Source organism: Callorhinus ursinus, unplaced genomic scaffold, assembly GCF_003265705.2.
Source record: "Callorhinus ursinus isolate GAN/ISIS: 27379988/994484 unplaced genomic scaffold, GSC_fseal_2.0 scaffold51, whole genome shotgun sequence".
Lineage (NCBI taxonomy): Eukaryota > Metazoa > Chordata > Mammalia > Carnivora > Otariidae > Callorhinus > Callorhinus ursinus.
Genome location: NW_027397113.1, coordinates 4736872 through 4792527, shown reverse-complemented (window position 1 = coordinate 4792527; position 55656 = coordinate 4736872). Strand labels below are relative to the sequence as shown.

At 52.8% G+C, this 55656-nt stretch overlaps 5 protein-coding genes across 10 annotated transcripts in view; 3 read left to right on the top strand and 2 right to left on the bottom strand.

The window, feature by feature from the left end:
* Nucleotides 1-4063, top strand: part of DPP3 (dipeptidyl peptidase 3) — a 37834-nt gene extending 33771 nt beyond the window's left edge. For all 5 annotated transcript variants that reach the window (XM_025878719.2, XM_025878718.2, XM_025878722.2 and 2 more), the window contains 2 exons: nucleotides 496-658; nucleotides 3516-4063. In XM_025878719.2, the coding sequence (XP_025734504.2) occupies nucleotides 496-658; nucleotides 3516-3688 (336 nt within the window). In that variant the 3' untranslated portion in view covers nucleotides 3689-4063. The remainder of the gene's footprint in view (nucleotides 1-495; nucleotides 659-3515) is intronic.
* A 670-nt stretch (nucleotides 4064-4733) lies between these two features.
* BBS1 (Bardet-Biedl syndrome 1) lies at nucleotides 4734-22051 on the top strand. 2 transcript variants are annotated; one of them, XM_025879396.2, is made up of 18 exons: nucleotides 4734-4816; nucleotides 5156-5232; nucleotides 5332-5366; nucleotides 7773-8045; nucleotides 8160-8206; nucleotides 8349-8387; nucleotides 8507-8579; nucleotides 10595-10726; nucleotides 11233-11339; nucleotides 12860-12980; nucleotides 13145-13303; nucleotides 14634-14703; nucleotides 15139-15297; nucleotides 17781-17914; nucleotides 18055-18204; nucleotides 18876-19010; nucleotides 19655-19741; nucleotides 19964-22051. In XM_025879396.2, the coding sequence occupies exons 1-18, from the start codon at nucleotides 4770-4772 to the stop codon at nucleotides 20048-20050; spliced, it is 1932 nt and encodes a 643-aa protein (XP_025735181.1). In that variant the 5' UTR covers nucleotides 4734-4769; the 3' UTR covers nucleotides 20051-22051. The 2 variants fall into 2 exon arrangements, with proteins under 2 accessions (XP_025735181.1, XP_025735182.1); XM_025879397.2 differs by lacking the exon at nucleotides 18055-18204.
* A 4763-nt stretch (nucleotides 22052-26814) lies between these two features.
* ZDHHC24 (zDHHC palmitoyltransferase 24) lies at nucleotides 26815-34420 on the bottom strand. Its single transcript, XM_025878933.2, has 3 exons — nucleotides 33982-34420; nucleotides 32429-32706; nucleotides 26815-29270 (listed from the first exon to the last, which is right to left on the bottom strand). Exons 1-3 carry the CDS (start codon nucleotides 34260-34262, stop codon nucleotides 28975-28977), a joined length of 855 nt encoding a protein of 284 aa, XP_025734718.1. The 5' UTR covers nucleotides 34263-34420; the 3' UTR covers nucleotides 26815-28974.
* Nucleotides 34421-35048: 628 nt separating this feature from the next.
* Nucleotides 35049-48140, top strand: ACTN3 (actinin alpha 3). The gene is made up of 21 exons (XM_025878932.2): nucleotides 35049-35322; nucleotides 38947-39061; nucleotides 39232-39351; nucleotides 39668-39754; nucleotides 39836-39923; nucleotides 40408-40486; nucleotides 40571-40652; nucleotides 41391-41476; nucleotides 41802-41894; nucleotides 42344-42574; nucleotides 42733-42880; nucleotides 44003-44153; nucleotides 44735-44843; nucleotides 44940-45080; nucleotides 45328-45510; nucleotides 45986-46120; nucleotides 46217-46396; nucleotides 46797-46943; nucleotides 47032-47097; nucleotides 47626-47784; nucleotides 47868-48140. Exons 1-21 carry the CDS (start codon nucleotides 35176-35178, stop codon nucleotides 48024-48026), a joined length of 2706 nt encoding a protein of 901 aa, XP_025734717.1. The 5' UTR covers nucleotides 35049-35175; the 3' UTR covers nucleotides 48027-48140.
* A 156-nt stretch (nucleotides 48141-48296) lies between these two features.
* CTSF (cathepsin F) lies at nucleotides 48297-53313 on the bottom strand. The gene is made up of 14 exons (XM_025879007.2): nucleotides 52986-53313; nucleotides 52671-52769; nucleotides 52296-52380; nucleotides 52142-52203; nucleotides 51937-52012; nucleotides 51236-51349; nucleotides 50968-51113; nucleotides 50784-50880; nucleotides 50623-50703; nucleotides 49784-49903; nucleotides 49629-49693; nucleotides 49439-49529; nucleotides 48947-49005; nucleotides 48297-48865 (listed from the first exon to the last, which is right to left on the bottom strand). Exons 1-14 carry the CDS (start codon nucleotides 53193-53195, stop codon nucleotides 48791-48793), a joined length of 1380 nt encoding a protein of 459 aa, XP_025734792.1. The 5' UTR covers nucleotides 53196-53313; the 3' UTR covers nucleotides 48297-48790.
* Nucleotides 53314-55656: the final 2343 nt, after the last annotated feature.

The following is a 55656-nucleotide window of genomic DNA, read 5'->3' as shown; positions in this document are numbered from 1 at the left end:
CCTCTCATGCTCTCTATCTCTCATTCTTTCTCTCTCAAATAAATAAATAAAATCTTTAAAAAAAATTTTTTTTAATGTTTTTAATTTAAAAAAGGAAGGAACTAACTCTTAAGCTGGGTGCTAGTTATATGGGTGTCTTATTGTTTTTTATAACCTATGTATTATATTCTTTATAACCTATGTATTATAACCTAATATATATATATTATATATTTTGTATGTGTGAAATTTTTTTTTTTAAAGAGGATGATGGTAATGCTTGCTCTGTCTCCAGTTCAAATGAGACAACCAAATGAGAAACATTAGCTTCACTTTACTAGGCACTTATTATGAGCTAAGCCCTTGATCTATATTTCTCCCATATTCAGCACAGTAACACAGTGAGAGAGCAGATACCGTCCAGGGTGAGCACAACCGGCTGGGGCCCCTGGCAAAGCCCCATGGAGGCATGAGGGGTGCCCATCATAGGCACTAATTCCTTCTGCCTTCCCACAGGTGTTGAAGTCCACAGGAGATGTGGCCGGAGGCCGGGCCCTGTATGAGGGGTACGCAGCGGTCACTGATGCGTCCCCTGAGTGCTTCCTCACCCTCAGGGACACAGTGCTGCTCCGCAAGGAATCTCGGAAGCTCATCGTTCAGCCCAATACTCGCCTTGAAGGTAATGGACACCCGAGCCCTCTTTGATGGACAAAAGACGCCTGGAACCCATCCCTGGGCTCAGGAAAGGCTACCTGGCGTGACTCCTGCCTCTCTCCCTCCCTGCCCCAGGCCTCCCCATGCCAAACCCTAGGCCCCAAACCTTGGCATCTGTTACCACCACCCCACACATGCAGGGCTGTGCTGCTTATAAGACAGCAACCAGGGGCGCCTGGGTGGCTCAGTCATTGAGCATCTGCCTTCGGCTCAGGTCATGATCCCAGGGTCCTGGGATCGAGTCCCACATTGGGCTCCGCGGGAAGCCTGCTTCTCCCTCTCCCACTCCCCCTGCTTGTGTTCCCTCTCTTGCTGTGTCACTCTGTCAAATAAATAGATAAAATCTTAAAAAAAAAAAAAAAAAAAGACAGCAACCAGAGGTTTGCAGAAGACCCGCAGAGCAGGGGCTAGTGGAACAGACAGACCCCAGGCTTATGGGGCGGCCAGGCATGTTCCTGGAGGATCAGGCCTTTCGGTGCCTGGAGACAAGGTGAGGGGCAGGCATGAGGTGGAACCCAGCAGGCTGGTGGAACCCAAGGGACGATGTGACTGCAGAGCCCAGGAGAGAGATGAGCAGCCCCGTGGGCCCCCTCCCGTCTCAAGTGATGACTCTCTTTCCCAAAGCCTTGGCCCTGCCTGCCCTACACTTGCACCCATTGTATTAGAGGCCTGTGCTGCATTCACTTTCCTCTCACCTCCTGACCCATCTTTCCTGACGCTTGTCACGTGAGGCACCTGAGCAGAGGCGGTGCCAGGCAGCTGCTCCGTGACCTTGTCTTCATCCGTAAAGCCAGTGTGGATTGTGTGCTGACAATTAGCTACTTCCTTCAAGCTCTTACTGCTCTCCATGGCTTCACTCTTTAAATCCTCCCCACAGGGGTGCCTGGCTGGCTCAGGCAGCAGAGCATGTGACCCTTGATCTTGGGGTCGTGAGTTCAAGCCCCCCCCCCCATTGGGCATAGGGCTCACTTACAAAAATAAAATAGAATAAAATAAATCCTCACCATAACCCAATGAGGTAGTTACAGTTTACATTTTACAATTAAGAAAACTGAGGCACAGAGACAGAATCATTCGAGGCTTACAGCTCTTTACCGGAGGAGCCTAGAGTCAGATTAAGGGCGCTCCTCACTCCCACAGTCACGGGCAGTTGTGAAGGTTAAATGAAATAATTACCTCCTACAGGCAAGGAAAACACATCTGAAAGGCTTATTTCCAACTCTTTATGTTGCACTCCAGAGGCCCAGGGGATTTGGCCCTGACCCCTGCCAGGCCTCAGGGACCCCTGGCTCACTGGCCTCCAGGCTCATGGCCTCTCCATTTCTCCAACACCCTGAGCTCGCCCCACTCCCCTAGCCTTTGCACTCACTGTCTCCTCTGCTGGGCACAGCCCTCCCCCAATCTTCGGTTGGTCTTTCCTGTCATTTTGGTCTCTGTTAAATGACACCTCCTGGGAGAGGCTGTCCCTGACCCCTCAACCTCAAGCAATCCCTTCATGCACTGTCACTCTGCTATTTTCCTGTCTGCCTTGCTTCCACATTAGCAGAAACTAGCTAGCATATCCCCAGCAAGTAGCTAGCATAAGGCCTGGCACACAGGAGCTGCTCAATGCATGTCAAATGAGTAAATGGACAAATCATGCCAGACACATAGTAAGTGCTCATTACAAGATCATGGCTTTGATTGTCCAGCCCTGTGTGGGCCCTTGGGGATGGAGAGGTGAATCAGACCCAGGCCCTTGCTTCAAGTAGTCCGCAGTCCATTAGGAATAAGACCTAGGGAGAAATGATCACACCCAGGGAGCGTTAATAAGCACCCAAGAGGCCCAAATGGTGGTCAGAACACTTAGAGAAGGGAAGATCACATTCACCTTTGAGGGAATCAGGGAAGGTTCTGAGGAGGAAGTGGTTAAACTAAGCCTGAAGAGCGGGTGGGGTTTTCAAAGGTGTGGTGATGGTGATGATGGTGATGATGGTAAAGATGATGAGTAACTTTTGAGGACTTCTCTATGTGCCAGTCACTGGGTAAAACTTTGCATGGATTAACTCCCAACAACCCCAGGGGGAAGTTATTGCCCCCATTTTTCAGTGGGAAACTGAGACACTGAGGGGCCATGTATTTGCCTGAGGTCAACAGTTAGTGGGCGGCAGAACCAGGATTTGAACGTGTACTTTCTGAACCCAAAGCCTGTGCTCTTAGCTAAATACACCCCACAGTGCCACAGAGCACAACAAGGCTCTGTGAGTGGGCAGAGCAGTGGAAGTATGTTGGAGGGAAATGCTTCCCGGGAGTATTCAAGGGACCCTTGGAACAGCCCATGAGTTAAATTGGTACCCTTTTGGCTCTGCTGGGTGCTCGAGATAATGATACTAGTGATAGCTAGCACTTGAGCATTCACTCAAGGCATTACTGTATCTAATCACTGTAGATACTGTGCTCACCCCCACTTTATAGGTGAGGAAAATGAGGCTTAGGTTGTGAAACTTGCCCAAGGTCCCACAGTAGATAGATATAAAGCAATTGTTGGACTGTAAGCTCCTGGAGGCCAAGGACTGTGTGTTTAACCTAACATGGCACCAGAGTATGTACTTATTAAGTGAATGAATGAATGAATGAATGAATGAATGCAACAGTTCATTGAATCCTCCCTTTAATGCTTCCTTCTTCATAGAGTTATTGTAAGGATTAAATTAGATGATAAAACACTGAATACAATTTTTTGCACAAGAGCTCAGGAAGAGCTACCTGCACCTATGATTATGATTGTGATTCTCTGCTTCCTATTAAAACCTTTTCCTGCTGCTTTTTCTCTGTCTCCCCAGGCTCAGAAGTTCAGCTTCTCGAGTATGAGGCCTCGGCTGCTGGCCTCATCCGATCCTTCTCCGAGCGCTTTCCAGAGGACGGGCCCGAGTTGGAGGAGGTCCTCACCCAGCTGGCCACAGCTGATGCCCGGTTCTGGAAGTCCCCCAGTGAGGCCCCATCTGGCCAGGCTTGAGACAGATTTATGCAGCTCCTCCCCCAACTTCATCAAACCAGGGCTGCAAGGGGCCCCCCCTTTCCTGTGTGTGCTAGGGGAGGAGCAGGAGCTCGGACCTTGGTGCTACCTCAGCCGAGGGTGGTGACACTAACCCCTTCCATTTGTCGGCACTTTCCAGTTTACCGAGTGCTTCTCCTGTGTTATCTCATTTGGTCTGCACTGCCCTTGGTAGAGTGGGCAAGGCCCGGCTCCTTATCCTGCTTCCCAGGTAAGGGAATGGAAGTTCTGAGAAGTGACCTGTCTAGATGCTACAGGACTCAAAGCCTCTCCCAGTCCAGTGCTCTTCATGTATTACTTTTATAACCAGAAAATAAACGTAAGAAATCACCACCATCTTTGCGATTTGTGTGAATCCTTGCCTTTGCCTCACTTCTCAGCAGGGGGTAATGGGATTAAGGCCTGGGAAAGGGAAGGAAGGTCAGTTTTAGGTTCCCCTCTACAACAGGATTTTGGTATCACCTCTAAACGAGGGGGCACAGCCACAAGGAGGAACGTGGCACAATTTTTACAGTCCTCCTTTGTGGCATTTCCTGTATTTTAAAATATTCCAGGAACCTAAACACTGGAAACTCTCAATTTCAGTCAATCCTAGGATTTAATCTCTTAACCCTGTGCTTTGTTTCTCTGAACCCAGACCTCTAGAATAAGGTGGGAAGAAAGGACATGGCCCCTTTTCAACCGGGTTAACCATGAGGAGGGAGAGGGTGTAGTATTAGTTTTGCTCCTCAGAAACACTAGAAAGGCTGCTCTCCAGGCCAGAGGGTCCTGCCAATAATCCAGAGGTGCAGGGCCCAGAAGTTCCGGCTGGGAAGGAGCAAAGATAACTCCTACGAGCTGGGATGAGGGACTGCGCCCCCGCAGGCAGAAAACCAACTAAGGCCAGCATATCCCGCATCGTGGCCTATTGGCCCTGGGCCGGAAGGCCGAGCGCCCGGAACCTTTGTACGCGCTCTTCCCAGCCCGCTTCCCAGAGCCCGGGCTCTTTTCGGCGTTGCGCAGCAGCTGGCCGGAGCCGGTTGCCAAGGCGACGCCTGCAAAGATGGCTGCTGCGTCTTCGTCGGATTCCGACAGCGGCAGAGCTGAGAGGTGAAGGCCGGGGTTCTCGAGGCCTCCTTTCCTACAAATGTAAAGAGGGAGGCTTGGGCCCCGGGATCTGGGCTCCTGCGCTTCTCAGAAAGCGCTGGCAGTCCTTGAAGGGATCTGAGCGTTCAAACAGGGAAACTGAGGCCCAAGGAGTGAATGAATGTGCGTGTGTGAGTGACTCTAGGACACTCAGTGAGCTTATGGTGGAGCCTGGACTTGGCCCCAGACGTCTGTACCCCCATTTCAGAGCCCCCTACACACCTCACTCTCAGAGACTAGCTCCCGCAAAGTTTTCTTCCCCTCCCTTGGGACTCAGCCGCCAACTCTTCCCTTCTCTGCCAGCAATGAGGCCAGTTCGAAATGGCTGGACGCACACTACGACCCCATGGCCAACATCCACACCTTTTCGTCCTGCCTGGGTAAGTCTCTGGGACCAGGAGATGGAGTCAAATGACGGTTCTGTAGCGAAGTCTCAAGGATTGGGAAACCCTGGCTTATGGCCCTCTTGTGTTTTCCAGCGCTGGCAGATTTGCATGGGGATGGGGAGTACAAGGTAAGCCTATCACTCCGGCAGAAAGAGAATTGGGGCGCGAGGAAGCATCAGAAGTGAGCTTTCCTGATGGCTCCAAAGGAGTTCAGCATCATCTGGAACCCATGTGTACCCTGAAAAAGTACATTTAGTGTTAAATTTTATTTTTATGTGGATGGTGAAGAGAACCTGTCGATTCCGTAATACAGACTGCGGAAAGGAAAGCAGAACAAATGCTGCTGGGAATTCTACTGAGACAAAGCCTCTTAATTTTGTTAACTTGTAATTCTTTGCTGGAAGGACACATCCCTTGGTGCGGGGGGGGGCGGGGGGGACTGGAATCTGGAGAGAAAGTAGAAGAAAGGGAAGTGAAAGTTTTATGTTTATTAAAAGAGCATAGATTTTAAGATTTAAGATTAGCCATGAAGCTAATTTTCGTTGTTGGATGGCAGGTATTTGGAGGTTCATTATATGAATCTCTGCTTTTGTATATGACTGAAACTTTCCATATTTAATAAAAAGGTTGAATTTTAAGTTTAAAACATAAAGATAAATAAAATGTAAATTAATTAATTTAAAAATTAAAGGTACAGGTTTTTAAAAGATCAAGAAATATTTTGGGCTTACAGAAAGGGAATTAAACCTATATTTAGTATCCATTTCTGGGCTAGACTCTCTTTGAGCATTTTCACATACATAGATATTATTTATTCCCAATTTGTTAATGGGAAAATAGATTCAGAGAAGATGAGTAAGCTTAGTGAATTTGTAAAAAGGGGCAGACCTGGGCCCGTCACATTCCCAGTCATGTGTCTGTTCCACTGTTGCTCAGCCGTGGGCAGTGAACCCACAGTGGGCATGCTATTTGGGCCATTAGAAGATAGCTCTGGAATCGTACCCTTCGTGGTGAGTACAATGAAATTCAGTGGACTTTTGCCTCCAAATTCCTGTCCATAAAGCATTCTGCAATTTGGCAAGCGTACAGCGAACCCTACTGTGTGTCAGGCACTGTACAGACACAAAACTAAGAAATGAATCAGTACACAGTCGGGAGGAGATACAGACACTGGCCTTAGTTTATCCATGATATTGACTGAATACCTAGTGTGTGCTTGGCAGTGAAAGGTATAGAGATCACAGCCTCAATAACTAGCACGAAATATAAGATGCTTTTGTGTAATAACTTTTTTAATGACTAGTTTGTTGATTCCCAGCATCTAGCCCAGTGCCTGGCACAAATTAGGTACTCAGTAAATATTTGTGGAGTAAAAGAGTGGATGCTAAAATCGAGTATATGAAAAGTATGGGAGCCCCAGGGAGAGAACGGTGAGATCTGTCTGGACATACCGGGAGGCAGTAATACGTGCACTGGGTATTGAAGGATGAATGAAATGTATCAAGAAGGTACGGAGGGAAGGAGGGAGAAGGCATTCCAGTCAGAGGGAACAGCACAGGTGGAGGCACAGAGGCTTAGAAGTTTGTAGCATATTTGGAAAGAGTAATATGGAGTCAGAAAGTGAAAACCAATATAAAATAGTAGTAAAGACTACTGGCTTGGATTCAGACAAACCTAGATTCCAGTCCCAGCTCCCCAACTTACTTGAATGACTTTTACCTAACATCTCTGAGCCACAGCTTAAACCGTCTGTGAAATGGGGCTAATAATAGTACCTATCTCATAAATTGTTGAAAGGATGCCTGTAGTTCCTGGTGTGGCTCCTGGTACACCGTGCATTCTCAGAATCCAGACATTCTGTGGCAGCCCCCATTCTGGCTGGAGCATATCATGGATGGGAAGGTGATGGAAAAAAAGCTGGAGACCAGATCAGAGAGGCCTTGAAAGCCTCACTCGAGAGAATGGGCTTGCATGGCAGCCACAGTGGCTTGGAGGATGGATTAGAGGGCGGAAAAGAGAGACCGAGGAGCTTGGTTCTCCTCTCTGTCCACAGATCACATCCCAATCTGCATGCGTGTGTGTGCTTCTTTGGCTCTGTTCCCGTTTGGAAGCCAGGCCTCAGAGGCCCAGATAGGAGTTTCCGGCACCCCACTGACTTCAGCCACTCTCCACTGTACAGAATAGTGCCTGGCATGGAGCAGACTCTGAAGAAGTGTTTACTGAATGAATACTGAAAACATCATCTGCCACATACTCCTCACTAGCACTCACCAGATTCCGTAATTCATTACCTCATTTGATTTTCACTACAAGTGTCATGAGGTAGATACTCCCATTTTGTGGGTGGAAGACTGAGGGTCAGCAAGTTTAATCAACTTTCCCAAGGTCACACATCTTGCAAGCCTTATTACAAAGTCTCCTTGCCCCCCGCTTGGTGCACCAGTGTGGCAGTGAATGAATGTGCACTAGTGAAAAGGAGTCAGTGGAGGGGTCTTTAGACCTTGAGCCTGGAATAAGCCAGCCTCTTTCCACAGCTGGTTGTGGGGGACCTTGGCCCCGGTGGGCAGCATCCCCGCCTGAAGGTGCTCAAAGGACCCACAGTGCTGACTGAAAGTCCCTTACCTGCACTGCCAGCTGCCGCCGCCACCTTCCTCATGGAGCAGCACGAGCCCCGGACACCAGCTCTCGCACTCGCTTCAGGCCCTTGTGTGTACGTGTATAAGAATCTTAGGCCCTACTTCAAGTTCAGCCTGCCCCAGTTGCCTCCAAACCCCCTGGAACAAGATCTTTGGAACCAGGCCAAGGAGGTAAGTGATGTCGGGGATGGGAATAAGAAGGCAAAAATGGCGGCCACTGAGTCATCCTCATTCCCTGCCTGACTGTGGAGCTCACAGGCTTACCTTTTTTCCTCGCTGTCATAGGACCGGATTGACCCCTTGACCCTGAAGGAGATGCTGGAAGGCATCCGGTGAGAACCCACTTATCCCTTCATATGCTTCCCACCCCTCCTTCAGTCCCCCAGCCCCTCTCCTTCATCCCAGTGCTCTCCGTCTGACCCCCAGGGTCCTGTTCCTCAACTAAATCTGCCGTGATTGCCCCTCTCCTTTCAGGGAGAAGGCAGAGGTGCCTTTGTCTGTGCAGTCACTCAGGTAAGGGCCCTGTGGAGGGCCAGGGCTCCCGAAGCTCCAGGGGGAAGGGAGTGGCTAAGGAGCGGCCTGTGGAGGGAAGTAGCCCAGGCCATGCAGATGCCAGTTGTCTGTGTGTGCAGGTTTTTACAGCTGGAGCTGAGTGAAATGGAGGCATTTGTGAGCCAGCACAAGTCCAGGTCCATCAAGCGGCAGGTAACGTCCCTTCTCTCTTTATCTCCCTGTTAAAAATATGGACAATTTTTGAAATAGACAATGTAACATCGGTGGTAGATTCTACAACCAAACGTGACTAGTTTCACTTTGCAGTTTCCTTTCCAGCCCGTGCCACACATATATGGTCACAAAGCTGCAGAGCCTTCTACATTTCCAGTTGACAGTGCAGCTTTGAATTGATATATATACAGTTTTATATAACTTTCATTGTCTTAAGAGTAAAGGTAACATATTTTCATTAGAGAATAAAGGGAAGTATAAAGGAGAAGTATAAATGACTATAATCTTACCACCCAGAGGTACTCGTTCATACCATTTTGGTACATTTTCTTGATAAATATGCTTTATAATTTGCTTCCCTTGAGTACAAAACGTTATATCTTGAGCATTTAAATAGTCTTTAAGAACTCCATTCTTTCCCTCAGGTTTCTTCCCTGTCATTAATCTGAATGTTCTTTTTCGCTGGCCTCCCCACCACGTGACCATAAGGCATTAAAATGTGGAGGTACTTCCATCAGGAATTCATAATGATTCTCAGTTTATTGTTAGAGTTGTTGTGGAATGAGGAGGGAAAGACTGGGCTTGGGAATAAAAGTGCCTGTAAAGTGGAAAAAAAAAAAAGAGCTCCAGTCTTAATGGCCCCCTAATTATTTCACTGATTATTAATTATTTCATTCATAGTTTATGTAACTATTCTTGTGTACTGGATAAGAAATGTATCCCTTTTATATTCACTTCATATTTTTCTTAGTTATAATTTTAATGGTTTTATTGATGAACCTATTCATTAAACTCTGGTGGTTACTGACCTGGGGGCTGACCCTCAGTCTAGTCCCAGGGCTGCTCTTTGCATTTTAGGAAGCCTCATGGGAACCCTCCACTTCCTGTAGAAGCCACTTGAACCAAATGCATGGGCCAATGCACGCCTCAGTTTTTGGCTGCCTTCGACCAGTGCTATTCTCTTCTGCTGATCAGCAGCTCAGATCCACAGTTATCAACATCTTTGAGTACTTACAAAATCATGAAGTGAATTAATTATTGCTTAAAAGATGCAGTTTGGGGGAGGGAGGAAATCTTTCCAAGATACATATGTCATGATTATATAATTGGACACCATTACTATCCGTGTTTCTGTAACCTCTTTCCTCTAAGCGTTGAGAATGATTCCTCTTTTTTAATCTTAAAGATAATCACACAATGAGCAGTTTTATCCAAAGAAATATTTTGGTCCTGCTAAATTATTTTCGTAGGAGAAATTCCTAAAAAAGGGATCATCCTCTTCTCTTCTGTTTTTTTCTCCAGTCACAGTCACAAAAGGAACATGTGCCCACTGTAGAAATTCTAGAAAAGCACAATGAAGAAATTAAACATCACCTGTGATTTCATTGTCCAGAGATAACCAGTTTTTGTATTTATGAGTATTTATTTATGCCTTCCAGCATGTTTTTTTATTCAGATATATTTTTGAACTAGGATTATTCTAACATTTTACCTTTTTTTTCTTAATACATTAGAAGTGTTCTGCAAAACGTTAGAAGCTGAAACTTCTTTATTTTTTAAGATTATTTATTTATTTGACAGAGAGAGACACAGCGAGAGAGGGAACACAAGCAGGGGAGTGAGAGGGGGAGAAGCAGGCTTCCTGCTGAGCAGGGAGCCCGACGCGGGGCTCGATCCCAGGACCCCGGGATCATGACCTGAGCTGAAGGCGGCCACCCAACTGACTGAGCCACCCAGGCGCCCCAGTTAAAGCTTCTTTTAAAATGTGATTTTTACATGGCTTTTGATCAAATGGAAATTTGTAATTGACTTAAGCCTCTTTTTTAGAAAGTTAGGTTTGTTGCAATGAACACTTTTGTACATAAAAGTTCTGTCACATCTCTGGTACTCTTCCTCCTCCTTTGCCCTCTTTCTTCCCTCCTTTGGTCACCTGGGGATGCCTGTGGGGACGGTGTGCGGGGATCTCCTGGGTGACTCTTGAAGTCCTTCTGCAGACAGTCATCACAACCATGACCACGTTAAAGAAGAACCTGGCTGACGAGGATGCTGTGTCCTGCCTGGTGCTGGGCACTGAGAACAAGGAGCTCCTGGTGCTGGACCCGGAGGCCTTCACCATTTTGGCCAAGGTCAGTGTGGGGCCTGGCCCTCGGCACAGCTGAGGCCCAGGCTGCATTCCCTCCATCTGTTCCCCCACATCTCCTGCCCGTGGTTCTTGGTAATACATGTTGTAGAAAACTTATAAAATGTAGATAAGCATAAAGAAAAAAATATATGTCCAAGAAAATACCACCACCCACAATATCTACTATTAAAGTTCTGGTGTGTCTTTCCAGAATTTTCATATTGAGACACAGATATATAACTTATAAATACACTTTTTTTCTACAAAAATGACTTAGTGGTAGAGGATCATGTAACCTGCTCTTTTTACATACTAGTAGCCCATCACTGTGGGCTTTTGCTACATGTTGCTGAGTTTCCCTCCAGAAAACCTGAACAAATTTAAACTACGACCCACAGTGAGGGAGGAGATTGGGAATTTGGACAAGGAACCAACTCAGAGGAGTTACTTGAAGGTAAGGAAGGACAAGGGTGCCAGAAAACCTGGGATATTTGAGCCTCTCCTTTGCAGATGAGCCTACCCAGTGTGCCCGTCTTCCTGGAGGTTTCTGGCCAGTTCGATGTAGAGTTCCGGCTTGCCGCTGCCTGCCGCAACGGGAACGTCTATATCCTGAGAAGGTAGCCGCATCGTGGCCTCTGGGGCCAGGAGGAACATCTCAGAACCCGGGTGATGTTAGGGGCTTTGGAGCTGGTATTTCGGAGTGGAAAGAGCTGGGAACTTCATAGAGAAGGCTGAGCTCACGTGCCTAGGGGGCCATCTGGAGGCTTACGTGATGGGACTGGCAAAGTGAGAGACTGGGCAGAGTGGCTATTACACGTGAGCAGTGCAGTCAGAGATGGGAAGAAGTAAAAATAGCCTCTTGTTGCTGTATGGCTTTATAGGTATGTAACACTTCTTTACGCATTAGGTTGATACTCCTTACAACATTCATCTTCTAATTCAAGAAATATCTTTGAGCACCCACTATGTATTAAGCATTATGTAAGGTATCAGGAGTGTATTGATGTATTGTTAAATGACATAAACATAGTCCCTGTGTGCTTTGGAAAAAATACAAGCTCCATGGGTAGAAATAACGGGGCCAGGGTGATCAGTGAACACCTGTCTGTGGAGATGATGTGGAAGGTTAAGAAGGAGCCAGTTGTTCTAAAAGTGGGGAAGAAGGGGCACCTGGGTGGCTCAGTTGTTAAGCGTCTGCCTTCGGCTCAGGTCATGACCCCAGGGTCCTGGGATTGAGCCCTGCACTGGGCTCCTTGCTCTGCAGGGGGCCTGCTTCTCCCTCTCCCACTCCCCCTGCTTGTGTTCCTTCTCTCGCTGTGTCTCTCTCTGTCAAATAAATAAATAATAAAAAATAAAAGTGGGGAAGAAGTGTTGTAGGCAGAGAAAACTTGAGCAAACTCAAGATGGGAAAGATAATGATGTGTGCTCCTCAAGCTTGATGGGCAAGGAGGAGGGCGGAAAGAGGTGTGTGGAGACGAGATCTGGCTCATGCATGGCCTGTTAGGACATGGTAAGGATTTAGAATTTGAAAACTATTATGGGGTTTTAATCAGAAGAATGATGTGAGCCTTTTATATTTTTAAGAGATTGCTCTGCTGGGTGGAGAGTAGATTGGAAGGAGGCCCAGAGACCAGAGGGAGGCTCTCAGATGGGTCATCAGATGGGATATGATCATCAGACTTGGTTATGAAGAAAGGGGAGCCATAGCCTGTGATTGGTAGGCTGGAATTACCCCTTCTTTCTGGATGAGAGAATCTAAGATTCAGAAGCCAGGAAACTGAAAACAGTGCATTTACACAGAGCAGACTTCTCGTGCATTTCTGATGAGTTGCTAAACTGCCTAAGTCCGCTAGCACCTCATCTAGCCTAAGGTACACTCACTGTAAACTGTTCAATGCCAGGTTCTCACACAAATCACTGCAGTAAAGGCAGCAGGGAGACCGGGAAAGAAAGCACACTTCATGTTATCCAAGGTCACACAGGGGCTAAGTGGTAAAGGTGGAAATAATACTATGGTCATCTACTTTTGGTCCAAGGTTCCTTCTGGGATAGTTTGTGGGGATTAGAAAGAGGAGGGTCAGCCAGGGAAGGAGAGAAGGTTTCTCTGGGGCTTGGAGAGTATGTCTTTATTCCACAGAGACTCCAAGCACCCCAAGTACTGCATCGAGCTGAGTGCCCAGCCTGTGGGGCTTGTCCGGGTACACAAGGTCCTGGTGGTGGGCAGCACCCAAGAGAGCCTGCATGGCTTCACCCACAAGGTGCGGCTTCCGGGCAAGCATCATCCCCCACCCCCTCCACGTATGTCTCCCTGGTTCCCCTTTAGCAAGGGATTCCTTCTGGTGTCCCTTTCCCTGAAAACTCCAGCCACCCTTTCCACGCTGTGCCCTGAACCCTCCCAAGGTAAAAAGCTCTTCCCTCCCAGGGTAAGAAGCTGTGGACAGTGCAGATGCCAGCAGCCATCTTGACCATGAACCTCCTGGAGCAGCGCTCGCGGGGCCTGCAGGCCGTCATGGCTGGGCTGGCCAATGGAGAAGTCCGCATTTACCATGATAAGGCCCTGCTCAATGTCATCCGCACCCCGGTGAGCTGCTCACTCTTCTTCGCCCCCCATTCCCACCTCTGGGGCTTCTTAGCTGCCTCTTCTGATCCCACTCCACCTGACAACCTTGACTTCTGATGTACTTTTTTTAAGATTTTATTTATTTATTTGAGAGAGAGCACGAGCATGAACGGAGGTGGGGGGCAGAGGGGGTGCAGGCAGAGGGAGAGGGAGAAGCAGACTCTCTGCTAAGCAAGGGAGCCCGATGTGGGGCTCGATCCCAGGACCTCGAGATCATGACCTGACCTGAAGGCAGATGCTTAACCAACTGAGCCACCCAGGCGCCCCTTGATGTATTTCAGAAACATTTGTTGAGCATCTCGTAAGCACAAGTCACTGTTGTGTGAGGGATAAAAACGATGTCTAAATCCTGCTTTCAGGGAATTTATAATCTAAGGTGACAGCCAGACAGAGACACAGCTAATTCAAATACAACCAAGACTTAAAGCAGAGCAGAATACTGACAAAGCACAGAGAGGGCCTGGTGACTGGGGAGGTGGTGAAGGATAGATGGGGGTGGAACTCATGAGTCATTTCCGAGAGCAAGTGACAATTCTACTGGGCCTCAAAACAGTTTGCCAAGTGGATACATGGAGGAAGAACATTCCAGACTGGAAACAGCATGAACAAAGGCTGAGGGGCATGAGTATTCTTGATTAAGGAATCCAGGTGGCTCGATGAGTTTGGACTAGTGTTTCGAACACTAAGTTCTGAGTCATTAAATTAATTTAATGGGTCACACCCAGCAAAAGAAAAAAGAAAGCTCAGAGTATATCACATGTGAACTTGTGTGTATGTATGTATAAAGTGTCCTATGTCACAGTATCAAGTTTGAAAGCCGCTGGTTTTAGACCGCAGGCTTTTGGGAGACAGGTGAGGTGGGGTTTGGGGAAATGGTAGAGCAGAACAGAAAAGGCAGGTTGGAGTCAGATGTGGAAAGCCTTGAACTGTTCTAACAAGGAGGACAAAAGCCATTGGAAGTTCTTTGGCGGAAAATAGACATGATCATGTTTGTATTTTTGAAAGGCAGAAATGCGAAAGACAGACTGGGAAGAAACATTAGGCTGAGGGCCTATTAGAAAGCTGACCCCAGAAGCCCGGTGACATTTATTCTGGAACTGTGGCCGTAGCAGTGAGGTCGGAAGGCAGATGAGAAATACAGGGAATATTTTGGAGGCAGCATTGCCTCAGGCCTCACCTCACATCTCTTCATCATATCATATCTGGGGTCTCTCAACCTTATCACCCCACTCCAGTCTTGCTCTCCTCTCCAAGATATTTCCCCCCCTAAACTCTGGTGTCTCCATCCTAGGATGCGGTGACCAGCCTTTGCTTTGGCCGCTACGGGCGGGAGGATAACACCCTCATCATCACTACTCGGGGTGAGCAGACTCAGACCTGGCAGGGGTTTTTGAGTTAGGCACCAAGGTGATGGGCCAGATCCTGGGAAGCAAGAGGTGGCTGTGAAGCATAGGCAGGCCTGGGTTTGGAAAGCAAGGCCTGCAGACACATGGCCTGTCTGAGGTTGGCTCATCATCGGTGTGATTGCGCTACCCACGGGCCAGTGTCTCCAGTTCCCCCCAGTCTCAGAGCCTGCCACAATGCCAGGAACATCACAGTCAATAAGTAACTGCTGAATGAATGGTAGGACATTGTTAAAACACACTTTATTCCTTCTAGAAACCCAGAATCTCGGCAAGAAGACAGACATGGACAGAGATGGCTCTATCTGAGGCAGACGGTTTGGGGAGGACAGACTGGGAATATTGGGTAGAACTAGGAAGGACAGATCTATTTCTGTCTGCCCACTTTCCTAGGCGGTGGCCTGATCATCAAGATCCTGAAGCGTACAGCAGTGTTTGTGGAAGCAGGAGGTGTGGTGGGCCCCCCACCAGCCCAGGCGATGAAACTCAGTGTGCCCCGAAAGACCCGGCTTTATGTGGATCAGACACTGCGAGAGCGGGAGGCTGGCACCGGTGAGACTCAGACCAGGTCCTTCCTCTTCCTTCTCTGTGGCTCTGAAGCAGCAAGAAACGGGTGAACCCTCCCTGGTTCGTGCCCTAAGCACTGGGAGACCTGGGCAGCCAGGCAGGTCTCCTGCCTCTGGAAGTCCAGAGACAGCCGAGGAGGTGTACTCTGCCTACAATACCTGCCTCAAGGTAGAAGATGCTATGGGTGAAGGCGAGCACCCTATGAATGCAGAGGATAGAACAGTTGCTTCTCGATGCAGAAATTCTCGTGAGAGAAATAGAATTGGACCAGGGCTCTGCCTTTTCCTACTCGTTTTTTTCCGCTCTTGCACTCATTCTTCCATTCACTCAATACCTGCGATTATGCCCGGCGTTCTGCCAGGTGCCTTGAAATAGGCTAGGCCCGACTTGAGGAGCTCAGTCTCCCTCGCTAATTTCACGTTGCATAATGGGTGTAGAAGAGGTCTCTGCAAAGAGGTCTCTGGTGAGGCTCACAGGAGTGAGGAAGTTGGCCTGGGAGCCTGGGAGAGGCTTCAGAGAGAGGTGACATTGGACTTCGCCCTGAAATGATTACAAGTCCACCAGCCAAAAAGGGGTGGGGAAAGGAGATCCAGGCCGAGGTGTGAGTAGAGGCACAGGACCCTACCTGGATTCAAGCAACATCTGCCATGTAGTGACAGGTGCCGTGCAGGAAGGCTGGATGGCCAAAGCACAGACTGGCAAGGCAGGTCAGAGCTGGCTCTGGAAGGGCCTGGAATGCAAAGCTAGGATATTGGTTGATTCTAGGTGGTGGGGGCTGGGAAAGATGTCGAACAGAAAAATACAGTACTCAACCAGCTCTGTCTCATAAAGGGACCTTGCTTATACTTTTCAGGGATAACTATGAGGATAAAAGAGCTAGCAGGCTCTTGTAGCCTAGAGAATCCAAGAGAAGCAATTGAAACATTTGAGAAATAATTAGGAACTTCTCTAAGGTGACCGAATGTGAAATATACCAAAAAATCAATAACTTGGTATATACCAACTGTAACCAGTCAGAAAATATAATGCAAAGTTTCCATTCACAATAGCAACAAAACCCGTAGAAATAAATTTAACAAAAAAAAATGGCAGTCTAAGAAAGAAAGTTACAGAACTCTCTAGGACATAAAAGACCACCTGAATATTTTAATGATGAGACTTCCCAAGTCTCAGGGTAGGAAGACCTAATGCCTTAAAGCTGTTGATTAATTAATTAATAGCTTCTAAAATTAATCTAGGAACATAGTGATGTTACAGGGAAAATCCCAGTAGGGTTTACTTTGAGGACTTGACCAGTTGATTCTAAGTAAATCTAAGAAGTTTGGGGGGGATTTAAGAAATGAGGGCTGGTCAGCAGAATGACCTATGAAGCTGTAGGAATTGGCAGGTGTGGTAGGACTGCAGGAACCGCCGCCGATCCAGGGCACGTCTAGAAAGTCCAAAAATAGACCCTCCTCCATGTGGGAGGTCCGTATGTGTTAAAGGTGTCATTTTAGATTAGCAGGGAGCGGAGAGACTGTCCAAAAAGCATGATTAGGACAACTTACTTCTAGAAAAACAGAATTCTACTTCACACCAAACACGAACATTCATTCTGGGTAAATTCAAAATAAGTTGTAAAAGTACCAGAGGAAAAAGGAAAGATCAATGGGTGGGGTACCATAAAGACATAAAACCTCTGAGTGGCAGAAGGCCCCTCACACAAGGAAAGGAACGGGGACAGGCTGGGAAACGAGCGTGCGAAGTCTGGAAGTGTCCCGGCGGGAATGGAGGGGGCGCAGGCTCTGGAGACGGCTTTGGGGAAGAAGCCTCAGGCCTTGGCAGATGACTAGCTGTGAGGGCAGAACCTGGCTAACTTGGTGGCTGGGGCGTGGGGACGGAGGGAAGGCGATGAGGTGGGTTTCCACAGTGCTGAGTGTGAGGTGTCGGTGGGATGTCCGGATGGAGGGACCACTGGGCAGTTAGAAGCGGGAGGCGGGCCCAGGCACCAAGCTGCCGGAGATGCAGCGCATCTGTGTTGCGATGTGGACGTGGGTCGGGCCCGAGTGGGGCACTGCAGACTCAGCAGTGACGAGTCCCCGCCTTCGGGAGCTTGAGGTGGTTCCTCATTGGGGTGCTCACGCTGGGGCAGGGCAGAGGCGGAGGATGGGGGACCAGACTCAAGGGGGTGCCAGCCCTTAAGGCAGAGTCGCAGGAGCCGTCCGGGAGACTGGGCTCGTGCGTGTGGGTAGCGCGGTGGTAGGAAACCAGGAAGGAGGGAGCAGCCTGTGGCCCAGAGCAGCCCGTGTCACTGGAGAGCCAGCCTGTTGCACCTCATTCCTCCCTTTTCCCACATTCCCCGTCCCCACAAACCCGGCCTGCCTCTTGCGTGTGTGAGCAGCTGCCCACGCAGGAGACCCTCCTCCCCCACCTCTGCCCCTCCTACCCTCCTGACCCCCCGCACCAGCCCTTTGTGTCCCTCTCCTCAGCCATGCACCGGACCTTCCAGACCGACCTCTACCTGCTGCGCCTCCGGGCCGCCCGTGCCTATGTGCAGGCCCTCGAGTCCAGCCTGAACCCTGTGTCTGTGATGGCCCGGGAGCCCCTCAAGCTGCACGCTGTGGTGAGTGAACACCCTGGTGTGGGGGGAATCAGGCCACCTCAGGGCCAGAGGGGCAGAGGTCCAGGGTGAGTAGGAACCCCTCAGTCCCAGAGCCAGTTCTGAGCCCACTAGGCCTTGTGCCTGCTTCTCACCTCCCCTAGGCCCAGAAACCAAGCCGCAGGGTGGGCCATACTCTCCAGCTCCTTTGGCCCGTGCCGTGCCTCAGACAAGCCCCCAGATCTCGGGCAGGGCACGCAAGGAGTCGCCTTGGGACGTTTCTTCCCAGGACTGGAGGGGCTCTCACAGCTATGGTATGAGGAAGAAAGCCGTTCATTCCAGTAACCACGGGCAGCCTGAGGTGCTAGGACCGCCTGGTACAGGGAAGGGAAGTCCCGGGACCGGCCCAGGCACAGGAGGAGGAGCCCCTGCACTCACACACAAGTGACCACGAGGTCGTCTGGGCTCTGGCCAGTGCTCAGTGGGTCCCCGAGGTGTGCTGTCTGACCCACTGGGTTTCCGATTTCTCTTTCCCTGAAGGAAGTGGATGGAGAAAGGAAGAGGCTGCAGAGCAACCAAGGCTAAGAGAGAGGAAAATGAAGTCGCTGTGGCCACCACAGGACAAGAGTGGGCAGCGGAGAGAGCCTGGGAAGGCAGGGGCAGGGACAGGGGTGAGGCCACAGGTGGGAGTTGGGGCATGCATCCCCAGGCCAGCTCTGCCTCTGACCAACTTGCTGAGTGGCCTGCATCAAGCCCCTTCCCCTCTCTGGGCCTTTGCTGATCCCCGTACAAGCAGGAGCCAGCCTTCTGGGCTTCCGAGGGGCCCCTTGATGAGGGGCAGGACAAAGCATTAGAGCAGGTGGGGAAGAAGGTGACACAAGGACATTGCTGAGAAAGCTGGAGGGCAGGACCAGGACACATCAGATTCAGTGCCCAGGGCTGCTGGTCCTAAGGGCTTTCTCCACCCACCCCACCTTCTCCACAGGTTCAGGGCCTGGGCCCCACCTTTAAGCTCACACTTCACCTGCAGAACACCTCAGCAGCCCGACCCATCCTGGGGCTCCTGGTCTGCTTCCTGTACAACGAGGTGCTCTATGCCCTGCCCCGGGCCTTCTTCAAGGTACTGGGCCCACCTCACTGAGACATGGCGTGAGAAAGACCAGGCCGGGGCCTGAGGAGGTGCCCACAGAGCCAGAACAGATCGGTAGTGAGGGAACTGGCAGGTGGCTACAGCCCCAGACCAGGCTGGCGCATGGCAGAGATCTCTGGGGAGAATGCCCAAGCCTTGCCTCGCTGCCTGAGAAAGGTCTTGGGGAGCCACACAGAAGGTTCTAGGAGAACAGCCAGAGTCAGGCTCCCACCTGTGCCTCTCTCAGGGATCCCAGAGCCCATCCTGCCTCACAGCCATACCTGCAGTAGGAATGGGAGCTTCTTTCTGCCCCTAGGAGAATTTTCCACAGTGAAGGGCCTGCTTTCCCACCAGGGTCCAGATTTGACCCTAAGTTGGGAGGACCAGAAACTGAGAAAGACTCTGGGACTTGGTTGGGAGTCAAGACGTCTGGGTTTAATCCTGGACATACATTTGGTCCTGGAGCGTCCACTCCTCTCACTGAACTGCGTGCCCCGTGAATGGGCCTGTCAGCCCTGCCCGCCTGCCCCCTGGATTATTCAGCTTCTGTAGCAGGCATGAGAGTGCCCTGGAATCTGCTAAACACTGTCCAGGCATGAGGGCTGATTTCCTTACCTCTTTGTCCCCAAACTCAGGTCCCCTTGCTGGTGCCAGGACTCATCTACCCCCTGGAGACCTTTGTGGAGAGTCTCAGTGACAAGGGCATCTCAGACATTATCAAGGTAGGTGGCCCATTGGCACTACATGGGGTGGACAGTGAGAGTGAGGTGGACGAGGTCCCCGGGTGGCCGCTGGCTCAGAGTGGGTATCTGCAGCCCTGTCCCCTTTGACAGAGCCCTGGTTGCCTGTGACTGGGCCCAGTGCAGACCAGGCCAGGCTTGTGTTTGCAGGGAGCAGGGAGGACAGGGGGCCTGCCCTTACTGCCGTGGGTACCTCCTCCATAGGTGCTGGTGCTTCGTGAAGGCCAGAGCGCACCCCTGCTGAGCGCCCATATCAATATGCCTGTGAGCGAGGGGCTGGCAGCTGCCTGACCCCCGGACTGGTGTTGAAGCCCCTGCGGAATCAGGACCAGGAAGATCCAGCCCTTTGCAGTGAGCTGGGCAGAGCCAGTGGCCCCAGGCCCATTCCCCGAGCAGCAGTGTGTTGGGGCTACAGTTTCCTTCTCCTCTCCTCTAAGTGTCTCCTTTCTCACCACCCTGACTGCTGGGTGACCTATAGAAGCAGTGAGGTTCAGCTCCTTCCCCCTCAGGAAATCACAGGGAACTTCTCTGCATCTCCCCACTTTTCTCCAGAAATCACACCAGGTCCGAAGGAAGCTCTCTAAAGTGGTTAATGTGTGATGAGGGGCATAGGCCCAGCCTTCTCCTTTGCTGCTTTCCTTTGTTACATTACTCGTGTGTGGCTGCAGGCCCGGGCCAGAATTGGCTATGGCCTGACCTGGGGCAATCAGAGGCTTTTCTTGGGCAAGACTGAGCCCCCTGTTGCTGCCTGGGGTTCCAGAGGCTTGGCTGATGCTAGCTCAGCTTACAGGCAAAACACATGCTCTGATCTCTCCTTGTGAGCTAAACAAGGGACCCCCTCTTGCTATTCAGGGGGCCCAGGGAATAGCTGCCTCCCCACAGGGGGCTTTCCTGAAATTTGGGCTCAACCAAGGTCTCAGGCCTGTGATGCTCCATGAAGGTTGCCAAGAGAGGAACTGGTGCAGGAAGGCATAGAGTGCCCATGCAGGGAGCTAGTGACCCCCGCCCCCCACCCGACTTCTGAAGACCACACAGCTTCTGCCCCTCACTTGGATTTTATGCCCAGAAAGGGCATCCCCGGAGAGGAAGGCTCAGTTAGAGCAGAGGTGGGGCTAGGGTGCACAGGAGAGGTGTTTCTGGAATCCTGGGGAAGTGGCACAGGAAGCAGAAGCCCGGAACAGCTCTTCTATGCCCTGGAGCCCAGATCAGTCACGTAAGTGGGACGTTCACTGGGCAGGGCCATAGTGTGAGAGAATGAGCTGGAAAAGCATGGACCAGAGGCGTTGAGTGAGGCTTAACCCTGAGGGAAGGTACGTGTTTAGACCACAGGGACCAGAGACCCACAGTCCTGGCCTTCAGTGCCTCCTGCAGCCCTGGCCGGTCTGCCTGGCCCACTCTCAGCCTCTGTTAGGCTCGTGCTACCAGGGCCACTCTGAGCCACTTGTGAGCCAGGAACCCTGCACAGGAAGCAGAAGCCCGGAACAGCTCCTTGAGGACCTGTATCTTCCTCTGACCAGGCGCAGCCTAGCATGTGGTAGCTATCTCAGGCTTGTAGGAAGTAACCAAATCCTTCTGGGTTAGTTTCCCCACATGTAAAATGAGGCAGTTTGGCCAGATTCAGCTCTAGCATCCTATGAGCTGGGCAGCCCCTCTAGAGGAAATGAGGAGACGACTCCAGAAAGGGGATATTTGACAGGAGTAACTGCAGAGCTTTTGCCCTTGATACCAAGGGCCCCAACCTAACTGCCGTGGCCAGGCAATAGCCTCTGTGTCCAGGACACCAGTGAGAGATTGGAGTGACACAGCTCACAGCCCACTCCCTAACTCTTCCAAGGAGTGCATTCTGGGGCCAGGTTAAGAGAAGCCTTGGGGGAGGGGGTGGCTCAGTTGGCTGAGCGTCCTACCCTTGATCTCAGCTCAGGTCTTGATCTCGGGGTGGGGAGATCAAGCCCGCGTTGGGCTCCGAGCTGGGTGTGGAACCTACTTAAAACGAGAGAGAGACAAAAGCATGGGGTCTGGACCAAAGAAAGCGCCCACCCCCCTCCTCTGTGCACAGTCTGGCCACTCGAAGACATCAATCAGTTGGATCAGAATGGTGAAGGGTCTCTAGATCAAGCCAAGTGAGGCACAGTTGGAACAAGCAAGAGGTTTAACCTGGAAATGGAAAGAATAATAAAGGGAGTGTCACTGTCAGTCAGAGAGATTGCAACTTAACCTGAAGAACTTCCTGAGAGAGCTTATCAGAGGTGGAAAGGCCTGCCCTACAAGGTAATGAGCCCCTTGTCACTGGGGCTGGGCTATCTCTTCACAGTGTTGTGTGCTGGGCCACATGACCATAGAATCTCTTCTACCCCAATCAAGTGATGACTGTGTGAACTTGGAACAAAAAGTATGATCTGGATTCTGTTCGTAGCTATTCATGATGATGAAAGTGGAGAGACTTCCAGTGCCCAGTGAGAATTTGTATGATGTAATACTACATACCGATGTGAACTGCGTCGATGTGGACAAGTATACATAAAGCAATATGAAACCAGGGACAGTGCATGGTACCCAGTGCCCTCACTAGTTGGAGCTCCAAGAGATTGTGGACATTAGAGATGAGGGGAGTTGGTATCTTTTACATGTACCTACTTAGTACTATGGAGTTAGTTTATAACAAGAAAACAGCCTCTCCCCATTCCCCACCACTGCTCTCTTGCTACAATCATTTTCAGTTCTCTTAGCTGTTATTTTTTTCAGTAATTTCTGAGTCCAATCTGGGGCTTAAATTCACGACCCCAAGATCAAGAGTCACATGCTCCACTGACCGAGCCAGACAGGTTCCCCATTAGCTATTTATTTTAAAAAATATGCTTCAGGACACCTGGGTGGCACAGTTCATTAAGCATCCAACTCTTGATTTTTGGCTCAGGCCATGATCTCAGGGTCAGGATATCGAGCCCTGTGTCAGGCTCCACGCTAATTGAGGAGTCTGCTTAGGATTCTTTCTCTCCTGGGCGCCTGGGTGGCTCAGTCAGTTAAGCGTCTGCCTTCAGCTTGGGTCATGATTCCAGAGTCCTGGGATCGAGCCCCGCATCGGGCTCCCTGCTCAGCAGGGAGTCTGCTTCTCCCTCTCCCTCTGCTCCTCCCCCCGCTTGTGCTCTCTTTCGCTCACTCAAATAAATAAAATCTTGAAAAAAAAAAAAAGATTCTCTCTCTCCCTCTACTCCTACTCTGCCCCCTGCTCGTGTTCTCTAGCTAAGGAAAAAAATACATTTGTTTATACTACTCTTGCTTGATTTCTCATTCTAGACACCACCTGTTGGCTTTCTGTTGTAACAGATGAGGTTTGAGCTCTCCTGTTGACAGGACCTTTCTCCCTTCTCTCCCCCATTTTTAGGTAAACCAATACTCACTGTTTAAATTGCTATTTATATTACTATGTGAAAGTTACCCACTGCAGAGTCAAAATTGGGATATAATTAAATTACTTTTAAATTTTTTGTGGAGTTAAAAATTGCCACATTTTTTTGTTTTATTTGCTTAGTTTTCTGTACATACCAATTGTTAATTCTTCCCCCATCCAGTCTTACAGTTCCTCTTTTTATCCGGACACTTTCCTTCATCCCCTGACTCAGTGAGGACTGTTTGCTCCCTGGAACTGCTGCAGAGCATTTCTCCTGATTAGATCCTCTGATTCCTGGGCCCCACGTCTTCACCGTTCATAGTTCTTTTACCCCTCATTTGGTGAAGCATACGCACAAGTACCTTCTCTAAAAAGTCACTAGAGTTAAAATTTTTAAAACATGGTCTAAAAAAATCTCTATTCCATTCATACACGTGTGATAGCATGTCGTAAAATTTGAAGTTGAAAATAATTTTCACACAAGAAAATCATTTTTAAGGCAGTATTCCCTTGTGTTCACATTTTTGGTAATGCTGTTGAGAAGTTCCATGCTATTTTTGCTCCTGACCTTCTCTTTCTCTGAGGTTCTGAAATGTCAGGACGTGCCTGACTGTGTGCCATTATTCGTTGTGCTGTTGGGTGGAGATGTATATCCTTCACTCCCACAAAATTTTGTTTTCTTGAGTGATTTCTTCCCATTTTCTCTGTTCTCTCTGGAATTCTCATTGAACCCAGCACCTGATAAATGGTTAATTCCAGAGAGAACAGGATTGATCATGTTTTTCTTCTCTCTTCTCATATTGTCTTTTTATTTTCTGAGGGATTTTTGTCTTTCACCTCTTCTCTGGAACTGTTTTTATTTTTCTTAAAGATTTTATTTATTTATTTGACAGAGACAACGGGAGAAGGAACACAAGCAGGGGGAGTGGGAGAGGGAGAAGCAGGCTTCCCGCGGAGCAGGGAGCCGGATGCAGGACTTGATCTCAGGACCCTAGGATCATGACCTGAGCCGAAGGCAGACACTTAACGACTGAGCCACCCAGGTGCCCCTGGAACTGTTTTTTAAATTCCATTATTTTAATTCTCAACTCTTTTTGTTCTCGTTCAATCTTTAACTGTAGTATCTTTTCAAAACACATAGTTGAGCCCAGCAAACCATCACTCAACAACTGACCTCTATAGACTTGCTTCAACAACAGAAAACACATTTTTCTCAAGCTCACATGTAACGGTCACCAAAACAGACCACATTCTGGTCCTTAAAATATGCCTTAACCAATTTAAAATAATCGAAATAATACATTGCTCTCAGGTCAAAATGGAATTAAACTAGAAGTCACTAACAGAAGGATAGCTGGAAAAATCCCCAAATACTTGGAAACAAAACAACACACTTCTATTTTTTTTTTAAGATTTTATTTATTACATGGGGCGCCTGGGTGGCTCAGTTGTTAAGCGTCTGCCTTCGGCTCAGGTCATGATCCCAAGGTCCTGGGAGGGATCAAGTCCCGCGTGGGGCTCCTTGCTCAGCGGGAAGCCTGCTTCTCCCTCTCCCACTCCCCCTGCTTGTGTTCCCTCTCTCGCTGTGTCTCTGTCAAATAAATAAAATCTTTAAAAAAAATAATAAAAAAGATTTTATTTATTCATTTGAGAGAGACCGAGAGAACACAAGCAGGGGGAGAGGCAGGGAGAGAGGGAGAAGCAGATTCCCCGCTGAGCTAGGAGTGCCATGTGGGATCCGGTCCCAGGACCCTGGGATCATGAACCATGCCGAAGGCAGACGCTTAACCATCTGAGCCACCCAGGCACCTGAAACAACACACTTCTAAAGATTTTATTTATTTATTTGTCAGAGAGCAAGACAGAACACAAACGGGGAGAGGCAGGCAGAGGGAGAGGCAGAAGCAGGCTCCCACTGAGCAAGGAGCCCGATGTGGGACTCGATCTCAGGACCCCGTGATCATGACCTAAGCTGAAGGCAGCCGCTTAATCGACTGAGCCACCCACGCATCCCAACAACACACTTCTAAATAACACGTGAGTCACAGATGAAATCTCAAGAAAAATTTGAAAATCCTTTGAACTAAATGAAAACGAAAATAACTTACCAAATTTGTGGGACACAGCAAAAGCAGTGCTTTAAGGGAAATGTATAGCATTGAATGCATGTTTTAGAAAAGAAGAAAGATCTAAAATCAATAATTTAAGTTTCCACCTTGGGAAGTAAGGACAAAATAAGTACAAAGTAAGCAGGAAAAAAAAAAAAGAATTAGAGCAGAAATCAATTAAAATTGAAAACCAGAAATTAGCAGAGAAAATCAACAAAACCAAAAACTGGTTCTGGGAAATCTCATAAGAACCAGCAGGGCAATTGTCTATCTCTAAGCCAATTGCAAGGTAGAAGTAGAGGAGAAAAACCTCTCCTGAGATTTTTTTAACCACAGCCAGCCTGAATAAGTTTACACCTAAATTGACAATACCTGGGTGGTCCAAAAGACCCATAGCTGAAATTTAAAGTGGTGCAGGATTTGGTTGTCATCAGATGACTGAGAAACATATATCTTCTCTGGAGGAATTTACTGTTGACCCAATCTCAAAAACAATCCCCTTGATAAAATGCCAAGAAAAAGGAACTCACAGTCAAAACCCACAAACTGCAAGAAAATAAGACATTGTGGGGGCACCGCCTGGGTGGCTCAGTTGTTAAGCGTCTGCCTTTAGCTCAGGTCATGATCCCAGGGTCCTGGGATCGAGCCCCGCATCAGGCTCCCTGCTCAGCCTGCTTCTCCCTCTCCCACTCCCCCTGCTGTGTTCCCTCTCTCACTGTGTCTCTCTCTCTCTCTGTCAAATAAATAAAATCTTAAAAAAAAAGACATTGTGAAGAGGAGCCACCATAAACAATAGCCCACATACTCAGGCCTCAAAGACTTAAAATATTGGAATTACTAAACAGTGTAAGATGTGTGTCTTCAATATATTTAAAGCAAAAACAAAACAAAACAAAAAAAACCCCTGAAATATAAGTAGAGAGAAGAGAGAATATAAAATGGCCAAATCTGAAAAAGAACCAAACAGAACTAGAAACGAGAATAAAATATTTGACATGTAAAACTCACAGATGAATGGGCACAACCACTTAAAAAAGAAAAAAACTCAATAGATTGGTTTTGCAGCTGAAGAAAGACTTAACTAGAAGATAGAGCTGGAGAAATTATCCAGAATGCCAGAAACAGAGATAGAAAATGTGAGGATAGAATAGGAAGGTCTCATCAGAGCTTCACTAGGGACAGAGAAAATCTGTGTAGTGCAACCAAGAATCCTCTAGAACTGATAAAAGACATCAATTCATAGAATCAGGAAACCCAAGGAATTTCTTCAGGGTAAAGACAAAGGAAACCACACTTGTGCACATCACAGTAAACTGCAGAATACTTAAGACAAAAAAAGCCTAGGGCGCCTGGGTGGCTCAGTTGGTTAAGCGACTGCCTTCGGCTCAGGTCACGATCCCAGGGTCCTGGGATTGAGCCCAGCATTGGGTTCCCTGCTCGGCTGGAAGCCGGCTTCTCCCTCTCCCACTTCCCCTGCTTGTGTTCCCTCTCTCACTCTGTCAATTAATTAAATAAATAAAATCTTTAAAAAAATAAATCTAACCAAAAAAGGCATGATCTTTATGAAGAAAAGTATACAACTTTATTGAAAACATTTAATGGACACACCATGTTCATGAACTGAAAAATGCAATTTCAATTTCATATGGATGTTGATCTTTAGATTCAGTTGGGTTTCATTCACAATCTCAACGGGATTTTTTTTTTTTTTTGTGGAACTTGACAAGTGGATCCTAAAATTTATATGAAAGAGCAAGGACCAAGAATAGATCGTAGGGAGTCCTACAATAGGGGTGACAGTGGAAAAATACGTTGTGGTATAGTCAATGGCTCACTACACAGCAAGGAGAAGGAATGCCCTACAGCTCTACACGTTCATTTGGATAAATCTCAGAAACATAGTATTGAGTGAAAAGGCAAGTCACAGAAGAATAAACAGTATGATTCCATTTATATAAAATTCAAAAACATGCAAAACCAATACAAACCTAGGTAATACAATTACAAGGCAAAGCAAGGGAATGATTCAGACAGTACAGTGTTTTCTCCACCGGGGAGGGGCAGTGGGGACTTCAAAGGAAGTGGTATCCATTTCTTAAATAGGGAGAAGGAGGGAATTTATTTTATAAATATTTTCTTGCATCTCTTTACTATTTAATAAAAACAATAGAAAGCGGAGGAGGAGACAAGAAGTCTGCCCATGCTTCTGTACAGCACAAAGCGCCAGGCACACCACTTTCCTAACTGTTAAGAACTAGCAGTTGAACGTGCCATTTGGGAAAACAAAGAAGTCCTAGCAGCTCAAAGGTTTGTAGGTATGGGCAGGGCCTCTCAGAAGGATGGGCTTCTCTGAGGGTTCCTGGGTGACAAGCCTGCCATGTCACTGGATGACATCTCTACCACCCAAGGCAGCATCTGTAGACTTTTTCACTTAACCCCATTTTTGGTCCAGCCCCTCACCCCCAGCCCTCCCGAGACCCTAAGCTTCTTCGAATAGCCCCCATCTGTACCTCAGAGGGGTAGCTGCTTGGCTGCAAGGGGGCCCTGGCGGGGGGAAGGGGCAACCTAGCTGCTCTTCATACAGACTTTGGGTCTGTCAGTCCCAAACCCTGCTGTCAGTCCCAAACCCTGCCTTCCATGGTGCCAGGAGAGTTCCTGAGCCTCTCCAGGGCTCTGGGGGCGGAGGGGCAGTTTGGCTGCCTCTTGGCCCCTCCCTCTAGGAATTAACTTCTAATTCTCTGCTGAGAGGAAATGAGCCCCCATCCACTTCCCATCTTTCAGAATGTCATCAGGCTCTTTGATCTATTCCTGTCTCCCTTCTATTTTCTTTGTCCTTGTAAATTTATCTGTTTTATGTCTTTACTATCAGATTTTAAAAGGAAACAGAGATAAACCCATGTGTTTAAACCTGCTAAGTTTAACTGGAAGTCTATTTACTATATTTAAATAAAAATGTTTAACAGGTAGCTCCTGAAGAGTCGAGAGAGGAAGAGCTTAGCCTTCTGAGCACCATCCTGCAGATGCTTGAACATCCACCTGATTTCTCTGCCTCGATTTTGCTACTCACTTTCCTCAGCCGTGCAAGGGTGAAGGAGAAAGCACAAAGATCTGGGTTCAAATCCTGACTCCTCCATTCACTGCCCCATGATCTTCTCACATCAACCCTCATAACTGCTGCCCCTGGTACCAGAGTAGCCAGAGGGAGACACAGTGAGTGTTGTGGAGAGGCTTCTAACCATAAAGCACTGAACCTGGGAAAGAATGTTGGATTCTCATTCCCTGGATCACCACACGCCGCCTTGGTCTGCTGGTGCCCCAGCACCCCCACACCAAAGCCACAGAAGAGCCCTGGCCCCTTAAGCCCTCAGGCATTCTGTGGTTCCCATGCGTGACAATCAGAGGAAACCAGAAACAGCAGCCTGGGCAACAGCGAGGGACCAGAAACCCAGAAAGATGGAGAGAGTCCAAGAACCAGTGGGCACTTTATTAACCCGGCAAAGGGGTGACTAGGCTGGCCAAGCAGCCCCTTACCAACTGTCCACTCTACTCGGGGGGCCAATAGAGGCAGAGCTGCAGGACCCAAACCCTGGACACTGGGAGTCCAGGCTGGGCAGGGGCAAGGCCAAGGATGGGACGGGAGGCTGGGGATGGGCCCGAAAGGAGTTAGGAGCCCCCTTTCCTGCTACCCTCTCCCTGAACAGCTCCGGCTCCTCCTGAAGTTAGGAAGCCACGAGGCCCGCATCAGCTGTGGTCTGGAAGGTGATCCCATCCCCAGGCAATGGGGAGGCCAGGAAGGGCCAGAGCCAGACGAGGACCCAGCGGGGCCCCAGGGCCGCCTGCAAGTTGTGGCAAGGGCCCAGGTCATAAGAGTGCTGGCCCCGAGCCCACTCCCATGTGGTCTGGCCCCTCAGCAGCAGCATCCCATGGAAGAGCAGCCCAGCCCCGCACAACAGTGCACCTGCCACACACGTGTCGGTCACAAAGGCCAGGGCAAACTGAGCCAGAGACACTCTGCCTGCAAGAAGAAAGCAAGAGGGTCAGGGAGCAGCCGTGGGCTCAGCCCTCCCAAAGCTCAACTCCCTCCCTTCTTCCACTCCCTACCCTCCACCACAAAGCAGGGCTCATTTCCTCCACTCAGTAAACACTGAATGGCTACTCCCGGGCCAGCCCACGCCGGTGACCTGGGCAGATGCAGCCCTCTGCCCAACATCCGACTTGCATTCATCACAAACTTGTGAGCACCTCCCACATGCCAGACGCAGTGGCAGGCACCAGGATGAACGGTGGACACCAGCTCTGACCCCAGGGAGCTCACATACAGATAGTTAAGAGATGACTTCTCAGTTACTTAATTACGGATGTGATATGTGTTACAATGGGAAAGTACAGCACCTTTGGGCCCACAGCAGCTACTAAGTATCTGCTGAACTAATGAACTACAGGATGTCATGAAACATTCTGCTCAGTGAAAGAAGCCAGCCACAAAGGGCTCATAGATGATGTCATTTCTGTGAAATGTCCCAAACAGGCAAATCCATAGAGACAGACAGTAGATGAGTGGTTACTAGGAGCTGGGGGCCTCAGGGAGGAGTAGGGAGTGACTGCTCAATGGGTATAATAGGGTTTCTTTTTGGGGTGATGAAAATGTTCTGGAATTAGATAGTGGTGATGGTTGCACCACATTGTGAATGTACTAAATGCCACTGAATGATAGATATATGAGGAAGTGGTTAAAATGATGAATTTCATGTTATATGAATTCTACTTCATTAAAAAAGAGAGGCTATGTGGGGAAATGCCAAGTTGACTTATTAGGAGGCTAAAGGAAGTGGATTTCATCTGTTTTAATTAAGTGATATCGTGGGTGGCATCTGAAGGAGGTATTTGGTAGGTGAAGAGGGGAGAAAACATTGTGTTTGAAGGTCCTGAGGCAGGATGGAGAGGTGCCTATAAGATGAGTATGTGGATGGTTCTGGAAGCTCAGGAGAGAAGCCCAGGCCCAACATGCAGATCTGCAAGTGGTTGGCAGTTCCAAGACCCGCCAGAGTGTGGAGTGGGATGGGAGCAGCGCCACGACCTCAGCATCAGGAAACCGGGTCCTTTGGGACCCGGTCAAGAAAAGAGAGGGAAACCAAAACTTTAGGAGGAAACCCTGCAGTATGAGTTGTTGGAGACGCCCAGGGTACAGCCTTTCCAGGAGGTTGAAGGCCAGCAGTAAGGTCTCGTGAAGCAAAGAGAACTCAAAAGGGTCCTCTGGGCTTTGTGGCGACCGAGGCGTTCTCAGGAAGGGGAGGGGCCAGAAGCCAGTTTGGAGCAGGCAGGTACAGGAGTGAGTGGGAGGTGAGGCAAAGCAGCCTATGAGCCCGGGGAAGTCCTTCAAGAAGCTTGGCTGCTAAGAGAAGAGCCAAGAGGCAAGAGATAGGGAGGAGGAAGATGTGGGGTGAAGAGAGGGTCTGTACAGGTGGGAAAAGCTGAAGAAAGCCGGTGGAGGGGCTGGGTCGGCAGGAGAAGCAGGCCATGGTGAGGCTTCCAAGCAGGGAGGAAGGGCCAGACACCGGGAGAAGCTGGGGGCAGTCAGCCTGGCTTCCGGACCTGAGGCTGAGACAACTCTGGATGTAGCAACTGACATCTCATTGTCTCTGTGATGGATTTCAAGAGAGGTGGGGGCTTGGAGAACAGGAGAGTGGGAAGGTTGGAGCCGCAGTCATTCGGGGGAGTGAGCTCATGAGAAACCAGGATGGCCAGACGTGACTGAGGGCCCGTTGGGGTCAGCAGCGCCATGAAGGTGGCATGGGACCAACCGCCACCAAGTCCTAGCTCTCAGCGACCAGCGGCAGACTCAGAGAAGACGGGAAGGCACCGTGGAAGACAGAGAGCCAAGAGGGTTAAGATGTTGGCAGGAGAATGGCGGAAATGAGGGTTCGAAGCTGGATGTGGGGGCAGAAGAGGGAAGGTGCTGATGGAAAGGTGAGGGCCGGAGCTCAGGGAGCGTAAGTGTGAGAGCTGGCTAGGAGAGGAGGTGGGCAGCAGACAGAGAGGGGTGAATGGCTCATGGCGTGATTTGGGAGGTGACACGCCTTGGCTTCTGACAAGTTGCAGGGTGGATGTGGGAGTAAGTGGAGGAAGTCAAATGGAGAGAAGGTCAAAAGCTGACCAACTGGGCAACGAGAGGGCCATTAGCCCGGACTTCCAGACGCCCACGATCTCAGCAGGGCCCAGGGCTTCAGAAGGCAATGGCTGCAGAGGGGCGGGGTGCAGGAAGGTGTGGCTGGAGAGCTTGTGTCTCAGTGGCAACAGGGTCATCAAGGAGGCAGAGGGGGGCTGCTCAGGGAGCCAGTGTGGTCAGAGCGAGACAGTGACAAGCCCACTGGGCCTCCCGAGGCCCTTCCCCCAGCACCCCTCCGGGCTGTAGGGACAGAGCCGGGCTTGGATAGGAGGAGACACAGCGACTACTCAGAGTGCTCAGAGAGTTTAGTAACTGCAGGACAAGGTTACAGAGGGGACCATGGAGGGGTCAGGAGGAAGGAGTCAGGGGAGAGAAGGCATTTCAGGGGGAGACAACAAAGAGTATAAAAAACAGTGGAGCTTTTATCTCAGGGAGGGGAGGGTGTCAGAAGAAAGAGGAATAAATGTGTCATCCAGAACACGGCCTCTCAGTCAGCCTCCTGATGCATGTCTTCCCCTCCCAGCTTCCAAAGACTGGAGCTTCCCTCTGCCTGTGGCTTTCACTGGCTCCCTACTGTCCAGTCAAGTCAGGGCTCTCTCCTCACACCAGCATTCAGGGAGGGTCTCCACCATCCAGTCTGAACCTACTCCTTGCCCAACCTCCACACCTTTGTTCTGTCTGCAACCCTCACTTAGAATGCACCCCCACTTAGAATGCTCCCTCCCCATCCCAAGACCCCCCCAAATCCCACCAGTCCTTCCTTCTCTGCCAACACCTAGAATCCTTGCCTGATTCTCCTAGCCAGAACTCTGTACCTGGGTCAAGGCCCCGTATTTTACTGTACTGCACACCCAGTTGAATCTCAGGCTGCCCTCACCCTCCATAAATGACATTGGAACTGAGATCCCTGGACATCACCAGGAGAACCAGCAGGAAATCCCACCCCCCCACCAGAATGGCCCACTGCAAGCGCCTCTGCCTCCGTGGACGCCTCCCAAGCTCCCCACCTGTGAGCAGCATGAGCCAGGGCAGCAGGAGGAGGGCGGCGGTGTGGAGGGGCGCATGGGCTCGCAGGAGGGCTGACAGGGCAGGGCCCAGCAGCACAGAGACATGCAGCAGGACGCCTGCAGCATGAAGCAGCAGGCACAGGAAGGGCCGGTAGTTGCGGAACCCCACACAGCGGCCCAGAAGGCGGCAGTGGTGATCCCGGCGAAGGATGCAGACGCGGCAGGAGGAGCAATGCCCACTGCGGGGTGGCACCTGGCTTTGGCATTGGTAGCAGTAACTGCAGGGAAGGAACCACAGCGTCAGTTCTGCCAACAGCTCTGAGTGCCCCCTACCATGCCCGGTCGGCCTCTGAGCCCATCCTGGGGAAGCAGGCACAGCCACTGCCCTCAATAAGCCTCAGCTCCATCATACATAAACGCAGGCCGAACACCCCTTCCTGGGCCCTTCCAGTTCTAGCCCTGCAGGTCCGAGGGCTCTTGCAGCTCAGACATCCAAGTCCTAAGGCCTTTCTCTGGCCTCTAACACCCAGGACAAACTTCTCACTTCCTCCCAATCACCATGCAGTCTCCCCAGGATTACTGTTTGAGACTCTTAATGACTCTCCCTGATTGATTCCAGCTTTGGTTCCTCCTGGTATGGTCTCACCCCAGCAGCAAGGCTGATCCTTAAAAATCTAAGCCAAGGGGCGCCTGGGTGGCTCAGTCAGTTGAGCGACTGCCTTTGGCTCGGGTCATGATCCTGGAGTCCTGGGATCGAGTCCCATGTCCGGCTCCCTGCTCAGCGGGAAGCCTGCCTCTCCCTCTGACCCTCCCCCCCTTCTCATGCCCTCTCTCTCTCAAACAAATAAAATCTTAAAAAAAAAAAAAACTAAGTCAAAACCCTACAACGGCTGTCCATCTCACTGCCAGTAAAAAGCAAAACCTTCAATGTCCTACAAGGTCTTTCTATCTCTACCCTCTCTCACTCCACACCAGCCACACTGGCCTTCCTGCTGTTCCTGAACATGCAAGGCACATAACTGCCTCAGTCTTTGCACTGTCTGTCCCCTTTACCTGGAATGCTCTCCCCCAGATTCCCACATGGCTAACTCCCCCACATCCTTAAATTAAAGTCTTTGCTCAAATGCCTACCTTGACTACCCTATTTAAAACTGCAATCTGCACACCCTTTACCCTGCTCTACTTTTTGTTTCCATACCACCATCGTCTAACATTCTATATAATTTCCTTATTTATTATGCCTGTAGCTTATCATCTGCCTCCTTCCCCACTGAAATCAGCTCCAGGAGGTCAGGAATCTATTTTATGGAACCTTCAGTGGCCGGAACAGTACCTTGCACATAGTAGGTGCTCATTAATATTTCTAAGTGAATGAATAATATTTCTTCTGGATCTACCATCCCAGGCTGTAAAAGAGTGTTCTGGCTCTAACAAGCGGATCCTATTGTAATTTGGTTCTAATATCTTCTGGTCCTAGGGCACCTCCCCCTGTCCAAAGCTCCTGCTTTTCCCCCCACCCCCGCGCCAACCCCCAGATCCCGCGCCCCACTCACGCCCAGCCCTGGCCCAGACCGCGGCCGGCCAGCATCACGCCCCGGATGCTGGGGTCCGAGCGCAGGAAGAGCCCCACGTTGCCCAGCAGGTTGAGCAGCTGGAAGGCGGCCAGCACTAGGTGCAAGGCCCGAGCCAGGGGTCCTAGCGGGGGCGGCCCGGGACCTAGAACCAGCACATAGGCCAGCTCCAGGCCCACAGCCGCGGCCCACAGCGCAGTGAGCACGAGAGGCAGCCGCGCGGGCGCCCCCTCCGCGCTCCCCACCGCCCAGGGCTGCCCCATGGCCTGGACCCACCGGCTGTCGGATCCCGAGTACCCCTCCGCTTCCGTATTGGGGCGGGGATAGTGGCAGACGGACGCCTGCTACGACCATTAGAAGCTCCGAAGGGAGTTTTGAGTCACCGGGAGCTGCCGGCAGATGCAGGCATGTGATTGGACGGCCGCATGAGCCACGGAGAAGCTTGGCATCCCGTCGGCGCTAGAGCCGGGTAGGGCAGCACGTTGTAGCCACGCCCAGCCGCGGAGCCACGCCCCTCCCGCAGAAGCCCCGCCCTCCGGTCCCGCTGGCTGGTTTGGAGGATTGAGTTGCAGTCTCGGTGGCGTCGGGGTTTCCCGGATCAGCACATTCCCCCTCAGCCCCCAGCCGCCCCTGTATTAATAGCCCTGCATCGCCTCATCCAGCTGGCCTGGAACCCCTCCCCATGCTCGAGTGTCTCCATCACCCCAGAAAACATTCAAACAGGTCGGCGCCTCGGTGTGTCTGACTGTGAAATGGGGATAGGGCTCTCTGTTTCCCACCTGCGCGGCGCCAGGAGAGGGTCAGGAGGAGGCCTAAGGGACAGCTTCTAGAGCGTTCTACAGCCTCTACTATTATCGTTATCTCCGTTGCACACGTGAGGAAACAGAGAGGGCCGTGGCTTTCTCACGGTCACACAGCGCCCAAGAGGCGGAGCCAGAACGGGAACCCCGAATCTCCGCCTTGGGATCCACCCCAGCGCCCCCAAATCCTGCAGTCCTCTGGTCCAAGGGCAACCTCTTGCCTAGTCCCGACCCGAGCGCCCTCGCCCCCATCCGGCCCCACCCTCCTCCCCCATATTTAGCGCGAATCCGATCCGGGTCTGGGCCGGGCGCTACTTAACGCGGCCGGGGTGTTCCGGAGAGCGCCGAGCGGAGCGGAGCCAGAAGCCCGAGCAAGATGATGATGGTGATGCAGCCCGAGGGTCTGGGGGTCGGGGAGGGGCCCTTCGTGGGCCGCAGCGGGGGCGGCGAGTACATGGAACAGGAGGAGGACTGGGACCGCGACCTACTGCTCGACCCGGCCTGGGAGAAGCAGCAGCGGAAAGTGAGTGCTCACCCATTTCCAGATGGCAAAACTGAGGCCTGAGAAGCCGGGCGATTTGTCCTTGGCAACTGAGCAAGTCGGGGGCAGAGCCCGTCTAGACCCAGAATGGCACTGCCTAGCCCGAGCTCGGCCCATCAGTCCTCCGCTGTCTCCCAGAGCTGGAAGAGAGGGCTGGGAGCCCTCATGAGGGGTTTAGGATAACAAGGAGAGTTTCTGGGGTCCCACCCCCCAGGAATTCATTACCCTGGGCCCACTGTCGCACTTCTGCTGGCGAAAAGGGGTTGGGTGAAGCCCAGGAGATCCAAGTTTTGGGGGGTGTCGGGAAAATAATCTTTCTCCCCAGGCCCCTGACTCTCTAGTTAAATATCTTAGAGCCCACCCTGAGGACTTGCAGCCGGCACCTAGTGGACTTGGGAGTGTGGGAGAGGAGAGAACCATCCCAGACCCCTCCCCACTCTCTCCTCTCTATTCTCTCCACCCTGGGGTTCATTGCCACTCCATCCCAATTGTCACATGAGGAAACTGAGGCCCAGGAAGGGGCAGAGATAGGACCCAAATCATATATTGTCAGGAAACAGGACCCCCCCCCACAACCTGAGGGTCTTTGCCCCTTGCTTGCCCCACCCCCACTCCTTCCCAAGATACCCCTCCCCACCTCAGGGGCCCTAAGTCTGCTGAAAAGGCCACAAGGTCAAGGAGGAGGGGAGCCTGGGTCCCCTTACACAGTAACCTGACTCTCCGGCCAGATGGACACTTTGTGCTGAGGCAGCGGCTTGGGGGAGCTGGAGTGGGGCACATGGGCAGCTGCTGCCCAGGCCCAGCCTTGTAGGGCACTGGGGCCCCCTCCCTGATCTATTTTCACTCCCAGACTTTCCCAAGTGGAGGGGGCAGGACACCTGGGTTCCCAAAAGAGAAAATGATCCGGGTTGGAGTGAGGAGACTTTGGGGAGTGGCCGGCCAGGGGGAGGGAGGACGATGTGAAGTCATTGGACCCTGCTGAGCATTTGCCAACAGTGTGTGACTCCAGGAGAGGGCAGGGAACAGGAGTGCTCCGGGGAATTTGCAGGATCTGAGAATCCCAGGATTTAGAATCAGAGCACTTCTGCTGGGTTAGATGACAGGAGATGACCCCAGAGTCCGGGAGGCTCAGCTGACTAGGCTGGGGTGCCCTGGGTGACATGCTTCCCCTCTGGTTCCTCCTGCACCTGTCTCCAAGCAGGGCTGCGGTCCTTGGGTCTGGCAGTCTCCCAGTGATGTCATCCCTGCCCCTGGCTCCAGCTGCCATCTGCTCGGCACCCACCAGGTTTCCTTCAGATCCAGGTCCACATGCCCTTCATGAGGCACGCACTAGTCTGTAACTTGCATCATTTAACAAAATATCAGGAATACCCTTCCAGCCCAACCCACAGCCACCCACTTCATCCATTCATTCAACAGCTGCACAACGTAGATGCTCTGTAAATTAATCAGCATCCCTGGAAGTTGGCCATTCCGGAGTTTCCTTCTCCTCCAGCCTGAGCATCTCTGTACTCAGCTTAGCCCCGCCCTACACCTGCCCCCCCCCCCCCCCCCCCCGGCCCCATGTCTCGGAGCACTCCCTCCTGCTCCTGCTTGATGCCTGAGTCCTCTTCGTTCAACCTCATTCCAAAACATTCATTCAGTATTTCTTAGGGAACTCCTGCTCAGGGCCAGGCACTGTGTTAGGTGTCAGGACTTCAGCAGGAAACAAAATAAATCCTCTGCCTTAGGAAGCTTACACTTCAGCAAGAAGAGTGTTTCTATCCCATTCCTCTGACCCTTCCTCCCCGCCTCTTCCCCCCACCGCCTCACCCCATCCCAGCCGCCACCTTCTCACTTCTCCCTCCTGCTCTGCCAAGCCATTTGCCTCCACTCTGCCACCAGGAAGAGCTTTCTAAAACATGGTTCTGCCCACCTCCCTCTGCCCAAAATCTTCCCTGATGCCCTGTTGCCCTCAGGATCAAGTTGAAACTCCCTGGCTTAGCACCCAAGATCGTGCATGACCTGGCCCCTGCCGCCCCTCCAGCCTGCCTCTCACCACTTATACCCCAACACCCCCAGCTTCATTCCAGTGGCACCCAGATAGCTGTAACCCCACAGACCTAGCAACTGTTTCTCACTGCTGAGCATTTGCCTGTGTGGCTGCAAAATGTCCTTGCCTGCCCTTCTCTGTCCGAATAATTCCGCTTTTCCGTTGCAGCTCAGATCAAATATTAGCTTTCCCCAAGAGGTCCCCCACCTGATTTGAATCCCTCTTCTCCCTGACACTAGTCTCTCCCAGCACTTCTCAGACCAACACGACCCTTTGATTGACTGTGAGCTCCTATAGGGCAGGAACTACATCTTACTAAGTGTTTGTCAAACGGAAGAATGCCCTTTCCTCCACCATGGAAGCCTCGCCCAGTCCCGCCTTTCCCCCTGCTTTATCTAGACCCAGAGCATCTCAGACTCCAGGGCTTGAGGGAACTACGGAGAATCCAACTACCTTCTCCTGTGCTTGGGGCCCCATCGAGTAGTGTTCAGCACTCGCTTATACACCTCCAGTGACAGGAAGCTCACTCCCTTTCCTCAGCAATGACAGTCCCTCACGTATTTAAAGCATCATCTTTCATGTCCAGCTTCTAGGGCAGCTGAAAACCTGGTCTCGGGAAGGGAAGCTGGGTGAGGGAAATAATTCCAAATAACTTCCAGGGTCATCTCCCAGGATTAATTGCTTTGTGGTGGGGGGAATGCTCTGAATTCTAGAATCCTACCAGATTGGAGGAAGAAGGACCTTGGGACATCATGAAGTCTGGCCAGTTAATTAATATATATGGGGAGACTGAGCCCAGAAAGGGCAAAGGGCATACTCCACGTCACAGTGAGTGAGCATCTCAGCTGGGCTTGGAGCCCAAGTATAGACTCTACCAAGGACCCTACAGATGATGGCAGAATGCAGGGCTTGAGGGCTTCATAGGTTGGTGGAAATGTATATCAGGCTTCAGGTCACCCCCACCCCCAATATAGACAGAGCTGCATAGCAGCCCTACCGTCCCAGATGGAGGCTGAGGCTGAGGCTGAGGCTGACTCTAGGGAGAGGGGAAGGCAGTCACCTCCAGGACCAGCTGGTCCTCCATGACTTGCAAAGCTCTTGTACCCTCGAGTTCTACTTGGAGGCTAATTCACAACAGCCCTGGGAGGTCAGTGGGGCTGAGAGGACAGTAATACAGGTGCACAATCCCTCAGGCAGAACCCTCAGAACTGGGTAGGCTTTGGTCTAGAATTTTGCGGGCATTAGAAGGGCAGTATCACCCTGCATTGGCCCTTGTGTGTCAGAGGGTCCCCACACTTTGGAGCATATGCTTTACAATTTTCTAAAAGCCCCTCCAGTGCTTGAGACGGGCTAAAGCTGGCATGCCCCAAGTCTAAACTGGGACCTGTGCGGGCCCTAGAACCCATGTCTCCTTTTCCAGGAGAACGAAAGCTCAGGGAGACAAGGAACTGGGTCCTGGATGCACAGCAAGTCAGTGGCTGAACCAGGACTTGACTCTGGGGCGGGGGTTCTGAGATCTACCCTGATGTCCCCCAGACCCAGAGCGAGGGTCTCAGTGCTGTCTCTGCCCCCAGACCTTCACTGCCTGGTGCAACTCACACCTGCGCAAGGCTGGCACCCAGATTGAAAACATCGAGGAGGATTTCCGCAATGGCCTCAAGCTCATGTTGCTCTTGGAGGTCATTTCAGGTGAGGAGTGCAAATCAGGGCATGGGGACCCCAGGACCTAGGGGAATCCAGGGAGCTGGGGAAACACGGGAGAACCTGGAGGGGATGTGGTGGGGGAGGGGGAAGTTTGAGGACCATGTCTTCAGCTTCTTCTTGTGACCTTTGACCCCGGCCCCTCCTTTTACACCCAGGAGAGAGGCTGCCCAGGCCAGACAAAGGCAAGATGCGCTTCCACAAAATCGCCAATGTCAACAAGGCCCTGGACTTCATTGCCAGCAAGGGGGTTAAGCTGGTGTCCATTGGTGCTGAAGGTGAGGGGGTGGCAGGGGGAGGCCCTGGGGCCAGGGGAGGGTCGTCCTGACGTCAGCAAGCCACTTCTGGGAGCCTGTCTTCTCAACTGTGGGGTTAACTGTCCATGCCTCATAGAAGGGACTGTTAAGGGGCAAATGCGCCGCAAGTGCTGGCTCAGGACCCGGGAGTAGCAGGTGTTCCATGATTGAACAATGATTAAGTACCAGCTCTGGCGTGCGGGTCAAGGGCCAAGGAATGGAGCAGGGGAGGGAGGCAGCTGGGGCAGCACGGGCCTTCAACGCCAGATGGAACCTGTCTCCCATCCCTACCCTACAGAGATTGTCGACGGGAACCTGAAGATGACCCTGGGCATGATCTGGACCATCATCCTCCGCTTCGCCATTCAGGACATCTCTGTGGAGGGTGAGTGGCAGGGAAGCTGGTTGGGGGAGAGGGCTGGCCCAGACCCCTCCCCAGCCGACACTTCCCCGCATCCCCACCCAGAAACCTCCGCCAAGGAAGGCTTGCTTCTGTGGTGCCAGCGGAAAACAGCACCGTACCGCAACGTCAACGTGCAGAACTTCCACACCAGGTCTGTCCGCAGCCGGCATATGCGCGTGCAAGCGCGCGCGCCTCCGCTGGGCTCTCCCTGCCGCGCGCCGCGCGCCCCGCGAGAGGGCCCGGCACAGCCAGGCTCCTGGAACGGTGTCCGGGGAATAGGAGGACTCGGCCCACGAGGAATTGAATCCGGGAGGGGGAGGGAGGATCCCTGAGCGAGCGCGCATTGGAAACATCCCTGGAAGGGCATTCCAGCAGAGAGAACTTTGTGAGCAAAAACCTGGCGGCCAAAAACACCCAGATACTGGTGTGGCCCAAGCACAGGGTATGGGAAGGAATCATGATGCGCTTGGAGGAGACAGTCTAGATCTGGTAATGAAGGGCCTCCGATGCCAAGCCAAGGAGTTTAGACTACTGCATTTTACTGACGAGGCTGTCCTGATGGGGATGCTCCTGCAGTGAGGGTGGGACACAGCCTCAGCTTGAATCCAGGCCTGACTGCCCTTCTCTCTGTCCAGCTGGAAGGATGGCCTGGCCCTCTGTGCTCTCATCCACCGACACCGCCCCGACCTCATCGACTACGCCAAACTGCGCAAGGTAGGCCTCGGCCGCCCCCAGCCCCGACTCCCCAGCCTCTGCCGGTGGCCGACATTTCACCTCTCCCTGCTCCCTCCCACCTAGGACGACCCCATCGGCAACCTAAACGCTGCCTTCGAGGTGGCTGAGAAATACTTGGACATCCCTAGGATGCTGGATGCAGAAGGTGAGAGGAAGCGAGGACTCCACTTACTGACCAGAGGCGTGGTACAGCCTTCACTTCTTTGCCCTTGCTCTTCCCTCCTCCTGGAATGCTCGCCCCCTCCACCTCCCTCTAGTAAAAATCCTTCCTGTCCCAGGCCCCCCTCTCCAGGAGCCCTCTGTCCTGCTCCCCTGCCCCTGTCCAACCAGTGGAAGCAGCCTCTCCTGCCTTTTCCCTTATGGCACCACCCTCTGCCTCATATCTCAGTTACTTGAGTAACGTGGGAGCATGGGAGCTCCTTAGGGGCAGGTCCTGCTTCTTGTCCTTCTGCCCAAGCAAGGCTTTAGTCAACTGAGGCAGCAAATGTTTTCTGAGCACCTACTGTGTCTGGTGCCCTAGATGTGTGGGCGCCAATGGATGGGAACTTGGGGAAAAGACAGACAGATGGACCCACAGAGTGATGGGATGGTTAGAGACACCAGGCGGTGTGGGCTGGTGCTTCTCGGGGGCTGCAGCGCCTGCTCACTCACCCGCTCCCTCGCGCTTTTCTCACCCCATAGAGAACACATTCCTGGGCCCTGGGGTGATCACAGAGGGCTTCAGGGAAGAGGCAGACGCTGGGTTTGGGGTAGCTGGCATCTCTGGCTGTGACTAGATGTTTCCACCCCTCCCATCTCGAGGAAGCTCTCTGCCTGGTTAGGGGCGTGAGCCCATTCTCCAAGCCTGGCTTTGGCCAATAAATACCTCACTGCTGTCCCCTAGACATCGTGAACACCCCAAAGCCTGATGAGAAGGCCATCATGACCTACGTTTCCTGCTTCTACCATGCCTTCGCCGGGGCTGAGCAGGTAAGGGCCCCCGCCCCCCGGTTCCCCGCTGCTGCTGCTGCCTGGGCTGGGCGTGTGGACCAAGGGGCCCAACCGTGGCAGCATCCCAACATTTGGAGGTGCTGGGTCCCACGTGGGTGGGAGTGCCACTGTCCCATCTGCCTATACTCAGTCTCTGGGGAACTCAGGAGCAGAGGCTTCTGGCCTGGAAGTTCCCTCCTCAACTAAAAAGATGTGCTGCCCTATTTGCACGGACCCAGGTTTTAAGGGCTTTACAGAGGAAGGCTGGGTTGGGGTGTCTGCAGCGGCTTGTTCTAGTGCGCATCTTTTCCACCTCCCACAACAGGCAGAGACGGCCGCCAATAGGATCTGCAAGGTGCTGGCTGTGAACCAGGAGAATGAGAAGCTGATGGAGGAGTACGAGAAGCTTGCCAGTGAGGTGAGTCTGAGGCCTAAGAAGGCCCCTCCCCTTCCTGTACCTGTGCTCTCCCTGCGGAGCCTCCCTCACCTCAGAGTGGCCTTGGCCGCCTCCTGCTTCCTCCTGCAATCTTCACATCTCCTGCCCCTTCTGCCTGTCCAAGCTCCTGGTCATTCACGGATTCACTCATTCATTCATTCATGAACTCATTCATTCATGTGTTCCCTCGTTCCTTTATCTGTTCACCCATATTTAGGCAATCTCATGGCCCTTTGCTCTGTGCCAGCCTATATTGCGTCCTGACCAGGCTCAAACATTGACCATCTGACTCCTTCCCTGATTAGTGGGGACCCCCCATTCTGCTTGAGGCCTGGCCTTCTGGCCACAGCCTGGGTGTGGGTGGCAAGGGGTGGGCGGGGTGAGCAGGCCAGCTCAGAACTCTCTGCGCTGCACCTGCCTGGCCTTGGCAGCTGCTGGAATGGATCCGCCGCACCATACCATGGCTGGAGAACCGTGTGGGTGAGCCCAGCATGAGTGCCATGCAGCGCAAGCTGGAGGACTTTCGGGACTACCGGCGCCTGCACAAGCCGCCCCGAGTGCAGGAGAAGTGCCAGCTGGAGATCAATTTCAATACGCTGCAGACCAAGCTGCGGCTGAGCCACCGGCCCGCCTTCATGCCCTCCGAGGGCAAGCTTGTCTCGGTGAGCCAGGCCAGGGAGGGGGTGACTCCCCCACTCTGCCCACATTCTGCCCAGGGAGGGGGTGACTCCCCCACTCTGCCCAAAGGGCCATGGGGCTCTGTGTCCCCATCTGTACAATGGGCAAACCATGATGGAAGGTGCCTCTGCTGGCCCCACAGGACATCGCCAACGCATGGCGTGGGCTGGAGCAAGTGGAGAAGGGCTATGAGGACTGGCTGCTCTCGGAGATCCGGCGCTTGCAGCGGCTCCAGCACCTGGCGGAGAAATTCCAACAGAAGGCCTCCTTGCACGAAGCCTGGACCCGGGGTAGGTACACCTCATGGGGCTTGAGTCTGTCCTGGGGTGGGTGGAGACTGGTATGGTGGTGGGGGGTGTCCTGGCAAAATGCACAGGTTAGGAGTAGGTGTTCTGCCAGGAAGGTGGGGACCTCTTTTCTAGAACCACCCTGACTTGCTGTGTAGCCGTCACTGCTCCTCTCTGGACCCCAGTTTCTTCATCTGTAAACTCCGGCCCCTGTCTCCTGGCTCTGGCCTTCTGTAGGTCTGCTCTGATTAATTGGACATGTAGCATTTTATTTGTACCTGTGGCCGGTGAGTCCCCAACCTTAACAGCACTTATGCTGGACTCAGAGCATATTGATGGCAGAATACCGCATGAGTCAGATAATATCACTCTGTATGAAAACATTCATTCTGTATTCTATCAGGGATTTTAATCCTACAAATAAATGAGCCCTGCCTAAAGATAATGAACAAACGTTAATAATGGATTATGGGCATGAAGGATAACAATGGTTTGATATAGCAAGAATTCCTTAAATATACAGCTATTTATGGGACTCTGAGGAGGTTTCTGAATCTTTAAGCCTATTAGCGTCTCTGCAAAATGCGGAGGCATTCAATAAGTAGTAGGGGCTGAGATTATTATTATTATGGTTTTATTTGTGTAATGTAATTCATTCTCAAAGCACTTTTACATTCATCATTCATTCATCCAACAAATATTCCTAGAAGGTCTCCCAAGTGCCAGGCACTGTGCCAGGCTCTGGGGAAACTGGTGAGCAAAGGAAACCAGGTCGGGGGCTCACTGGGCGCAGAGTCCTTGGGAGGTAGTTTGCGATCCAGTAAGATCCAAACTGTACCAGGGCCACCCTGAGACGTGCAGGATCAGGGACGCTGAAGCCATTTACAGGCCATGCCCAGGAACAGGAGCTTCACTTAACTTTATCAGTCTGGCATCGCAGAGCAGACCCTGAGGATAGGCTGGGCAGGTGTAATCACCTGCATTTCACAGATGAGGGAGGACTCTGCAAGGTCACCCAACCCAGCTCGAACCCCAGCTCCCAACGCGGCCCCGGGTGGGTGAGCCGAGCCCAGCTCCCAACGCGGCCCCCGGTGGGTGACCCGAGCCGGGCCTCTCTCCGAGTAGGGAAGGAGGATATGCTGAGCCAGCACGACTACGAGTCGGCCTCCCTGCAGGACGTGCGGGCGTTGCTGCGGCGCCACGAAGCCTTTGAGAGCGACCTGGCCGCGCACCAGGACCGCGTGGAGCACATCGCCGCGTTGGCCCAGGAGCTCAAGTAGGCGTGGCCCGTTGCTGGGCCCGCCCCCCCCTCCCCCCGGGGGACAACTACCGTACCTGGCTTCTCCCCTCTGCCCTCCGCAAACTTCATTCTCCCCAGTTCTCCCTCCACGTCTTTCCCCATCACCACTTGCTCTGTCCTTCCTCCAGTAACCCTGTCCCCATCGCGGGACACTCTTCCCTACCCATCCATGTTCGGCCTGCCCCACCCCCGTGGCCTACCCCTAACCTGGCCGCCCCCTTCAGCTTCCGGCCCTGGCCTGCTAGCTCAAAGTCTCCCCATCAGCCTCAGCTTCCCCACCTCCTCCTGTAAACCCGCCCCTCTTGCACAATTCCACTCCCCCTCCCTATTGAAGCTCCCCAGAGGACTGGAGCTGAGGACCCGCAGGCGCCCCCTCCCCAAGGAATGCCCTGGAACCCCCACCTCCACCCCCCAGGAATGCCTTGCTTCACCCACACCTGCTCTGGCTGCCTTGCGCCTTCACCGTCTGGGGGCACAGCTTCCAGTCCCAGGAGGGCAGTCAGGAGGAAATCTAGGCTGCGGTCTGACCCCCTTGTCATCCCCTTCCTTGCCCCCAGTGAGCTGGACTACCACGAGGCAGCCTCAGTGAATAGCCGCTGCCAGGCCATCTGTGACCAGTGGGACAACCTGGGCACGCTGACCCAGAAGAGGAGGGACGCGCTGGAGGTGGGTTTGGGCGCCAGGGAGCTGGGGGCTGGAGACCAGAGGCTGGTGAGGGGCCCGCTGGGCAGGCTGCTGACTCGCCATCCCCGTGGCCCCTAGCGGATGGAGAAGCTCCTGGAGACCATCGACCAGCTGCAGCTGGAGTTTGCCCGGCGGGCAGCACCCTTCAACAACTGGCTGGATGGGGCCGTGGAGGACCTGCAAGACGTGTGGCTGGTGCACTCGGTGGAGGAGACCCAGGTGGATGTGGGGGTTCCAAGTGGGGAGGGAGACTGGGGGAGGGACAGGGAAGTGGGCCTAGAATCCCATCAGCTCTTTCTTTGGGTTCCTGGGGAATGGGGTTGGGAAACCGCAGTTCCCAAATGCTGGGCTGGCAGACAGGAGGCCTGCAGCAGACCCACTGGGTGGCCTGCAGCACACTGTGGCCCTTGTCGTTGCCCATGGGAAGTGGAGGGTGCTGGCTCATGGGTCTCGCCTGCGCTCCCAGAGCCTGCTGACTGCACATGAGCAATTCAAGGCTACGTTGCCAGAGGCTGACCGAGAGCGAGGAGCCATCCTGGGTATCCAGGGTGAGATCCAGAAGATCTGCCAAACATATGGACTGCGGCCCAGCTCCACCAATCCCTACATCAACCTCACACCACAGGACATCAGCACCAAGTGGGACATGGTCAGTGGTGCCTGTGACCTCTCCTTGCTTCTCACCCACTGCTGTGCTTTCTAACCACCCCGGAACCTCACGTGTCCCAAGCTATGGAGACTCCAGTCCACCTTCGGATCTGGGGTCTGTCGCAGCCTTTGTGGGGCACTGGATAAGTCACCCTGCCTGTCATGGCCTCTGCTGCAAAATGGCCATAACAGCAGCATTTTCCTGTCGGGCCCGATGTGAAGTGAAATTAAACCTGGGGTGTGGACGTCTTTATAAAACCACCGCAGTAAGTTACCAGTTGTATCACCGGCCCCATTTTACAGATAAGGAAACAAGCCTAGAGAGGTCGTGTGACTTGCCCAAGAGCTTGTCCATGTAAGCCCAGACATTTTGGCTCAGAGTAGCAGGGGCTCTGCTAGGGGTTGGAGCCCATGTCCCCTCAAAGCCATCCTCTGGCTCCCAGAGCTGCCCCAGGCACAAGCACCCTTCCTCCTAGGTCCGAAAGCTGGTGCCCAGCCGTGACCAGACACTACAGGAAGAACTCGCCCGGCAGCAGCTCAACGAGAGGCTCCGGCGACAGTTTGCAGCTCAAGCCAATGCTGTTGGGCCCTGGATCCAGGGGAAGGTGGAGGTATGGCTCGGATGGTGGGGCCCATCTGGGGGAGTGAGGCCGGGGCCGGGGCCACAGGGAGCTGGGAGCTCTCATCCTGCCTGGGTCCCCCGACAGGAGGTGGGGCGCCTAGCCACAGGGATGGCTGGCTCTCTGGAAGAACAGATGGCTGGGCTGCGGCAACAGGAGCAGAACATCATCAACTATAAGAGCAACATTGACCGGCTGGAGGGTGACCACCAGCTGCTGCAGGAGAGCCTGGTGTTTGACAACAAGCACACAGTCTACGGCATGGAGGTGAGAGGCACCTGCTTAGAGGGGCGGCGAGGCCGCGCTGGCTGGGGAAGCCTGGGGCAGCCATGGCCGGACCTGGCACGTCTGCCCCAGGAGGGGCCCCGGTTCAGCTTGGCCAGGTCTCCCAATGCGCCCGTGGGGATACTGAGATCAGGTGAGGGAAAGTGACCCATCCAGGGTCACGTAGCCGACTGAAGCCAGGCCAGGATTGGCCACAACTGGGTGATCAGCACTTAATACACAGTAAGTCATCAAACGTCAAGGCAGGAAGGGCTGCTGGCAGACACTAAGGCTCAACAGGGTGGAAGACCTGCCCAGGGTCACACAGCGGACTGGGAGTGAGGCTAGAACTAGGGGCCAGGCACCGGCCACCCACTGACTTGGCTTGTCACCCGTTCTCCAGCACATCCGTGTAGGCTGGGAGCAGCTGCTCACCTCCATTGCCCGCGCTATCAATGAGGTGGAGAACCAGGTACTGACCCGAGATGCCAAGGGCCTGAGCCAGGAGCAGCTCAACGAGTTCCGGGCATCCTTCAACCACTTTGACCGGGTCAGCAGGGGCCCAGTTCTGTGGGGTGGTGGACCTGGAGGCTGGTGGGGTTGGATGACCAAGTCTGATAACTACTCACGCGCCACAGAAGCGGAATGGGATGATGGAGCCTGACGACTTCCGGGCTTGCCTCATCTCCATGGGCTATGACCTGGTGAGTGCCCCCAACCGCGTCGCGGGAGTCCCATCAGTGCCTCTCTTCTACACCATGAGCACCTACTGTATCCCTCCCACCTTCACATGCATTTCATTTCCCCCTCATCACGCCCACTGGGGCGAGGCAGAATGACCCCGTTTCACGTAGGGGCTATCAAAGGCTCAGAGAAGTAAATTAACTTGCTCAAGAACACAGCTAGGATTGGGACTTCGTTGTATGTGACTTGAAAGCCTGAGCTTGCAACATTTTTACCCAGAGAAAACAGCACTACAGAGAGCTCCAGAAAAAAAGATCAGGATCAAAGGGCAATAGGGGGTATTGCCAGGGGCAGGATGCAGGTTTCAGTTTAGTAGAAGGGACTCCCCGTAAAGCCAGAGCTAAGGCTGAGGCAGTCTATGGAGGGAAGAGAGCACTTTGTAACCCGGGTTGTCAGGCCAAAGCTGGACAGTCCCCAGGAGGGGACATGAGGAGCCTTCTGGCTTTAGCACCCACGATGGGCATGGTGCCTGGCCTCTATCCCTGCAGGGAGAGGTGGAGTTTGCTCGCATTATGACCATGGTGGACCCCAACGCAGCCGGCATCGTGACCTTCCAGGCCTTCATCGATTTCATGACCCGAGAGACAGCTGAGACCGACACAGCTGAGCAGGTTGTGGCCTCCTTCAAGATCCTGGCAGGAGATAAGGTAAGTCCCAGGTGGTGGAGGGGGCTGGCGGGCTGGGACAGGGAACAGGATCTGTGGGTCCTCAACAACCTTTTCTCCCCCAGAACTACATCACTCCCGAGGAGCTGCGGCGGGAACTCCCCGCCGAGCAGGCCGAGTACTGCATCCGTCGTATGACACCCTACAAGGGCTCCGGGGCTCCAGCTGGAGCCCTGGATTACATGGCCTTCTCTAGTGCCCTCTACGGGGAAAGTGACCTCTGACCTCAACCCCTACGGTTCTCTACGTGAGTCGGAGAGAGGGAGCTCCCTCTGGCTGATCCCATCCATCTCTTGGAGCAAGGGCCTCAGAGAACGGCCACCCACGTCCTTCTGAATAAAGACCGATCCATGAGCTTCTCTCCATCTCTTTTCAGTTCCCGAAGCAGAATTTGGGTCCTCATGCTCCTGGGCAAGACCAGCTGCCCAACCTCAACCCTCCAGGAGTCCCTACCACCCCTCTTTGCCCTTAGGTACCAAGCACTCACACCACACTGGGGCCTAGGACACCTCTTTATTGCTGTTAGAAAAAGGAAGTTACAATAATTTCTCTAGATGTGGAAGGAAACAGTCCCCAAATCCGGGGGGAACCAGAAAAGTTATAGCATCAGACAGAGGAAAAGGCAGGGCAAGAAGCCAGAGCTTGCTAAGGACAAAGCTGGGTTTATGACCAGAATATCTTCTTCCCACCTGCTCCTTACCCAAGCCCGAGGTTCTTGCCCCAGCCAGCTTCAGCTGCCAGGACATCATCCTTTACCCCAAGGGCCTTCTAGCTACCACAAGTCAACAAAGGTGCCGTTGGGGAACTTCAGGAGAGGGGTGGGTGGAGAGGGGTAGGGGTGTTGCCCTAGCCCAGTGCCTTTTGCTCACCCTGAGGTACCCGGTGCCTGTCCCTCAGCCAGCTTGCCTCCTGGGAAGGGGCCTGGACACGCAGGTCAGGCTGAGGAAGGGGCTGCTCTGGTCAGCACCAGGTCCAGAGCTGGTGCTCCTCAGTTCACCACTGCCGAGCTGGCCATGGTGTTCACACCACAGGCCCCGGACCCACGATGCAAGTAGTAGTAACCCTGGCGGGAAGGCAGGTGGGCTGGTGAGTGCGCTAGGGCAAGGTGGGGCCGGAGAGCCGGGGCCAAGGAGACAAGACTCACCTCCTCGCCCCAGTCAGTGCCCCAGCTGTTCTTGATGGCCCAGAAGGGAATGCCAGAGCCTGGGTAGCAGTGCAGAGTGCAGGGGGTCAGGGGTCCCCAATTCTCCAGTCAGGACCCCCAGCCCTTTGCACTCTCCCACTATCTGCTGTGGCCTTCTGAGAAAGGAGCAGAAAGGCAGACAGGCCCACCTGCCACCCTCCTGGAGACCTGGTGTGGCTCTGGGTGGGGGAGGGCACCCAGCGCCCCCACGCCCCCCCCCCCCCGTCTCTAGCAGGTCATTTATCTCTAAGAGTTCAGCCTCCCACTGCCTCAGCATTCCCATCCAGAGAGGGAACAGATGACTCCTGCCTGGCCCATGGACCGCAGCAGGGGTAAGGGCAGGGTTCCCCGGAATTCCCTCAATTTCCCTCTCCAGAGGTCCTGAGAGGCTGTGGTTCAACCTCTGCCCGTGATCTGAGGGGGATGGGCAGAAAGGGGGTCAGTGGAACTCACGGTTGCCGTAGCCCACGAGCAGCACAGCATGGTCGATGAGCCAAGGGCTGCAGAGGGGCCGCAGTGGGTGGGAGATCCCGTGGCGGTAGAACTGGGGGTGGGGAGAATAAAGAGTAGAGGGCCACCTCCAAGGAGAAGCGGGAAGGGAGCTGGCAAGGGACAGGCAGGGGCAGCCGAGCTGGGGCCTTACCTGCATGCCAAAGGCATTGATGGCGACAGAGATGGGGCCCTTCTTGGCCAGCCAGGCCACCAGCTCTGAGAAAGGCGAGGGACAGCGTCAGGGACAGCCAGGCCCCAGCCCCACCTGGTGGCCTGTGCCCCACCCTCACCCTGGCCCTTACTCACTCTCCTCATTCCGGCTCAGCTCCACCGAGTCGTTGATGTAGACCCTGGCCTTCTTTGCGGAGAAACTGCAGGTCTGCATGTGGCCGCAGTAGCTGTAGTCATCCTCTGTCTCCAGCCCTCCTGGGGGGTAGTGGGGGTGGGATGAAAATACGGACCCCTGTGTTCCACACACTTGTCTTCTCCTGGCCAGGGGCTACCCCCAGCCCCTTCTGTGAGGTCTTAAGGTCCTTGCCCACCCCGGACCAAGGCCGTGCCCTCTGAACAACAGCCTCCCTCTAGAGATGACAAAACAGAGACTAAGGGGGCTGAGGGAAGACCAGGGAGAAATATGGCAGGGGATGGGACTCGATGCCCAACTTCTGATCCTTACTCATCCCAGCACTCCTGGGGCTCTGCATCTTGGCTTGCTTGTCCTGCCCACACAAGTCCGCTCCCAGGGTGGCCCAGACCCGCCAGGCTCCCAGTCCCTGCACAGCCACCCCAGTCCCTCAGCCTTTCACCCCATGGCCGCTGAAGCCCACCACTGAATTGAATTGCCAGTTTAAGTCAATACCTCCTCTCAAGGGTGAGGTGTGTTGCTGCCTGACTTAGTGGTATTACAGAAATATGGACCTCCAAGCAGCAAAAACACCAAGACCCCTGCTATGCACCAAGGACTTTATGTATTATCTCCTCACTTGATACTCAGAGCAATTCTATGAAGTGGGCAAGACGAGCCCCATTTCACAGATGAAGTCAAAGAGCTGACTTGCTCGAGGTCTTCATTAAGGGTCAGCATTAAGACCTGAACCCAGTTCGCGCTAAGTCCCACTGCCCCTCCCGATCCCATGAATGCATACCCAGAGTCTTTATGGCTGAGTAGGCATTGGAGGGCAAGCCACCCAGGCAGGCCTTGTCCATCTTGTCACAGTCCAAGAGCTCTAGGAGACAGAAAGCTGGTCCTGAGGAGCCCTCTGGAGGGGCTGGGCGGGGGGGTAAGGGTGCAGAGTGGGATGCTCACCCTGCTCAGAGAGGGAGAGGAGGGCCCCCCGTTTCAGGAACCACTGGCCCTCCACATTGCCGGTGACTGAGAAAGCCCAGCAGGAGCCACACATGCCCTGCAAGAGAGGGGCAGAGACGGGCTGGGTCCCCTCTCAACCCCAGTGCAGTCCTCATGTCCCACCATTGCCTCTTAGGGGACCAACCTGGTCCTTGACTTTGGTGACAGCCCCCTTTCTCCTCCAGTCCCACTCGGGTGGGGCAGCGCTGCTAACGGACTTGCCTAGCTGCATCTTCTTGCCGCGGTTCTCTCTTAGGAGGGGATTCAGGTAGATGGTACGGAACTCCTCCTCTGTGGGCAAAGGTGGGCAGGGGATGGGGGCGGGGGAGAGTATAAGGCAGCCCTCATCAGGGGCCTTGGGAGCAGACCCTGACTCTTCCAGGCTCCATGAGGGCTCTGGCCACCACTTCTACCTGTAAGGTCACTAAACTTGGTGATCCCATACTGAGCTGTGCCACGGTCCAGTGCCTGGATCTTCTGTGCTCGCATCATGTTGTTGGAAAAGACAGACATGCGCCACTGGGTTTCTGAGAACCAAGGAGCAGGAGAGGAAAGGCTTGGATCCCAGGCAGATGATAAAAGGAAAGGCACTTGGGTTTCCCTGGGGAGTAGGTGGGCTCTGGATCAGGCCTGAAGCTCTTTTCAAGGACAGAACTCTGGGGAGGGCTGGAGGTGAGGAGAGGTCCAGACCTGCAAGTGATGAGGGGGAGGGGGGAACAACTTTGGGGCCAGACTGAATTTATGGTATCCCAGGAGTGAAGGCATAGCCAAAATGGGCTCCAAAGGGCATCCTCAGACAGGGGGTCATGGGAAAAAGACTACCATGCTGGGGAGGTGGGGGCACCAGCAGAGAAAATCTGGCCTTTATCCCTTCCCATTCTATCCAGAATGATGAAGACCCATGCTTTCTGACAAGAAAAACAGATGGGAGAAGGGGCCAGGTACCTGAGGTAGCGGTCCACTCCTGTGACACTGGGCAAGAACTTGGGGATTTAAGGGGTCCCTGAGTGGATGCACTGCCTCGTGTGTCCTTCCCCTCCCCAACACCAAGGTACCAAGTGGGGGGAAGGTCCTGATCTGATTGGGCCAGGTACAGCCAAGGCTGGGTCCTCACCCTCCTTCGTCTCGTATGTCCGATTATAGGTGGTAACGAACTCCTTGAAGATTGAAGCCATTTTCACAGAAAAATCCTGTAAAGGACACAGGGGGTCTTTACAAGGAATCCTTCACAGATCCATCAGGGAGCCCAGGCCAGGGGGAGGGAAAGAAAAGAGGAAATAAAGCAGCCGCCAGCTGCCAGACGGAGATGGGTGCCTCACCTGGGGCAGGGGTTCCTTGTTCAACAGTGGAAGGACTGAACTCAAAGTCTCATTTTTGTCATCTGAATAGGGTTGGAACAGAGAAGAGATCAAGGTTGAACCCTGCGTGAAGTCTGGTCTGAACTATGCCAGCCTCCTTGGGCTCTCCCAGCACCTGTAACCTTGGTATCCACTGGGCCACAGTCTCGTCTCAACAGCATGTGTTTTCCTAGCTCATCCAGGACTTGGAAGCTGCAGAGCTGAAGGGAGAGGAGGAAGCCATTCTGGGGGGCTGGGATGGGAGCAAGGCCTTGGCAAGATGGAGCTGGAAGGGCCTCATGTGAAGACCACCTCCAAGGAACAAGGCAATCACCCCCACGGTGCAGAGTGAGGCAAAGTCAGCACCCTGTCGTGCCCACTCTTAGGGCATTTTAGTCTCTGGCCCTTAGAGCCTTGGGAAATGACTCAGGGTAGGGTAGTTGCTGCCTCCGCATCACTTGACCCAAACTCATCATGGGAGCGGGGTAATCACAAGAGCCCTATCACTCACCAGCGTTTTCTTGGACACAGGGAGCTGGCACACCGTGGGGTCATTGCAGGGAGGCTCCTCTAGGGTCGCCTTCAGGGAATACACCGACCCCTTGCCCGCCTGGATGGAGGGGCGGGTGAGGCAGGCACATCCACTCCCTCCTCAGCCCGTCCTTCCCGCAGCCCCGCCCTATCCCCCTCCCTTTCCCGAGCACCAGAAGTTCGTCTCTCCCGCGTCCAGCGCCCCCACCCGGGGTCCAGGCCAAAGTTCCCAACCCTCCGACCAGGGTCCCCGCGCACCGGCACCGGGAAACCCCCACCCCCGGCGCGTCCTCACCCGGCGGGCGTGACCGCGCACGGCCCCCAGCGTCGCCCGCGTCCCGGCTGCCCGGCCGCGGTTGTACATCTCCAGGGCGAAGCGGGCGGGCCCCAGCAGCGCCGGGTACGCCACCTCCCGGGCCTGAGCGTCGGCTGCTCGGCGGGGCGGGGCGGGAGCGGCGCCCAGGAGCAGCCCCAGCAGCGACAGCAGCGGCAGCCAGGGTGCCATGGCGAGGGCGAAGCCGGAGGCCCGGACACACCGACTGACGGACGCGCGGACCAACTGACGGGGCGGAGCAGCCCGTGGCCAGAGGGGCCGGCGTCCCTCCCCCTGCTCCCGGGGCGGCGGGGCGCCGGCCAGTGGACGCGGGCCCGGCGCGCCTGCGCACTCGCTTATTTACGCGAGGCACGTGGGGCGCGCGGGCGGCGCAGGCGAGTCCTCGCCAAAGCGGGGGAGGGGTGGGGTGGGCACCTTGCGTCCTCGCAGCAGTTGGGTAGGTCTGTGGACGCGCGGGCGGAGCTGCAGTCTTGGAATAATCCTCTTAGGTCTTAGAGACTAAAGTTTAGGGAGGGGAAAGGATGCTGGCCTGGGAATGACAATAGTAACCAACAGTTGGCTTTAGAGGCTCCTCCGTTCATCAGCAAGATGGCAGGTAATATCCCCTGGTCTGGCAGTGCCTCTGGCTGTTGTGGGGATCTAACGCAAACACGAAAGCATTCGGTAACCACTAAAGCAAGGTGCCGGGTGTAGGACTGTGCTTTGGTTTATTCAAGCTTTCACAGCTGCGTTCCAGGGCCTAGCAAGAAGATACATGAATAGATGCGTTAGGCATAGTGCTGCCTGCTTCGAGCTCGCACTCTAGTGGAGAGACAGATGAGAAAGAGAAATTGGGCCTGCAAGGTGTTCCCAGCTGGGGAGGGAAGCAGGAAAGAGGACGTTTAAGGGAATTGAGGAAATCCCAGAAGGGGATAGAGGGTTAGTTTAGGCTTAGAGAGTGCGGAGAACTAATAGTAAATGTCACCCGGTCCAAACCTGACTTGTTACAGCAGCAGAGGTCTAAAAAGGTGAAGTGACTTTCCAGCTACTCAGAAATAAGCGCTGGAGCCAGACCAGAGCTGGCTTTGAGCTCCATCCTGGCTGAGCTCTGAGACGGGATGGCCTGAAGGATTCCATCAGGTGCTTATTTCTCCCTGCTATGCAGTTTAAGCTCTTTGGGGCACCCTCTGTGTCTCTTACAGGAGACAATCCCAGGTCCTTAATGCGCCGTCTAAAGCCTCTTGAGTGCCATCCAGTTGGTCCTCACCCTGTGCTGTGCACTTGAAATGTCAGCCTCCCTCTGTTCGTTAACTCCTCAGAAGTTCAAGCTCTTGCACACCTCGGAAACTTAACACTGTTCTTCCCTCTACCCAATACCCAGACACCTTTCATTTCACAGTGTAGAGGACACTTCCCCAGGAAGCCGTCCCTGACCTACCCCCACTGCCCCTGGCTGGGCTAGCTGCCACTGCCTCTGTACTCCTAGATGCCTAGCTCCTGAACTTCCTCTCACACTGGGCTGCAATTTCCTTTTCACTTGTGGCTGTCCTCCGGTAGGCCAGGAGCTGCTCAGGCAGGGACCTTGTCCTATTCACTGCCGCTTTCTCGGCATCTAGCATGGTGCCCAACACACTTAATACCTGCTTAATAGATGTTTGTTGAATGAATTAACGACTTCTTCGGCATGCCCTGGAGTGGACATGATGTCACCCAACTGTTATTTAATGCACAGCTTCATTTTCTACTTTTTTTTTTTTTTTTAGTGTATGTGCTGCCGAAGCGAGCACGCACAGCTTCATTTTCTAGAAAGATAAATGGTGTGAAGCATTTTGGAAATGCCTGCTATCGTTAACCCAGGCCCCCTACCAGCGTCTGTGGCAGGTCACATACCCACGCTCACACACACTTCATCTCCTGAAAGGTCTGAAGCTGAATGAATTAAAAACAGGGATTCCTGAGTCCCCAGCAGAGGCAGTAGACTTTTCCTAGATCCAGGTTTCTGGAGATCCACATTGGCTTTTGTGGGAAACAGTCATCTTTCTCAGAGTTTGTCCCCTGAATGCCGGAACCACCTGAAGAGTGTATGGGGAAGAGGGTGGCTCATTTTGTCACCAGAGTGAGGGGAGAGGCGTAATGATAATTAATGAAGCGGTGGGGGAGAGGGGATATTTTTTTTAAGGTGCACATGTTACCTTGGGCAATTCTCACAACTTAACTTCTAAGTAGGAAACTGCAACCAAGACAGGGAAACTGAAGGGACCCCAGGAGAGAAAAAGCTTGGGCTTTTTTCTTTGCTCCTTTTCCTGCACCCCTGATTTACACAGGTCTTAATGTTTGTCCTCTGGGTGAAGGTCAAGGAGTCAGTGATTTCTTTTTTTTTTTTATTTCTTTTTAAACATTTTCTTTTTTTTAATTTTTTTTTAATTTATTTGAGACACAGAGAGCAGAGAGCATGAACAGGGGGAGAGGCAGGGGGAGAGGCAGAGGGAGAGGGAGAAGCAGGCTCCCTGCTGAGCCAGGAGTCAGATGTGGGGCTCCATCCCAGGACCCTGGGATCATGACCTGAGCCGAAGGCAGACGCTTAACTGACTGAGCCACCCAGGAGCCCCTCCTTTTTTTTTTTTTTTTAAGATTTTATTTATTTTTGTGAGAG

Coding starts and splice junctions, on each gene's coding strand:
- BBS1 (XM_025879396.2), top strand. CDS start 4,770: ATGGCTGCTGCGTCTTCGTCGGATTCCGACAGCGGCAGAGCTGAGAG. Junction 5,233..5,331: donor CACCTTTTCGTCCTGCCTGG/GTAAGTCTCTGG, acceptor TGTGTTTTCCAG/CGCTGGCAGATTTGCATGGG. Junction 19,011..19,654: donor TGCCCCGGGCCTTCTTCAAG/GTACTGGGCCCA, acceptor CCCCAAACTCAG/GTCCCCTTGCTGGTGCCAGG.
- ZDHHC24 (XM_025878933.2), bottom strand. CDS start 34,262: ATGGGGCAGCCCTGGGCGGTGGGGAGCGCGGAGGGGGCGCCCGCGCGG. Junction 32,707..33,981: donor GGTCTGGGCCAGGGCTGGGC/GTGAGTGGGGCG, acceptor CCTTCCCTGCAG/TTACTGCTACCAATGCCAAA. Junction 29,271..32,428: donor CTGGCTCATGCTGCTCACAG/GTGGGGAGCTTG, acceptor TTCTTCTTGCAG/GCAGAGTGTCTCTGGCTCAG.
- ACTN3 (XM_025878932.2), top strand. CDS start 35,176: ATGATGATGGTGATGCAGCCCGAGGGTCTGGGGGTCGGGGAGGGGCCC. Junction 39,924..40,407: donor GTGCAGAACTTCCACACCAG/GTCTGTCCGCAG, acceptor CTCTCTGTCCAG/CTGGAAGGATGGCCTGGCCC. Junction 42,575..42,732: donor CCGAGGGCAAGCTTGTCTCG/GTGAGCCAGGCC, acceptor CTGGCCCCACAG/GACATCGCCAACGCATGGCG.
- CTSF (XM_025879007.2), bottom strand. CDS start 53,195: ATGGCACCCTGGCTGCCGCTGCTGTCGCTGCTGGGGCTGCTCCTGGGC. Junction 52,013..52,141: donor ACAAGGAACCCCTGCCCCAG/GTGAGGCACCCA, acceptor TGTCCTTTACAG/GATTTTTCTGTGAAAATGGC. Junction 49,530..49,628: donor TCAATGCCTTTGGCATGCAG/GTAAGGCCCCAG, acceptor CCCCACCCCCAG/TTCTACCGCCACGGGATCTC.